This window comes from Dendrobates tinctorius, unplaced genomic scaffold (genome assembly GCF_039654945.1).
Source record: "Dendrobates tinctorius isolate UK_male_01 unplaced genomic scaffold, ASM3965494v1 ptg000004l, whole genome shotgun sequence".
Taxonomy (NCBI): domain Eukaryota; kingdom Metazoa; phylum Chordata; class Amphibia; order Anura; family Dendrobatidae; genus Dendrobates; species Dendrobates tinctorius.
In genome coordinates this window covers 33,518,708-33,590,796 of record NW_027361672.1, presented here as the reverse complement: position 1 = coordinate 33,590,796, position 72,089 = coordinate 33,518,708, and the positions used below count along the sequence as shown (strand labels likewise).

The window sequence follows — 72,089 nt, the reverse complement described above, 5'->3', positions numbered from 1 at the left end:
GTTATATAGACATAGGTTTTTAATGTGTAAACTATGCTCTACATACCTGTTATTCAGTGATACGGTACCCTTTCTCACCTTTGTCCAATCACGTCTAATCCATACTGGGCCTGAGACCGTCTGAGCCTGCCTCCTGATATATAGACATAGGTTTTTAATGTGTAAACTATGCTACATATATATCATATATACATGTTACCCGGTGAAACTATACCCTTTATCAACTTTCTAGAATCTTGTCGAATCCATACTGGGCCTGAGAACGGCTGCCGAGCTGTTAAGCAAGCTACAGCAACTGTGGTTTGGACACGTAATTTTTTGCATTTTTTCAGGAATGCCGGTTAGGCCTAATTCAGGAATTGCGGTTGACCTGCACTTACTGGGAAATCATCGTTCGCGGGGAATAATTGGAATCACAGATTCCCATCACTAACGGTGTTCTGCTGGTTATCTGCACCTGTAAGCGACAAAAGCTGGTCCTTTCAGTGTAGCGCACATGCAGCCCCGGACATGTAACGCCGTGATAGACCATGATAGTGCCAGAGCCTCGCGTATCCCTCTAGTAAGCTTGACGCGTACCGCGGGGGCATGCCGGAGTCTCGTTCATTAACGGAATAAAGCTGACAAATTGCTAGCACAACTACAAACGGACATACCACACCACACACACAATCGACAAAGCTTTCAATATGTGCATCTTTTCTTGAGGTGGCATGGTTGTGGTTTCCCGGGTGGAGTCTAATTAAGCCGCAGGCTCCACCCCTGGTGGTGCCCTTTTGGACATTCCTTTAAGGTTCAGCTATGCAATCATACTGCCCCCGGAAAGCAAACACTTTGCCTTCATGGACGCTGTTTGGAGGTTCGTGGGAATAACGCCGCCCGATCGCCAGTTGGCATAATTTATTGGTGGGAAGTCCGACGGTATATGATCGTGTTCGATTTCAGGTTTTTTTTTTTTGGTTGGCTTTTTACATTTTTATTCCAGCCTTTCTTAACTTCATAAGGGAATTACAAGCCTATATCTGTGTCTCCTCCACCTCCTCCTTTTACTCCTCCACCTCTTTTCAAAATGTAGTTGCCCTTTTCCATAAGTAATTTTTGTCTTCTGAGCATTTTCTCTGCTTTGGGACACCTTTTAAGGTGTTTTGTAATTGTTTTCTATGTGTTTGTATGTGTTTGTGTTTGCCTGCCATTGTTTTCAATGGGGTTCGACGAACTTGCCTCCTGTGTGACGAACCAAAACACTAGCGTGGTGGCTCAACACTACTCCTGATATATAGATGTACATTGTTAATGTTTAAACTATGCTATATATACGTGCTATCTGATGATACTGTACACTTTGTCTACTTTTTATATTCTTGTCTAATCCATACTGAGCCTGTGAGCCTCTCTGTGTGACTGATGGAATATATATGGAGATTGACAATTATCCTTTGACTGAATAGAGCTGTACATTTCTGATACAGTGCCATATATCTGATGTTATTTTGTGTCTATTTTGTGCAAAATTTTGAAGTTTGGTGGAAGAGGCCGTGGACGTGGGCGCAGGGGGGCCAGCTGGTGATGATGGTGGTGGTGCATCTGCTGGTAGTGGCAAAAGCACAACAGCAGCTAAGGCAGGAGGTGTTGAGCATGCGTCATGGTCTGGCTCCGGAACGCCTGGAAGGCTACCTTTTCTGGGAGTAGGTTAACCGCTTTTAAAGGCGGAGCATGAGGAACTGCTTTTGGCTTACATTGCCGACACAGACTCCATCAAATATGCCCGCCTCTTCTGAAGTTTCAAAAAATGCAATTATTTTTGAAACTCAAAAATTTAGATCGATCCCCAAAAAATACATCAGGTGTAGGGATCTTTGGTTCAACAGCATGCGAACGAGCAAGGTAGGCGGAAATTCCCCGCACTTCTGCAGCGAGCTGCTCCACACGATCAGACAATTGCTTTATCTCCATTGAGAGAAAAAAAAAAATTCCCCCTACGGCCTCAGAGATATAGAGGAAAGAATATACACACACTTTTTTTTTTTTTAAATGCAATTCTTTCCTGCTATTGAGTACCCTAGGATCTGCGGTATGGCGGGTGATTCTGTTATGATTGAGTCACCGTAGGAGGCAAAAAACAGAAATGCTAGCTAAGTCCAGAAAACCAGAGAGGTTGGCAGCTGTCGGATTGCAAACCCCTGATCCTATCCACCACAACTAACAGTAGCCGTGGGGGGTTCCTACGATGCCCTAGACCCCTCGATCACAGCCAGAGAATTAAATAGGCCTAAAGAAAGAAAGGGGAAATCTAAACTGCCCCAGTGCAGACCCCAAAGCAATAGGCAGCCCCCAACATATAATGACGGTGAAGCAAGATGAAAACACTAACACAGACAGAAAGATAGACTGAGCAAAGACGGGGCCCAAGCTAACTAGATAGGAAAGGACAGGAAGGCTGCTGTCTGCAATCCGTGAAAAACCCTATGAAAATAAGAGCCAACAGACTGACAGTGAAAAAGGCCCTGAAGACGCTAAGCTTCAAAAAAGCTATGTCAGTACTCAGGAATATTCTGAAGACAGAGCAACAGGCAAAAGGAGATTCAGCTCACCCCAGCAGGGTATGGCAGAATCCAGAAAAGCAAGGAAAACAAAAACAAAACACAAATGCTAACAGGCAAAGCAGAAAACTTAGCTTTAGAGGAGCAGGAATCAGACTGGTGTCCTAGAAGTCCACAGAGAAATCACCCGCAGGGCAGAAGGTCGTCGGCAGCCTTATATCCAGTCCGTGACTCCACTCAGCCAGTCATCCTCATTAGGCTCAGGTGCCTGATAATCAGGCTCATTACCTTCCTTTACCAGAATAGGGAGTTCACCAGACCTCAATGACGAAGGGGAAAATGAACTCACAACAGTACCTCCCCCTTGAGGAGGGGTCACCGAACCCTCAACCACGCCACCAGGGTGAGCCCGATGAAAGGCACGCACCAATCTTTTGGCATGAATATCAGAGGCAGAGACCCAGGAATTATCCTCCTGACCATAACCCTTCCACTTAACCAAATACTGGAGTCTCCGTCTAGCCTGACGGGAAGCCAGTATTTTCTCTACCTCATATTCCAGGTTACCTTCAACCAATACAGGGCCTGGAGGTGCCACCCCAGGAACAACTGGTTCAACAAACCTCTTCAACAAGGACTTATGGAACACATTATGGATTTTAAATGTGACAGGAAGAGCCAAACGAAAAGAGACCGGATTAATAATCTCCAAAATCTTGTAAGGTCTAATAAATCTAGGCTTAAACTTAGGAGAAGCCACCTTCATAGCAATATTTTTTGATGATAACCACACCATATCACCAATCTTAAACTGGGGACCAATGGTCCTATGTCGTTTGGAAAACCGCTGGCCCTTTTCCTGGGATAGAGATAACTTATCCACCACTTGGTCCCAGATCTGGTGCATTCTCTCCACCACAGTGCCAACACCTGGGCAGGCAGAAGGCTCCACCTGCCCTGAAGAAAATCAAGGAGGAAACCCAAAGTTACAAAAAAAAAGGTGACATCGAAGTGGCAGAACTAGCTCTATTATTTAAAGCAAATTCGGCCAAGGGCAAAAATGAAACCCAATCATCCTGATCAGCGGAAATAAAACATCTCAAATACGACTCCAAGGTCTGGTTTGTTCTCTCTGTCTGCCCATTGGTCTGAGGGTGAAAAGCAGAGGAGAAGGACAACTGAATTCCCAGCTTGGAACAGAAAGTCCTCCAAAATCTAGACACAAACTGAACTCCTCTGTCAGATACAATGTTCTCAGGAATCCCGTGTAAGCGAACCACCTGTTGCAAAAACAAGGGCACCAACTCAGAGGAAGATGGCAACTTAGGGAGTGGTACAAGATGAACCATCTTAGAGAACCTATCACAAATCACCCAAATAACAGTCATTCTTTGAGAGATCGGCATATCAGAGATGAAATCCATTGAAATATGGGTCCATGGCCTCCTGGGGACCGGCAAAGGAATCAACAACCCACTAGAGCGAGAACAAGATTTAGACCGGGAGCAAGTCCCACAGGACTGCACAAAATTCCTGACATCATGAGACAAGGTGGGCCACCAAAAAGAGCGACTCACCAGATCTCTAGTACCAAAAATACCTGGATGACCAGCCAATGCAGAGCAATGAACTTCAGACATCACTCTCTTCTTCCACTGGTCAGGAACATACAACTTTCCACTGGGACAACGCTCATGTTTGTCCTCCTGGAACTCTTGCAGAGCAAGTCTCAAATCGGGCGAGATGGCAGAAAGAACTACCCCTTCGCCTAAGATGGTAGCAGGCTTGGTCACCACAGGAGAATCAGCAAAGAAACTCCTAGAGAGGGCGTCTGCCTTGACATTCTTAGTTCCAGGAAGAAAAGAGACCACAAAATCAAAACGTGTAAAAAGCAAGGCCCACCTAGCCTGTCTATGGTTCAAGGGTTTAGCCGACTCTAGGTAAATCAAATTCTTGTGGTCAGTGAGGACCACAACTTGATGTTTAGCTCCCTCCAACCAATGTCTCCACTCCTCAAATGCCCATTTCATGGCCAACAGTTCCCGATTCCCCACATCATAGTTACGTTCAGATGGAGAGAACTTTCGGGAAAAGAAAGCACAGGGATTCATTTTAGATGTTACAGGATCCTTTTGGGACAAAACAGCTCCTGCACCAATCTCAGAAGCATCCACCTCTACCTGGAACGGGAGTGAGACATCAGGTTGCCGCAAAACCGGGGCAGAGGTAAATCTTCGCTTCAGCTCCTGAAAGGAAGCAACAGCCTCCGGAGACCAATTCAACACATCAGCACCCTTCTTAGTCAGATCAGTCAATGGCTTGGCAATACTAGAAAATTTTGCTATAAATTTCCGATAAAAATTAGCAAAACCCAAAAACTTCTGGAGGGCCTTCAAAGAAGTGGGCTGAACCCAATCATAAATGGCCTGTACCTTGGCCAGGTCCATTTCAATAGTTGACGGAGAGAAAATAAATCCCAAAAATGAAATCCTCTGTACCCCAAAGAGGCATTTCGATCCTTTGACATACAGGGAATTCTCCCTAAAGATCCGGAACACAGTCCGAATATGTTCCACATGAGAATCCCAATCCTTGGAGAAGATCAAAATATCATCCAGATAGATAATCAAAAATTTATCGACAACGTCTCGGAAAATATCGTTCAGAAGTCCACAGAGAAATCACCCGCAGGGCAGAAGGGCGTTGGCATCCTTATATCCAGTCCGTGACTCCACTCAGCCAGTCATCCTCATTAGGCTCAGGTGCCTGATAATCAGGCTCATTACCTTCCTTTACCAGACAGAAGGGGCATTAGTGAGCCCAAAAGGCATCACCAGGTACTCAAAATGTCCCTCCGGAGTATTAAATGCCGTCTTCCATTCATCCCCCTGCTTAATACGGATTAGATTATATGCCCCCCTGAGGTCAAGCTTGGTAAACCAGCAAGCACCTCTAACTCTAGAGAATAGATCCGAAATCAGGGGTAACGAATACTGATATTTAATAGTAATTTTATTGAGGGCACGATAATCAATACAAGGCCTTAAAGAACCATCCTTTTGGCCACAAAAAAAAAAACGGCACCTAAGGGTGAAGAGGATGGTCTAATATGACCCTTCTCCAACGCCTCCTTAATATAGGACCGCATAGCCTCGTGCTCGGGTACAGATAAATTGAAGAGCCGACCCTTGGGAAATTTACACTCCAGGCTTAGTTCAATTGCACAGTCATAACTCCTATGAGGAGGCAAGGACGCAGACTCATTCTCACTAAATACATCATAAAAGTCCGCCAAATAGTCAGGAACATCATGCGACTGAGGAGAGGTGGAAAAAACCGGAGCCTCACTAAAGGCACACCGACAACCCCAACTCACTACAGACACAGATTTCCAATCCAAAACTGGATTATGAATTTGCAACCAGGGAAACCCCAGAACAACGGCATCATGCAGACCATGCAATACCAAAAATCTGCAATTTTCTTGATGGTCTGGGGCGACCCGCATGACCACCTGGGTCCAAAACTGAGGTTTATTTTTAGCCAAAGGAGTAGCATCAATCCCCCTCAAAGGGATAGGCGTCTGCAGAGGTGTCATCGGAAATCCACAACGTTTAGCAAAATCCAAGTCCATTAGGTTTAGCACTGCTCCCGAATCCACAAAAGCTTTGGCGGAAAATGTGGACAGGGAGCAGATCAGAGTAATTGCCAGAAGAAACTTAGGTTGAACACCACCAACAGAAAACGTGTGTGCAAAGCGTTTCTCTCATTTAGGACAAACAGAAATAATATGCGAGGCATCTCCACAGAAAAAACACAGCTTATTACGCCTTCTGAACTCCTGACGTTGCCTTTAGACAAAACTCTATCATATTGCATAGGTTCAGACGTCTGTTCAACCGGTGGCAACACCTCTCGTGCAATCCTGCGTTCACGTAAACGCCGATCAACCTGAATGGCTAATGACATAGAATCGTCCAGACCAGAGGGAACAGGAAATCCCACCATAGTATCTTTTACGGCTTCTGACAAACCCTTCCGAAAGAGAGCAGCCAAGGCATTATCATTCCAGGTAGTAAGGACCGCCCACTTTCGGAACTTTTGACAGTACAACTCTGCAGAATCTCGACCCTGGTTCAATGCCAACAGGATCTTTTCAGCCTGATCAATAGCATCAGGTTCGTCATACAACAACCCCAAAGCTTGAAAGAATGCGTTCACATTAGTCAAAATAGGATCATCTGGTTTCAAAGAAAACGCCCAATCCTGGGGATCGCCACGCAGCAAAGAGATGACAATTTTAACCTGCTGCGCGGAGCTCCCTGACGAGTTAGGCTTCAAGGCAAAAAATAATTTACAATTATTTTTGAAACTCAAAAATTTAGATCGATCCCCAAAAAATACATCAGGTGTAGGGATCTTTGGTTCAACAGCATGCGAACGAGCAAGGTAGGCGGAAATTCCCCGCACTTCCGCAGTGAGCTGCTCCACACGATCAGACAATTGCTTTATCTCCATTGAGAGAAAAAAAAATTCCCCCTACGGCCTCAGAGATATAGAGGAAAGAATATACACACACTTTTTTTTTTTTAAACGCAATTCTTTCCTGCTATTGAGTACCCTAGGATCTGCGGTATGGCGGGTGATTCTGTTATGATTGAGTCACCGTAGGAGGCAAAAAACAGAAATGCTAGTTAAGTCCAGATAACCAGAGAGGTTGGCAGCTATCGGATTGCCCTAGACCCCTCGATCACAGCCAGATAATTAAATAGGCCTAAAGAAAGAAAGGGGAAATCTAAACTGCCCCAGAGCAGACCCCAAAGCAATTGGCAGCCCCCAACATATAATGACGGTGAAGCAAGATGAAAACACTAACACAGACAGAAAGATAGACTGAGCAAAGATGGGGCCCAAGCTAACAAGATAGGAAAGGACAGGAAGGCTGCTGTCTGCAATCCGTGAAAAACCCTATGAAAATAAGAGCCAACAGACTGACAGTGAAAAAGGCCCTGAAGACGCTAAGCTTCAAAAAAGCTATGTCAGTACTCAGGAATATTCTGAAGACAGAGCAACAGGCAAAAGGAGATTCAGCTCACCCCAGCAGGGTATGGCAGAATCCAGAAAAGCAAGGAAAACAAAAACAAAACACAAATGCTAACAGGCAAAGCAGAAAACTTAGCTTTAGAGGAGCAGGAATCAGACTGGTGTCCTAGAAGTCCACAGAGAAATCACCCGCAGGGCAGAAGGTCGTCGGCAGCCTGATATCCAGTCTGTGACTCCAATCAGCCAGTCATCCTCATTAGGCTCAGGTGCCTGATAATCAGGCTCATTACCTTCCTTTACCAGAATAGGGAGTTCACCAGACCTCAGTGACGAAGGGGAAAATGAACTCACAACAGTCAGTGTCCCTACAAACTCGGAGACCGGAATCCGGACCATGCGCTCCAGCTAGGAGTGAGCCTTAACTCTGCTCATCCTCCAGCTCCCCTTCTCACTTCCCCACACTTCCCCTTCCCTGCACAGAATGGCCTAACTTACCTCCTCCCGACCACAGAGAGCAGCTCCTCAGCAGTCATGTTCAGAGGTCTCCCTGCTGGCGTGGAGTGGGAAATGTGTTGTGTGTTGGTTTAACTGCTAGAGAGATCCTTCGTTGCTCCCAAGCAGGACATCACACTCCCTAGGAGGAAGGTAATGCCACTGTGGCGACCGTACTCCTGGGGACGCCACAAGTGCACTGATGCCCAGCCACTGCTAGATGATTCTGCTGGTACATTGACCCAGTCCACTACATTCCCCTCACACTCTACACAGCCAGAATCTGACCCAGAGGAAACTCAGGTTCCCCTTCCCGCATACTATACCACCTTACACGGCGACAGAGAGGAAGGTGCAGATGAAAGTGCAGGTTCCTTGAGCTGGTGGGGGGGCATACTCATGGGTGACGGCACTGGCACAGGACCCCTCATAGTACGCAAAAGTGTCTCTGCCGGTGGGAGGGTGGGAGGGACCACCCCCACCCGCCATCAGACACACCACCACACACCGCCGTAATATTAGAGGGGCCCTGTGCCTCTGCTGTCGCCAATGAGTGGGCCCCCCCTGCTTGCTCAGGATCACAGCACTTGCAAAGTTGAAATACTTACCTCTCCCTGCTCCATCGCCATGATGTCTTCCACGTTTCCTGACAGTGAGCGCAATGACATCATGTCTGTACGCCCTCTGCCTAAACAGCCAAGTGTAGTGAGATGGACGACGGGAATGAGGAGGAGTCCAGACTAGTACAGGGATTCCATAGTGAGGAGACTTATTTAACTGTTTCAATGTTGGGACAGCTATTTTTGGGGAGCACTATACTGTGGAGAATGATATATGGGGCCCACCATACACTGGAGCATTCCAAAAGTGGACATCAGACACTGGAGCAGCATTTACAGGGCACATTATACACTAGAGCATTAGAAATGGGGCCCATTATGTATGGAGCATTATTTGGGCCCATAAAACAGTGGAGCTTCATCCATGGGGACCAACATATACTGGAGCATTATGTGGAGCTCATCATATACTGTTTCAAACATTATATGGGACCAATGATTCTGTATGGAGAAATATATGGGCCTCATTACTCTGTATAGCGCACTATGCGGTGGCCATAATACTGTATGGAGTAATATACTGTCCGTTTTTGGAGCTATTAAAAATGGATATCAGTCATGAGATGTAAAAAGTGAAGTATTTTTCATTGTACTATGCCGCTATTTCTCTGCGGTATCGGAGCATCATGAGTTGTGGTATGTGTTAAAGGGGCGCTCTTTGGCCCAGGGCACATAAAAACCTGGAGCCAGCCCTACCACCCCCCACAAATTTAGCCAAATAACCCCCATTTTTCAGTGCGTAACTAGTATTATGAAGTAAATTAAGGTTGAAAAGCTTCAGTAATCAGAATTGATGTTTTTGGCATTCAAAAGGGCACTGTAGGTGTGTTTCCTGTCCTCCACTCCCTGCCGAATTTTCTTCCCCATTGACTTGCATTGGGTTTCGTGTTTCAATCGGCCTTCGACTTTTCACGATAATCGGCCGATTTCGTTCGACCCGACTTTTGCAAAAGTCGGGTTTCACGAAACCCGACTCGACCCGAAAAAAGGCAAAGTCGCTCATTTCTAGTTACAAGTACATCTACAGAGATCTTGATGTTACTTTGTCTGTGCTGTGCAACATAATCAAGAAGTTTACAACCCATGCCACTGTAGCTAATCTCCCTGGACTAGGATGGCAGAGAAAATTAATGACAGGTTGCAACACAGAATAGTATGGATGGTGAATAAGCAGTCCCAATTAAGTTCCAAAGAAATTCAAGCTGTCCTGAAGGCTTAGGGTGCATTACTGTCGATGAGAACTATCTGTCAACATTTGAATGAAATAAAACGCTATGGCAAGAGACCCAGGAGGACCCCACTGCTGACACAGAAACATAAAAAACTAGACTGCAGTTTGCCAAAATCTGTGAGCATGCCAAAATCCCTCTAGCAATGCATCTTGTGAACAGATGAGACAAAGAGCTTTTTGGTAAAGCACAGCATTCTACTGTTTGCCGAAAATGGAATGAGGCCTGCAAAGTACCTACAGTCAAATATGATGGAGGCTTAAAGATGTTTTGGGGTTGTTTTGGTGCCTCTGGAACATGACTGTGTGCAAGGCATCATGAAATTTGAAGATTACCAAAGGATTTGAGGTTGCGATGTAGTGCCAGAAAGCTGCATTTGCGTCTTAGGTCATGAGTCTTCCAGCTGGACAAAAAACCCAAACATACTTCAAGAAACACCCAGAAATGGTTGGAAAAAAGTGCTGTAGAGTTATGAAGTGACCAGCAAAGAGTCTGGATCTAAATCCCATTGAACACCTGTGGAGGGATCTTAAATATTTGAAGGCACCATTAAAATATCAGAGGCCTTGAATAGTTTGCAAAAGAAGAATGTTCCAAAATTCTAGTTGAGAAGTGTAAGAAGCTTGTTGATGATTATAGGGAGCAATTGACTGCTGTTATTTATTCCAAAGGGTGTGCAACCAAATATTAAGTTGAGGGTGCCAATAATTTTGTCTGGACCATTTTGGGGGTTAATAAAAAAGAAAGTTTATTTTTTTTCTCAATTGTACTTTTATTAGAAACCAGTGAGGTGATTTAGGCAGCATAAATCAGGGATTTATGATAAATCACTTATGCAGTTTACCTTAACTTAGCACTTCTAAATATAAGACCTATTAAATTGTATTACTCATTTAATAGGTTTATTATATTGCACTTTTTCCTCTCCCCTTTTTTCTTTACATAGGCATACTATGCCATCACATGGTTATGCTGTCAATTCTGCGGTCCCCAGTGACAGTTCAGTATGGTGGATGATTTTCATTTGCACTCCATTCTGTTTTGCTTCTTAGCAGAGCAGCAGCTGTGCGTGCTGGCACGGAGTTAATCATTGGTCCGTTCTCTGTCTCGGTCCTGTGGTTGCACATTAAGCCCGCTTGGCTCAGGATGGTGAACATGCACTGCCTTCTCTCCCTCACACACTTACAGGAACCCTACAGTGCCGGACCACATGCATTCCAGCGTGCATTCCGGGGAGCGTGACCCCGGAAGTGATGTTTTTACAAGGGAGATGAAAGGAGCTTCATGCGCCACTAACATCTGGCACTCCTATCAGATCACTTAGTTTATCTCTACCACCCCTCCTGTTGGTGCCAGTACATTTAAAACCCATGCCACCCTCCTCCTAGACATGCCCCCGGAAGACGATGGAAGTGAAAGGTACAGTACATCAGGGTGAGGAGGGACACTGCGGTCCATCTACACAGCTGTGTTCCATCTGACTACCTTGGTAACACATTTTACTTACCTTACATTTGCTATTTTAGCTAGCATTCTTCAGATTGGTCTCCAAATAGCTTGCATTATTTTCCTAGGCGGTCACAGACCTTGATCTATATATCACATCTACCCTACTCCTGTGGTTTCATGTGCAGCTTTCTCTCCACATGTGACTTACAGGATAGCAACACAGCACAGTGTCCACCTTTTTGGGGTGCTCTGCTTTTGTTATATTATTTTGCATTTATTTTTTTCTATGTTTTTAACAAATGATTCAATTAAAATTATTTATTTTAGTTCAAACTCTGGTTCTCTTCATTCGACTACTTATCATGTCAGTCCAAATTTGAGTTGTTATTTTGATTTGAAGTGCCAGCCTTTTTCTATTTGAACACCTTTGGATAAGTTAGCATAAATCAGGTAAAGCCTCCTTTATTGTAGGCTTGCATGTTTTTTTCATAGAGGTATATTTAAGAAAAGCGACTAAGTTTACATTGTCTAAACACTTAGGCTACATCATTGATTTTATGCTAGAAAACTGGTGTAAAAAGCTTTGAAAAGTTGTAAAATTTTTGCACAACTCAGAGCCGCACAAAAATGTTGCAACCTTTGGTGTTTTTACATAAGTTTCTCCAAGCTCTGCCAAAATAGGCTAAGCTTTGGTGGATGGCAGCAGGACAGGGGTGTGATGCCATAGGTCGTCTATATCATGACAAGCTGTGGCATTCCCTATGACAGATATCTAATTTTAATCATTGAATGAAGCAAGACTTGTAGTGCAGTGTATGGAGGTGCACGCCATTTTTTGTTTTTTAGATGAACCTGGTTCATTAAGACTTGTGAGCCTCTTCATGATTCAGTAGTATCTGACTCCTCAATGCCTCCTCATCAAGACCGGTATGAAATGCTGATTTTGATGAATCAGAGCCCTAGACTCTCAAAGTAAAAATGAATGTACGTGGACAGAAAATATAAATCACATATACACAGTAGATATAAATAAATACAGTGCAAATAGTCTACACACCCTTGTTAAAGTGCCAAGCTCTTGTCATGTACAAAATTGCTCCAAGAAAAATTATGTGGCTACATAAATGTTTTTTTGCATCATAAGCTTTAGTGTATATTTTTGCTATTTTGTGGAACATGTATCTTTTTAATCATTTTTTATTATACTCTTTGGAAAGCAAAATGTACAAAAAAAAGGCAATTATTTTTTTGCTTTTTTTTGTTTTTCAAACACCATTCCCCCATTAGTTATAATTGTCATGTTATCGTTATTCTGCGAGGTGATACAATCGCAGTAACACAAAATCTATAAATCTTTATTTTTTATGTTTTGCATAAGAAATGACTTTTTTCTAAAAAATAATTTTTTTTTGGTGACCATTTTCTCTTGGTCACAATTATTTTCAGTTCAAGTAATGATTCTTATTTTGCAGTTGATCGAGTTGTGTGAAGGTTTGGTTTTTGCAGTACAAGTTGTGATTTTTATTGGTACTATTTTGAGGTATATTCTTTTTCTTTTTTAGTAGGCATGAACAAAAAACATTATATTTTTGAATTTTTGCGTAAACTGATTAAAATTATAATATTCTGCATTTCGATGATTATGGTAATACCCTAGTTATAGCCTTATTTATGTTTTACGACTATGTCACAAGAAAAAGAAGTTGTATTGTTAAAAAAGAAAATGGGTCATCATATTGTAAAAGCCCTAACTTTTTAATGTTTATGTTTTCAGGACTGTAAGAGGGCTTGTTATTTTTGTTGTTGATTTTTTTCATAATGAGCCATAGTTTTATTGACTTACACCTATTGAGATTCATACACACGTGGTCTAAATTGTTGGTATCCCTCGTTTAATGACAGAAAAATCCACAATGGTGACAGAAATAACTTGAATCTGACAAAAGTAATAATAAATAAAGAATCTATGAAAATGAACAAATGAAAGCCAGACATTGCTTTTCAACCATGCTTCCACAGAATTAAAAAAAAATAAAACTCATGAAATAGGCCTGGACAGAAATGATGGACGCCTGAAAATAATGTGACAAAAGGGACATGTTAAATCAAGGTGTGTCCACTAATTAGCATCACCGGTGTCTACAATCTTGGAATCAGTGAGTCGGTCTGTATAGAGGTCTACAGATACTCACTGTGCTGTTTGGTGACATGGTGTGTATCACACTCAACATGGACCAGAGGAAGCGAAGGGAAGAGTTGTCTCAGGAGATTAGAAAGAAAATTACAGACAAACATGTTAAAGGTAAAAGTTATAAGACCATGTCCAAGCAGCTTGATGTTCCTCTGACTACAGTTGCACATATTATTCAGAAATTTAAGCTCCATGAGACTGTAGACAACCTCCCTGGACGTGGCCGCAGGAGGAAAATTGATGACAAATCAAAGAGATGGATAATATGAATGGTAACAAGCCAGAAAAATTTCCAAGCAGATTAACTGTGAACTTCAAGCTCAAGGAACATCAGTGTCAGATCACACCATCCGTTGTTGTATGGGTCAAAGTGGACTTCATGGGAGATGACCAAGGAGTACACCATTGTTGAAAAAAAATCATAAGAAAGCCAGACTGGAATTTGCCAAACTACATGTTGACAAGCCACAAAGCTTCTGGGAGAATGTCCTATGGACAGATGAGACAAAAATGGAATTTTTTGTCAAGGTACATCAGCTCTATGTTCACAAATGGAAAAATGAAGCATGTCAAGAAAATAACACTGTCCCTACTATGAAACATGGAGGAAGCTCTGTTATGTTCTGGGGTTGGCTTGATGCATCTGGCACAATTAAATCTCAAGACTATCAAGGGTTTCTAGAGAGAAATGTGCTCCCCAGTGTCAGAAAGCTTTGTCTCAGTCACAGGTCATGGGTCTTGCAACAGGATAATGACCCAAAACACACAGCTCAAAACACCCAAGAATGTCTAAAGGTATTGTCACACTTAGCGATGTACCAGCGATTCCGACCAGCGATATGACGTGGTCAGCATCGCTGGTACATCGCTAAGTGGTCGCTAGTGAGCTGCCACACAGGCAAATCTCACCAGCGACATCGCAGGGGTCGGGGGTCACTACTTACCTGTCAGACTATGTGATCCTGACGTCCTCCCGCCCACGTCCACGCGTCGCTCGTCATCACAGCAGGAAGCCTAGGCAGGAAGCTGACGACGAGAAACGGCTCAGGACGTTCTCGCGCGATCAGCGATAACCAGCGGGTGGAGCGGTCGGAGGTAAGTATCAGACATGGCGATATCGCTTGCAATATCGCTATAACATCACAAAAACAGTGACGTTATAGCGATATTGCTAGCGATATCTCTTAGTGTGACAGGCCCTTAAGAGGAAAACAATTGACTATTCTGAAGTGGCCTTCTGTGAGTCCTGACCTAAATCCTATTGAGCATCTTTGGAAAGAGCTGAAACATGCTGTCTGGAAAAGGCAACCTTCAAACACGAGACAACTGGAGCAGTTTGCTCTTGAGGAGTGGGCCAACATACATGTCGAGAGGTGCAGAAGTCTCATTGACAGTTATAGGAATCGTTTGATTGAAGTAATTGACTCAAAAGGTTATGCAACAAAATATTAAGTCAAGGGTACCATCATTTTTGTCCAGGTCTATTTCATGAGTTTTATTTTATTTAAAATTCTGTGGAAGCATGGTTGAAAAGCAATGTCTGACTTTCATTTGTTCATTTTCATAGATTTTTGATTTATTATTGCTTTTGTCAGATTCAAGTTATTTCTGTAACCATTGTGGGTTTTCCTGTCACTAAACAAGGTGTACCAGCAATTTTGATCACGTGTGTATGACTTTGTCACTTTTTAATTTATTTTTTAGATGAAATGAAAAAAAACAGCATTTTTTTGTTTATTTATTTTTAAGTGCCTTCACCAGCAAGGGTAAAAAAATATACTTTTATAACACAGGGCTGTATGGACGCAGGAAAACTAAAAATGTGTTGTTTTCTTTTTTTTTTTTTTTTTTTTACAAATAAACCATTTTTATTTTAAAACTGAAATTTTAATTTTTACATACTTTCAACACTTTAAAAAAATGCTTAGTTATCCCACAGAGGGTCTTGAAAATTTGACCCTTTGATCACATTAATACTACATTGTGTTACTTATGTACTTCAATTATCTAAACAGGTCTGACAGGTATTCCATTAGCGCCAAAAAACTGGGCCATTTTGTTCAAAAATATACCCTATAGTTTAAAAAGATGCTAGGAATGGAGAGACCAGTTGTGTTTGTGACTCCCCATAGCTTCTACCTGCTTGGTTCTGCATTACAGGTCTGTCTATCCCTATTTGGTAGAGCTTGGTGCAATGTCTGAGTAACTGTTGCATGTAAAGACCATTGGATGATTTGGGCTACCATGTCTGCATTTATCTATAATCTTAAAATGAAAAAAGAAAAATAGAATATGCTCAACTACTACTTTTGTCTGACTTTCAAAAGGAAATACATTTTGGAAATTTAATTTGTAATTATAATGACTTAATTGACTTTAGCAACTTATAGTTATTTTAGATTATTCAGATATAACTTGATGAAATTAACATTTACAGAATATTATGGAATGGAAAGTAAGGTATTTGCAGTAAGTATTGTATTATACTTTAAGGGAACCTGTAACCATGACAATTCAGTCCGATCTTCAGGCACAGAGTAGGGGGAGTTAAGTAGATTGAAGGGAACCTGTAACCATGAAAATTCAGTTAGATCTTCAGGTATAGAGTAGGGGGAGATAATAGATTGATATATAGTTTTGAGAAAATATTCATTATAATCTTGTTTTAATTTTTAAAACCCCCACTGTTTCTGGGACTTTTTTGTGCATTGGATGGTCCTATCACTGACTGACAGATACCACTATGTGCACTTTTATACAAAAAAAAGTCAGTTATTGATACAACCACACATTGGACATAAAATCCCCAAAAGAGCAAAGGTATAAATTATTATAACACAGGCCATAATGAATCTTTTCTAACTAGCTATATATCAATTTACTCAGATCCCCCTGCTATATAACATTTTGCATGCAGATTGGATGGCATTTTCATGTTCTCAGGTTCCCTTTGATACAAGAAAGAGCGCTATCATAGTAAGGATCATATATGGTCAAGTTAGAGAAAAGAGCAAGCTATGGACAAAAGCACCGCTGCTAGGCTCTTCCTTCAATGTAGACATAAAAATGGTTTGGGCTGAAAATTACTATTATTATGTGTGTCATCCAAAATTATACTCATTCATAAATTCTCAATTATAGTTTTAACTTGTTTTTATAAGTTTTAGAGCTCAAGCTATGATTACCTCTTCTCCCATCTCTCTATTTGCTGTATTCTTGAAAAAATAAAGAGGGGAAAAACTCCCTTATAAAAGATTTTGTTCCAGGAGGACTTACAATCTCTGGCTCCCAAGTCTCATTAAAAGTTATCTTTCAACATAGAAGTCTAATACAATAGTTTTGTTGAGCTGGATAAATCCCTGCAATTTTCAAACTCCCTGTAGTAGAGCCCAGCAAGTATTGTCCTTGACTGACTATTATACCTATTGATTGAATCTCATAGCTGTTATTCTTCATCCAAACATCTCTTCCCTCTGTCTGTCACAACATGTTTCTCACTAACTTGGATTAGGGGAAGAAAGAAGGATGTTGTTTAACCTAGACCAGCCATTATTTCTAAAAGAGCATAAGCCTAAAAATCAATCTAACTTCTAAGGCCTCTTTCACACATCAAGTTTTCGCCGTCAGGCGCGATCCGGCGCTTTTGACAGAAACCGGATCCGGCGAAATGCAATGCCAGATCCGGTTTCCCCCCCCATTGACTTGCATTTGCGCCGGATCGCGCCGGATGGCCATGCGTTTCATCCGGTTTTCGCCGGATCCGGCAATGTGTCGCGATCCGGCGTCTGGAAAAAACGGCTACTGTAACGTTTTTTGTCTCCGGCGAAAAAGCCGGACACGCCGGATCCGGCGCGTCCGTCTTTTTCACACAATGAAAGCCTATGAGCGCCGCAATGCGCCTGATCCGGCGAAAGCCGGATCCGGTGGCCGGATCCGGTTTTTTTGGTCTGAGCATGCTCAGTAGCTCTGCCCACAAGACATATATAAAAGCAAGACAGTGGGACCCACAGCCACACCCAACATGCCACCCAAGAAAGCAACCAAGCGCAGCAGGAGAAGGCAGGAGACCACTGCAGCACCATCAGCACCACCACCCCCCCAAATGGAGCAGCAAATGGAACATGCTGAGGAGGGGAGGCCAGCAGCAGATGAGGGACGGTAATTATCAAATCCCCCATTCGTCCAAACTAGGGCTATTGAATATCAAGATATTCATTGGCCCTTTGTTTCTCTTTATTCAACAGCCGCCCAATAGATGCAGCAGCAGCAGCAATGGCAGCAGCTGGAACACCACCCACAGGCATGGAGTGTGGCCACCAGGAAGACAGCACATCATCTTCTGGGAGCCCTCCCTCGCATCGTCAGCGTTTGACGGTAAGTTTTTATTTCCAAAATCCATCATCTCTGTAATATATGTCTATTCATTGCCTTTTATTTCAAAACAGGATTCACAAGATGAAGAGGAGCTCCCAGAAGAAGAAGGAAGGGGTGGACAGACACCTGGAGTGGGCTCACAATTGGTAAGTTTTTTGCATCAAACGCAGAAACACAACATCACACTACACACAACACATAGAAAACAATGTTCTGCAGACCACACACAGCAAACAAATGCCTACATCCAAAGACATAACATTTTTTGTTTTCTTCTCTAGTCTTCCCAATCTGGTGCTCGGCCAAGAGGTCCTCGCAGTGCCTCCCAGGGTCGTCGGCGACAGCAACGCGGCGGTCACCAGCGTGTAAGTATAAATATTTTTGCTTTGTTTTTTTGCACTTTTTATTTCATTTCTTTTGTGGAGGCTAATTATGTTATTTTTGTCTTTTTCTTTAACAGCCTTCACAGCGTGCTCCCGACTCTGACGGTGAGGATGGAGGACTCGATGTGGACCACCTCATCGATCTCGTCAGAGAAAGGGAGCCGCTCTGGAATATGGCTGACCGCCGCCACGCTGACCTTATCGTTACCCGACGACTCTGGGAGGAAATCTGTTCGCTCCTTGTGGGCCGCTGGGAGGACCTCGATGTTCGGGCCCAGATTAAAGAGCGTAAGTATATACAGTACCGGTTGCTTGATGTAAACCAGTGTTTCCCGAACTCCAGTCCTCGTGGTCCCCACGGATCATGTGTTCAGGATTTCTATTTACTATGGAAATCCTGAAAACATGACCCCTGGGGACCATGAGGACTGGAGTTTGTGAAACACTGATGTTGTATACTAACCACTCCTTTCTCGTTTCAGGGAACAGAATTGTGAATCGGTGGCGGTCTGTGAGGGATCGTTTCAAGAAGGAGTTCAATAAAGAGATGCGGGCCCCGACTGGATCTGGAGGACGCAGGAGCAAGTACAAGTACGCACAAGCCCTGTCGTTCCTCCGGGAAACAATGGTCACTAGAAGGTAAATATTACACACCACATGTGAAAAAAAATGTTAGATGTAACTTTTTTTTTTCAGCCAGGGCCATACCGTGTCAGTATTTTAATTGTTTTTTTTTCTCTTTATTCCACAGCACAGTGAGCAGCACTCGGGAGCCTGCACGATTGGACCCTTCTGAGGCGATCCCTGAGGAGACCGGCACCGAGGGACACTTCGACCGCCCCGGTACATCTGCACCTTCCCAGCCTTCCCACACATTCGACCCATCTGTCCCATCCACCAGCACAGGAGCATCGTGGCCGCCTACATTACATGAAGCTGCTGGTGAGGAGATCGCTTTCCCTTTACCCCACCCTTCTGCCCCTGCCACCTCTAGTACACCTGCGGGTACTGGGCGGGAGCGGCAGAGGGGTCAGGAAAAGAGTTATGCGCCAGAGTTCTTGCATCTGAATGCATCTTTCCAGAACTGTCTAAAAGTCTTGTCAGAGCAAATGTCCGCAGGCTTTCAGCAGATCAACTCCAGCATTCTGGAGGTGAAGACACTTCTGCAAACCATGCATTCAGAAGCAAGATCTTCGCCAAACCACACCTTTTTCAGGTCTGTTGTGGAGCGCATGGCAACACTATCTCCTACCCAGCAGATGCATGTAATGCATTCGTGCCACGGTGCTCTACAGCAGGTTACCTCCCAACCTCCACCCTCCACCACTGTAGTTCCTCCACCTGCACCCCCTCCAGCCACTTTCCATCCTCCCCCTCCTATTACATCTGCACCTCCTCCAGCCACTTTCCATCCTCCCCCTTCTATTACATCTGCACCCCCTCCAGCCACTTTCCATCCTCCCCCTCCTATTACATACCAGCAACCTCACCAGTACCAGCAACCTTCCCAGTACCAGCAACCTCCCCAGTTCCAGACATCTCCCCACTTCCAGCAACCTGCCCCGTACCAAACTCCTTCCCCGTACCAAACTCCTTCCCCGTACCAAACTCCTTCCCCATACAACTTTCCATCAACATCATCTGCTCCTACAGTCCCTGCCCAACCCTCCACTCCACCGCCCACCACCTCTTCTGCCTCCCACATGTCCACCCATTCTGTAGCTTTTTCCACACCATCACCTCTAACTGTTCCTTCCCCACCACGATCCCAGTCCTCTCTCCACACTCCCATTGTCGAAGTGTCCCGCAGCCCCTCCAGCAGTATTTCCACCCCACACTACACCGAGTTACAATGTTTTTTTTTGTAATAAAAATGCCCATTTGGTTGGTTTCAAACCTTTATTAAAAAAGTTTTTTTAACTTTAAAAACAGTTTACACAAAAAAAAATATTTTAAATAAAAGTTAAATTATTGTTTACACTGGTTGTCTGTCATTTCTTTCTGTGGCGAAATATGTTTAAAAAAAAGGTTAAATACAGGGTATTTAAAAGGTAAAAAGGTATTCAAAACCAGGTATAACTGTGGGTAAATTTTAGCTTTTTGCCACAGTTGTGTTCCTGGTTGTGTTTGAAGCAAAGTATTTCACCTGAAAAGTTGTGTTTATTGTTGGTGATTTCCTAACAATGTACACAACTTTTGTTAAAAGGTGAAATACTTTGCATAAAACACAACCAGGTACACACCTGTGGCCTAAAGCTAAAAATAGTAAGACCATGACAAGATAGCCAACTTTGGTTGGCAAAGGTATATACTGTTGGTCCAGAAGGTACACAAGTTTGGTTAGGGCACAAATCTTTCACACTCTGTCATCCTGCCAGTGTACTCTGCCTTGAGGTGACATAAAGTATAGTGCAAAATTGTCCCTCATTACTGAAACCGTCACAGAACTTCTAGTGGTAATATTTCCAATGACAACATCCATCTTCGCCAGTAACTTGCTCTTCTCTCCAACCTGCACTTTCTCCTCTACAACCTGTCAAAGAAGGGCTGTAGGAACATGCTATATATAGTTTTCCAGTAGCCAATCCCGTTCGGAAGGCCACAAGGGTCAATTTTAAAAACCAGATCCGGCGTAATCCGTCGAAAAACGGATAGAAAAACGGATGAACCGGATGAGACGGATCCGGTTTTGTCTGTCAAGAACAAGACGGATCCGGCAGAAAACCGGATCCGGCACATCAGGTTTTACAAAACATTTGCCGGATCCGGCATTCCGGCACGACGCCGGATCGCGCCTGACGCCGAAAACCTGATGTGTGAAAGTAGCCTAAGTCAATTATTATTTTCTCTGCAGTTTTATTGGTACTGTGACTATAAGGATGATTCTGTGCACTAGTCATAAATGAGATTTAAAATATACCTGTCATTTTACCAAAAACAAGCTATTGCACACAACAAATAGAACTATTTTATGCAATTGTCAGTGAAATATTTTTAAAATGACTATTCTCCTTTATGAGCATTCTGATAACACTATAGGCTCTCAAACGTCCTTTCACTGACTTAACAGAATGCATTGCTTCTGTCACTGTCCAATGACTTGCCTACCATAAACTTAAAGCCCACCTCCATGGCATGCCTATTTGTAGTTTCACAGAGTGGACAGCAGAAACAGAAAGACAAAGACTGCCACCATCTGCCACACTTCCTGTAATCTGCCTGACAATCTCTGCTGAAAGACGATAGATGGATTACACTGTAAAACAGGCAGTAGATCACAAGTAAAAGTTCTGTAATGCTGTAGATAAGCCCCTGATGTAACCTGAAAGATAAGAAAAACGAGTTAGATTATACTCACCCGGGGGGCGCGGTCCGGTCCGGTGCCTCCCATCTTCTAGCGATGACATCCTCCTCCTTACCTCTGCCGCGGCTCTTGCGCAGGCGTACTTTATCTGCCCTGTTTAGGGCGGAGTAAAGTACTGCAGTGTGCAGGCGCCGGACCTCTCTGACCTATCCCGGAGGCTGCGCACTGCAGTATTCTGCTCTGCCTTCAACAGGGCAGATATAGTACTCCTGCACAGGAGCTGGACCGCAACACCCATCGGACCAGACCGGACTCCTGGGTGAGTATAATCTTACTCGTTTTTCTTATCTTTCAGGTTACATCGGGGGCTTATCTACAGCATTACAGAATGCTGTAGATAAGCCCCTGATGGCGGTGGCCTCATCTCATAGGGCAAAAATGAGGTGACAGATTCCCTTTAAAGAAAGTGCAATATTGCAGTATATTAAATATTTTATATTACATATGTAAAACCCTTTAATCTGTCTCTCAAAAACAGCTGCAACTGACAACTGATGCTAATCTGATACCTTCTTGTAGAGTCAATTGTCAATAGCAAGGCAGTTTACCACTTATTTTAATCTTCATATTCCTGGTGCCATTTCCTTTCCCTTTTGAATTCTCCGTGATCTGCTTTTGATTTTCCCAAGTCTTATATTTTTCCCATGTGTTCAATGATAACACCTCTCAATTTTGGAACCATAGCCGTTTTTATGCTTACTAATCTAGTAGTGAAACCAGAGGCATAGCTAGGGTTCAGCTCTAGGAGGAGTGGAAACATTTGAGTAGGCCCCACTGGTAACCCTAATTGCAACTATGTTGGCGCATTGATATTACCGCCATCTGGTGATATATAGGGGTAGCTACTGTAAGGGGTGCAATGATACTATTTCTTTGTTCTGCCTCCTTTAGTGTTCTTAATGTTTTTATAATAATCCGGTGGTACTGCTGAATGTCGTCATGTATTACCACCCAAAATCAATGATATTGCCACACTGTTATATGTGTTACCATTTGCTGTAAATATGCTGTGTTTCATTGTATAATGCTATGTTTTAGATAGGGAAAGTGTAGTGCACCCTTTGGACACTAGAGGGGGCACTTTAGTATATAGAGCTCATAGTAGGATAGGGTTAAGTGTAGGAGGGGCTGCCAGGAGTTAAGGCTAGGTTAGAAGGACGTTAGTTCAGACGGGGCCAGGGTGCCCGAAGTGTCCACATGGGCTATAGGCCCAGGACAGCTCGGCAGCCACGCAACGTTAAGTAGCGACAGTCCAGGTTATACACGGCTATTGGACATCAGTACAGTGAGTCAAAAAAGTAGAGAAGATGTGGCAACTCGTAGCCTGGGCTGATGCTCTTAGGGTGGGAGTCAGACGGAGTTACGAACAAAAGGATGCTGTAGCTTCACAGGGAGCAGTACAGATGGGTCGGATGCTTTTCCAGAGGCAACTAAACCAGTTGGCGGATGATTTCAAGTCTGGGGTGAAACAGGCAGAAGGAATTGTCATCATGGCAAGGTTATGCCAGGAAGAAGCTGAGAAGCAGTCTAAGACGGTCCGGCCCGGGTACGTGCCGTATAGAAATGCCAGCAATGTAGGGAAAGCTGAGGAAACAAGTAAAGACGGATGTGTTATCAAAGATGTGCCAACTGTGGATATATTGTGTGAAGTTGTCAGTAAATAAACCGTTCAAGTTACCATGAACTGTGTCTCAGTTACTGGGAGTCACCTCGGAGAGGGGCCATTGCCGCTTGGGAAGTGCCCAGGGGGACCCGAACCTGGAGATGCAGGTACACCGAGCAGTGGATTGTATTTTTCTGTGAGGGAAGGCCTGGACACTGATGCTTTAGTGTCTCTGGCCGTGACTATAGTCCTGGCCAACCCTTACAATACCAGTACTGCAAAACATACAATTCATTATAGTACAGTTACATAGAGTAACTTACAGATGAATTCATTTTTGATGGAGTCGTTCCCTTTGTCATCTTGATCAGACCGCCGATATGACAACTTCTTCCAGCCACAACTTGTCAGCAGAAATTACAACAAAGACACATTTGACTTCTCACATTTCCAGCACCATCCCCATCTATTCCTAACCTGCACAAACGCCTCATCCTATTGATATGTAAATACTGGGCAGTGAAGCCTTATATGTCACTATTACTGCCCCTGCTATTTGGCACAATAACAGCTGTTATGAATGGGTCACCGAGGAGAAAAAAAACTAAAAGCTAAGTCACAGAATACCAGAGAGGTTGGTAACTATGCAGATTGCAGATCCCTGATCCTAACCACACAACTAGCAGCAGCCGTGGAGCGTACCTACGATGATCCTAGATGCTTCGTCACAGCCGGAGGGCTAAATAAGCCTAAAGCAAGAAAAGGGGAAAACTAACTGCCCCATAGCAGACCCCAAAGGAAAGACAGCCCCCACACATGTATTGACGGTGAAACAAGATGAAAGCACAAACACAGGCAGGAAAGTAGGCTGAGCAAACGATGGGGCCCAAACTAACTAGAAAGAATAGGAAAGGAAAGACACTGTCTGCAATCTGCCAAAAACCCTACAAAAATAATGTTCAACACTTCTCATAGCAAAATTAACCCTGAAGTCACTAGACTTCTCCCACTATTTCAGCACTCTGAAATATTCTGAGACAGAGCAAAAAGTGGCCAATCTAATAAGGGACAAAAAGCAAATTGGCAAATACAGATAAATAAGAGTGGAAATTCAGCACAGCCCCAGCCGGGGCTGGCTGACCACACAAAAAACTGAATAGACCAACAAAGTCAAGTGTGAACATTAACAGAAAAACTTAGCTTGAGATGACAGGAACAGAGCTGAAAACCAAGACCTGAAAGGTCAGAAGGAATCACCAGCACCAGAATAGGGCGTCAGCTGTCTTAAATCCAGTCTGAGATTCCTGAAGTCCAATCGTCATCCTCAATATCAGGTGGCAGATCTCTACTGATTAAATCAGCCTCACTACCTCCTGTTACCACCAGAGGGAGTCTGGAAGGAGAACTCACAACTGGTGGACCAGAGAATGAACTCACAACAAAGAGCATTCCTTTTAAGCCTCTAGATAGTAAAATTCCCCCCCGAGCAAATACTAATGCACTGTGTAAATGCCCTAAAAATCAGTGTTCACATTTTGCTCCTTTGACCACCACAATACTTTTTAAAATGATTTAGATAAATAATTTAAAAAAATCGCTGTGGGGTTCCCCCATTTTTGACAACCAGCCAATCGAAAGCAGACAGCTGGGGGCTGGTATTCTCAGGCTGGTAAGAGGCCGTGGATATTGCCCCAGCCTAAAATAACAGTCCGCAAACCTCACATTAGTTCTCAAACTGTATACCCTCTGTCCCTTGAGAAGCTATACTACTGAGTGTGTAACACCTGTGGATCATGGACCCACTATGCTGCGGCCAGGCTTACCCAGGAGAGGCATAAGTAAGCGACTTCCTGGTATTCATTGGAGCCTCCAATGGTGAGGTCAGGCTTGTGTGGCAAGTAGCTTCCAGGTACCACTCCTGGGCAGTGTCTTGAACAATAGCAGCTAACCACAAGGGTCAGAGATACTGGCTCAAATTTTGTGTCCCAAGCAGGAGAGGACAGCCACTGTTACACGATCAGACCATGCGGCTTCTGGATAGCAGACAGGATGGCCACTGGTACGAGTGAAGACTGTGTGGCTACTGGATGGTAAACCAGATGGCCACTGGTACTGGTTCAGACAGTGTGGCTTCTGGAAAGCAGACAGGATGATCACTGGTACTGCTTCAGACTGTGCAGCTTAAGGATAGAAGTCGGGGCAGCCACTGGCACTGGTACAGACTGTGAGGCTTCTAGTTAGCTGACAAATCAGGAATGCAAGAGGGATACAGGTTAGACAAAGTAGGATCAGGAACAGACAAAGCGAACAAAGGGACCTATCAGCAGGCATCAATGTATTCACTAGCTTTACAAAAACATTTTTCAGGCACCTCCCAACTGGTAGCAATGCCTTAAGTAGTAAGTGTCTCTTAGCTATTGGCTGGGGACACTTTAGGAGAATGCACGCTGCGCACTGCCAGGAAATCTGCCAGACCCTGAGGAACAGGAGGGGAGGCAGGAGATGGCGCTGGAGCGGTAAGTTATTCTGCTCTCTTCCAGGGGAGGGAGCGGAGGAAATCAGTGCTACACAGTGAAGCACTTTCCTCTATTTATTTATTTATCTCACTTATATAGCACCATTAATTCCACAGCACTTTACAGACATTATTGGCACTGTCCCCATTGGGGCTCACAATCTAGATTCCCTATCAGTAGAGTTGAGCGAAACGGGTCGGTCAAATTCAAAAGTCAACGACTTTCACTGAAGTCGGGTTTCATGAAACGAAACCCGACCATAGCATGAGGTCGGCCACGAGGTCGGCGACCAGAGCGCCAAAGTTGCGTTTAAAATTATGCTTCCAGGGCCCTTTTTCAGCAAATGATGGAGGACGCAAACTGTGGGCAACGCGATGACATAGGCATCGGTCACCACCATCTTTGAGAAGGGCATGCAAGTGATTGGCTGGCATTGTGTGGCATCACAGGGGCTTCAAAAGGCCGTGCACGCCAACTGCCAACTTACTTCTGCCGATCTTAGCATTAGTTAGAGTGTGCTGCTGCTGATTCATAATAAGGGAGAGCATTAGGCAGGGAAGAAGAACCAAAAAACTGCTTCTGCTTTTAGCGATTTCTACTTACAACACAACAGTTTGTGTGCAGCAACAGGGGAGGCTATATTTTTGTGCATCAGCTCTGTTGGTTATTAGGCTGCCTTAAAAGGCTCCCTGATAGCTGCATTGCTGTTTGCACACTGCTGTGCAAACTGCTTATTTAAAAGCAAAAATACTTTTCTTCCTCTTTTCTGCACAGTTACCAAGCGTTCATTTTTCCACCCTCTTGTGTGCAGCAGTCCTGCTTATTAGGCTGCCTGCGTCCATACTTGGACTGAGAGCATCATTGTCAGCCTAGTAAAATCTCTAGTGAGATCCATTTTTTCTGTGTTGTATTGTGCATAAATATGTGACTCTTCAGATTTTGTATTAGTCTAGACTGAAGAAGAGACCTGAGTAGTCTCAAAAGCTTGCAATGTGTTACCATCTTTTCAGTTAGCCATTAAAAGGTATCAACCACTGAGGACTCTCAATTCTGAATATTTTTCTATCTACTGGCTAATACGGTGCAAAGATATACATCTTTCTAGTGAGATCCAAATTCTCACCAATACTATATACACCCTCCACCTTGTCACACACCATCCAATTTCAGCCTGTTACATTGAGGTGTAATCTCTACTGGCCCTGAGATACTAGTTCAGCGTCCTCAAATCTCTAGTGAGATTCAAATTCTCACCAATACTATATACACCCTCCACCTTGTCATACACCATCCAATTTCAGCCTGTTACATTGAGGTGTAATCTCTACTGGGCCTGAGACAATATTTCAGCGTCCTCAAATCTCTAGTGAGATTCAAATTCTCATCAATACTATATACACCCTCCACCTTGTCATACACCATCCAATTTCAGCCTGTTACATTGAGGTGTGATCTCTACTGGCCCTGAGATAGTAGTTCAGCATCCTCAAATCTCTAGTGAGATTCAAATTCTCACCAATACTATATACACCTTCTACCTTGTTTTACAGTACCATATAGCTGGTGGTATTTTGGGTACATTTTCACAAAAATGAGGAAGCATGGTGGAAGAGGCCGTGGAAGTGGGCGGGGGTTGCCAGCTGGTCCTGATGGTGGTGGCGTTGGTGGTGCATCTGTTGGTAGTGGCAAAAGCACAATTGCACCTAAGGCAGGAGGTGTTGAGCCTGCATCATCGTCTGGCTCCACAAGGCCTCAAAGGCTCCCTTTTCTGGGAGTAGGTAAACCGCTTTTAAAGCCGGAGCTTCAGGAACAAGTTTTGGCTTACATTGCTGACACAGCCTCCAGCTCTCTCACCTCCTCTTCTGAAGTTTCAAAAAATAAAAGCACTGAGTCACCAGTGGAGGCTCCTGGTCAGGAACAACACCTTTCCTTGTGTCCGTCACCCCTACCAAAAGTCATGGATGCGGCAGGTCACACTACAGATTACTCCATGGAGCTATTTTCACATACCATGCCTGGGTTATCAAGTCAAATCGTGAATTCCCCAGTCCAAGATGAATCTGACATGGATTGCACTGATGCACAGCCACTGCTAGATTTTTCTGCTGGTACATTCACTCAGAGCATTACATTGTCCTCGCAGTGTACTGAGGCAGAATCAGACCCTGATGAAGCTCAGGTGCCCCTTCCTGCATACTATACCACCTTACACGGTGTCAGAGAGGAAGGTGCAGATGAAAGTGCAGGTTCCTTGAGCAGGTGGGGGGCATACTCATGGGCAATGGCACTGGCACAGGGCCCCTCATAGTACACAAAAGTGTCTCTGTCGGTGGGAGGGCCCACGGAGGGCCCACCCCACCCGCCGTCAGACACACCGCCATACTATGAGGGGCCCTGTGCCAGTGCCGTCGCCAACGAGTGGGCACCCCCTGCTTGCTCAGGATCACAGCACTTGCAAAGTTGAAATACTTACCTCTCCCTGCTCCACCGCCGTGACGTCTTCCGCATTTCCTGACAGTGACATTCTGGTCAGAGAGCGCGATGACATCACGTCTGTATGCCCTCTGTCTAAACAGTCCAAGTGCAGTGAGATGGAAGATGGGGATGACGAGGATTCCAGACTAGTACAGGGATTTCCTAGTGAGGAGACTTATTTAATTGTTTTCAATGTTGGGACAGCAATTTTTGGGGAGCACTATACTCTGGAGAATGATATATGAGGCCCACCATACACTGGAGCATTCCAAAGGTGGACATCAGACACTGGAGCAGCATTTACAGGGCCCATTATACACTGGAACATTAGAAATGGGGCCCATTATATATGGAGCATTATTTGGGCCCATAAGACAGTGGAGATTCATCCATGGGGACCAACATATACTGTAGCATTATGTGGAGCTCATCATATACTGTTTCAAACATTATATGGGACCAATGATTCTGTATGGAGAAATATATGGTCCTCATTACTCTGTATAGCGCACTATGCGGTGGCCATAATACTGTATGGAGTAATATACTGTCCGTTTTTGAAGCTATTGTAGAATTTAAAATGGATATCAGTCATGAGATGTAAAAAGTGAAGTATTTTTCATTGTACTATACCGCTATTTCTCTGCCGCATCAGAGGATCATGAATTGTAGCATGTGTTAAAGGAGCCCAGTGACACTCTTTGGCTCAGGGCCCACGAAAATCTGGAGCCAGCCCTACCCCCCACAACTTTAGCCAAATAACCCCCAGTTTTCAATGCCTAACTATTATAAAGTAAATTAAGGTTGACAAGCTTAAGTAATAAGAATTGATGTTTTTAGCATTAGAATGGGCACTGTAGGTGAGTTTCCTGTACTCCACTCCCTGCCGACCTTGGTTCCCCATTGACTTGCATTGGGTTTCGTGTTTCAGTCGGCCTTCGACTTTTCACGATAATTGGCCAATTGCGTTCAACCCGACTTTTGAGAAAGTCGGGTTTCATGAAACCCGACTCGACCCGAAAAAAGGCAAAGTCGCTCATCTTTACCTATCCGTATTTGTCTTTGAAGTGTGGGAGGAAAGCGGAGAATCCAGAGGAAACCCACGCAAACACGGGGAGAACATACAAACTCCTTGCAGATGTTGTCCTTGGTTGGATTTGAACCCGGGACCCAGTGATGCAAGGCTGCAGTGCTAACCACTGAGCCACCATGCTGTGCTACTGTTGCTCAAATTTAAAAGCTAATTGAAGTGAGTGATATATAGTTGGCTCAGTGAACGTGGGTCATAGTTAGTAAGGTAGTTTCCATCCATCTGATGCATTCTTCAGAATATTGTTTGATGGGTTTTAATATTCTTTCTAGATCAGAAAGGTGATCTAGTGTAAAAGGGGTTGTTTTAGAATAAGGTTGCTTTCACTCCTTGTTATTTTATAGCCAATAGTGGCAATCTAGTCAACCCAGAAAATTGATATTTTTTCAAGCTCAATAAATTTTAAAAATGTTGTGCCTGCCTGACCACATACTGTAGATAGTTTAGTGCTCCATTATTGTGCAGTGACATCCACTCAAGAAACCCTCCACTTTTAATTCATGTAGTTAAGGGGATCTGTAACCAGATTTCACAACACAAACTACATATACACATGCATATGTATTACTAAAGAGATATGCTAAACCTGATGAGGCTGGTGTATTTACTTGGAAAATCCATGTCAGGATACCATTATAATCATATATAAAATTATAACTCCTTCTCTGCCTGTCTACCCTGAATGAAAGCTTCTCAATGTCCTTCTTGCTGCTGATATCTCACACTGCTCAGTACAATCGTCAGCTATCAGTCAGGCACAGACTGAAAACACTTGGAATACACATATTTCAATCTATATGAATACCTATATGGAATTGTGCAGGGCTCATAATCAATTAAAACTATTCTTTATTGGATAACAAAATAACTTAAAGCAAAGAAATACAAACTCAGACATATAAAGTTCTAAAGTTAGGTAAGGAATGTCAAAATTCCCCCGTGTGACTACTAAAGTCAGTACAGAGTTATAATGAGTACAATTACAGTACTGAAGACAGATACTCAAAAGGTAGAATCCAAAATAGCAATTACTGTATAAGTTACGGTCCTTTATGGTACAAACAAATAAATAGGGAGAGCTTAATATCATATAAACGTTCACATAATGATAGTAATGCACAGTGGCATGGAGAACACTTTACCTATCAAAGAAAATGCACCCGAAGCGAGTTTCACATCAAGCTTTGTCAGTGGGTGATATTTCATTCTATAGTTGGACTTCTAAAATGTTCATCTTAAAGCACCACTCCAGTGGGGATTTTTTTATTACAGTGCTGGAGTGGTGCTACTAATGTATGGTCCCTGTCCTTTGTCCCATACCAGCTGCTGTCTTCAGCTATTCCCGACACTGCCCCTGTCAGTCTCCAGCAGTTTGTGACCTGCCAGATTGTTCCAGTGTTTGCTGGGGGAGTTGGAGGTCACAGCTCAATGTAAGTCTATGAAGGCCAGAATGAGGCTCTTATAACCTGCATTGAGAGCTGGTGACAATTACCTCTGACTTCCGTCATTCCGAAGTTGTGATCACTCTGTGGCGTGGGACAGAGTATCATTGGGAAGAGTTGAAGACAGTAAGTGGTTAGAATAAGACTAGGTGCAGAGATCTTCGCACCACTATAGTGTTGCAAAAAACAAACGCTAGAATGGTGCTTTAGACTATATTCCTATGATGAGCTTTTGGTGAGTTTTTCTATGCTGTGCATTTTCGGAAAAATGCAAGTAACCAATTTAACTTAATGGGTGCAGAAATTGTGCAGAAAATCTGCAGCATCAAAAACTCACCAAAAGCTCATCGTGGGAACGTAGCCGTAGGCGAGGATCACACTACCGTGTGTGATGTGAGAAACTCGCACGAGTCTCTCGCATCAACACCCGGCACTGCCTCCGGCACTCGGACTGGAGCTGTGGCTGCATGTATTTCTATGCAGCCGCAGCTCCGGTCCTGAGTGCCGGTGGTAGCGCCGGGTGTTGATGCTGGAGACTCGTGCGTGTTTCTCGCATCACACACGGTAGTGTGAACCCGGCCTTAATATCAGGCTCATACAGCCATTCTAACATGGATTTTCAAAGTAAGTATACCATTCTCTACAGGTCTAAGGGATCTATATAATAAAGTGTACAGTAGGTATTGTGAAATCTGGTGACAGATCAGCTTTAACATGACTTACATGACTATGTATTCGTTTTTGACTTTGCAATTTCTTTTAAGCATTTTACAATTATTTTCTCCCAAGTAAGAGCATTTCATTGCCATTTCTGTCTTTTTAACTAATGTGACTACTTTGAAAATCCGCCACTATTAGTATTGTCATAACTTTAGAGGCAAAAATATAGTTCGATCATTAGACCAGCATTATTTCTAATTAGTGCAAAAAAATCCTGGAAACACCCTTTCAAGACAGTGGGAGATTTCATATGATGAGCGTCTGATCTTTAGGACTGCAGATACGTATTTAACCCTAAGGGCACTTTTCAGACCTGAACAATGTAAATTGACCATGCTGTGCTTTGTGTAATTGTGCAATCCATATTAAACTGCAGAACTACTGTCTAGTTATAAAACAGAATTAACTTGGTCAACAAACAAGGCATTTTAGATGACAACAAAATGTAGAACGCATGCCACAGGATCTGACATTATGAATTATTATCGCTGCTATTTTTATCATTGGTATTAATATATTATATACAAATATAAATAATTAAAATTATATATATAATTATATGTGTGTGTGTGTGTGTGTGTGTGTGTGTGTGTGTGTGTGTGTGTGTGTGTAAAATCACATGCCATAGGATCTGACATTATGGATTATTATCACTGCTATTTTTTTCATTGGTATTAATATATTATATACAAATATAAATAATTAAAATTATATATATAATTATATATATATATATATATATATGTATATATGTGTGTGTGTGTGTGTGTATGTGTAAAATCACATGTCATTTAAATGTAAGGTCAGGACTGACCTATAATCCTATAACCTAAATTAATATTTTGCTCTTTTCATCCTCCAATTTTCAGTAGCATGCTCTGATTACGCTGCCCGGCCACGGTCATACTTTGAGTGTTATAGCAGAGAACACATGCTGTGCTGTGTGGGAGAATAAAAGGTGGCTGACCTTATACTACGCCCTAGCAATTCATATAGAAATCAAACGGTGACAGCTGCTGTGGAAAAAAAAAAAAGTCACATTGAAAAACTGCAATGTAAAGGGCTGATGGAGTGTTTCCACATTTCTGCAACCCCTCTCACATTTATTTGCATTCTGTCGCATTGGTGGATGATGCTATTTTTTTTTTTCGCATCAGCAAATGAAATAAAAAAATAAAAGATGCCACTTTTAATTATAACCTATTTAAAATTCAATTGCTAGAAAATAAATATCTTCATCTTTAAATTGCATCAATATAATTTCCGCGGACGGAAATGTGAAATTTTATGGTGCATTAGTCTTAATTTTGTTTTTCTCCGCAGACTAATTTGGGAAGATTTTATATTTAATAGGTACGAGTCCCAATCAGTAGGTGGTTACAGTAGATTGAATCTGCCAAGTGCTGTCAGCATGGTAACTAATATTATCTCGCTGAATTTTCGAGCTTCCATTTTATTCCAGCAGGCACAGCTAGAGACCAAAAAAAGCCGGAGGGCATATTAGCTTCTGCCAATAAAGGTGCCACCACCCAACGTATCTGATGGGTTAGAGTAGAGCGGTGGAGAATGAGATGGCATCACAAGTCCCCGCAGAGTTTTGATTCATTGACGTTCTTGTGTTTTGATGGTGTGTGTGCATGCATCTGCGCCTCGTGCTCAATGTATGCAGCTTGCTGCACAGTGGGAGCACAGACATACAAGTCTGCCCGTGTAACAGATGCAAGGTTCCCATGCTCTCGTCCACTTGGGACCAGACACTGTAAAGCAGATATAAATCACATGAAACTTGCTGTCATTTCTCGACTTTTGCTTTCGAGTCATCAGACGCCGCCGTCTGAACGGCTGGAGTTGTGGTAGTTTTTAAATGAAGTCTGGGAGACTGGCATCAGCAGCACCGGCTAATTTTTAGCTAATACCTTAGTGATTTCAGCGTTCGCATCTGGCTGGTGTGTTCATGCTGGGTATGATTATAATATGCTGCTGCTTTTCTCCCAAGCAGGAAGCTGGGGCACTGCTACCGACAGACTAAACAGAGGCCTGTTCCAAACACAACAGCACATTACAGCCAGCGAAGGGTCTGTGGTGCGGGACTTCTCCCAAGGCATAAAGGAGAAAAAAAATGTGTTAACTGTGCTAACAGTGCCAAGTAATATGCTTCGTTAAAAATTTAATCACCTGCAAGTGCAAAAGAAGTGCAAAACAATCATGTTGTAATTAGCACAGCAATTAACACCTCCCTTTTTGATAGCACATGCATCCTTGGAAGTGCATGATTGCAAGTGTTTATGCTTCTGACAGCCAGACTTTCGTATAGAGAGAAGGAAAAACGGCTTAAATAGATTTTGGGGGGCTTTGAAAGAAATTAGGGAAGCCACATGAACAATTCTGAAATGACGGTCGTTCGCAAAATACATTATAATCTATAGAGAGATAAAGACACGATAGTATAGAGAGCAAGATATCGCAGCAGTAAGTTTTATTTAAATCTCTGATCCGATGAGCAAATACGGGAAATATTTGGTTGAGTCTTTCCCCTGTCAAATGTCAAGTCGCATTAGCAATACAAAGAGAAGTATCTGAACATAATCTGAATTATCTGAAATGTCACGCAACCGCGCTGAACTGAACATTGTGGACACTAAAGGTTCCCAGAACTTTCAATAGTATTTGACTGCTCTTCTTGAAGATCTCAATTTTTTTGTTTAACCCCTTCATGTACATAAAATCCTAATTAATTTATTTCATTTTTTAATTAGCTTATCTCTGTATTTAGTAAACGTGACCCATCAGAAAATAATAGATGTAAGTGCTGATTATGCGAGTAACTGGCATGGAGGTTGGGCAGCATGGTGGTTCAGTGGTTAGCACTTTGCAGCCCTGGGTTCCAATCCCACTACAGACAACATCTAGAAGGAGTTTGTATGTTCTCTCTGTGTTTGTGTGGGTTTCTTCCATGTTCTTCAATTTCCTACCACACTCCAAAGACATAGTGATAGAGAAGCTAGCTTGTGAGCCCCAATGGGGACAATGATAATATATGTAAAGTGCTGCAGAATATGATGGCGCTATCTAAGCAAAACATAATAAATCTATATATAAAAGTGAATGTATGTGTGTATGCATGTTTGTATAGGCCACGCCCACTCCACATAGCCCCACCCAATCACTAAGCATCTTTCATTTCACCATAGCTGTTTAAAAGAAGCTGAACTATGTTTGGTTGCTTTGAGCAAGAGTTTTCCCACTCCACAACACCTCAGCTGACCCGGTGGGAGAAATCTAGCATCCCCGGGAACATAAGCTCCCAGCCATTGTCTGCCCCCAGAAAGGAGCAGATAGTACATGACAGAAATGAATCATCCCCTCCCTGACCTTATACCCATCACACATCCTCCATTCCATAGTCCCATAGGCACATCTTCCCTCTTAAAGGGATCTCCGGTATGGAAGTTAGGGCAAATCCCTCAGTGCTGTAATTCTGACCCCAGATTTCTATTAAAGGGATCATTGGTATGGAAGTCAGGGCAAATCCCTCAGCACTCTGATTCTGATCCCAGGCTCTATTAAAGGGATCCCTGGTATGGAAGTGATGGCAATTCCACTCAGCACTCTGGTTCTGACCCCAGACCCCTCTTAAAGGGATCCCCGATATGGAAGTGAGGGGCAAATCCACTCTGCACTCTGGATCTGACCCCAGACCCCTCCTAAAGGGATCCCAGGTATGGAAGTGAGGGAAAATCCACTCTTCGCTCTGGTTCTGACCCCAGGCCCCTTTTAAAGAGATCCCTGGTATTGAAGTGAGGGCAAATCCACTCTGTGCTTTGGTACTGACCCCAGGCCTCTCTTAAAGGGATCTCCGTTATGGAAGTTTGGGCAAATCCCTCAGTGCTCTGATTCTGACCCCAGGCTTCTATTAAAGGGATCATTGGTATGGAAGTCAGGGAAAATCTACTCAGCGCTCTGTTTCTGACCCCAGGACTCTCTTAAAGGGATACCCGATATGGAAGTTAGGACTGTTCCACTCAGCGCTCTGGTTCTGACCTCAGGCTGAGGGGATGATGTGACATATTTGGGGTAGCAGTCCGGTGGCTCTGATGGGATGATGTGGGACATTGGTGGTAGTAGTCCGGTAGTTCTGGCTGACAGGATGATGTGGGATATTAGGGGTAGTAGTCCCGTGGCTCTGGCTGACAGGATGATGTGGGATACTAGTGGTAGTAGTCCAGTGGCTCTGATGGGATGATGTGGGATATTAGTGGTATTAGTCTGGTGGCTCTAATGGGATGATGTGGGATATTAGGGGTAGTAGTCCAGTGGCTTTGGCTGATGAGATGATGTGGGATATATGGGGTAGTAGTCCGGTGGCTCTGACGGGATGATGTGGGATATTAGTGGTATTAGTTCGGTGGCTCTAATGGAATGATGTGGGATATTAGGGGTAGTAGTCCAGTGGCTCTGGCTTATGGGATGATGTGGGATACTATGGGTAGTAGTCCAGTGGCTCTCACGGGATGATGTGGAATATTAGGGGTTGTAACCCGGTTGCTCTGGCTGATGGGATGAAGTGGGATATTAGGGGTAGTAGTCCGGTGGCTCTGACGGGATGATGTGGAATATTAGGGGTAGTAATCCAGTTGCTCTGGCTGGTGGGATGATGTGGGATATTAGGGGTGGTAGTCCGGTGACTCTGACGGGATGATGTGGGATATTAGGGGTAATATTCCGGTGGCTCTGACAGGATGATGTGGGATATTAGGGGTAGTAGTCCGGTAGCTCTGACAGGGTGATGTAGGATATTAGGGGTAGTAGTAAGGTGGCTCTGACTGACGGGATGATGTGGGATATTAGGGGTAGTAGTCCCGTAGCTCTGGCTGACAGGAAGATGTTGGTTATTAAGGGTAGTTGTCCAGTGGCTCTGGCTGACGGGATGATGTGGGATATTATAGTGATAATTATGATGAAATATAGAGTTGAAATGTCAATCTATTACTTGTTTAGAAACTAATAAACACGCACACATATGTTGTTCATGGATATTTTGATCTTTCGTTGCAGTTTTGGTTCTTAAAGCGACTAGGCCTCTACACACAGTTAAACCTGGTGTGACAAAGCGATTGGCAAAATACTGATGGAAAGATATGTATCACTACGGTTGTTAGCTTCAATGATATGAACCTAGGAAACTGCTCCAGCACACTAAGTGCTGAGAAAGGTTAATCGACCATGTTTAGGGCTAAGGTGAATGAACAGCTGTACAGTTGATGGAGTCCAGAGGATAAATACACAAGCTTCTTGCTCATTCCATGTTGGGTTTATCTGGAGGTGCAAGCTCCAGAGCTGTGTTTTCATGATTAGGAAAGCTGAACTTTTTTGTTGTTTGTTCATCAGCGGGTGAATCCACGCAGCAACACTGACTGTGTCAAAAGTTATGCTTTTGTTTTCCCTTTAGACCAAAAAGACTGTTTGTTTTGCTAATGCTGAACTGGTTTATGCATTATTTTAACCCCTTAACCCAAAAGCCTGTTTTCATCTTCCTGACCAGGCCAATTTTTTCAATTCTGACCACTGTCAATTTATGAAGTCATAACTTTTGAACACTTCAATGGATCCCACTGATTCTGAGAATGTTTTTTCCTTACAAATTGCACTTCATGATATAACTTATGTTTGTCTGTGACAAAATTGGAAAGTTGGCAAAAATTTTGAAAATGTAGCAATTCTCAAACGTTTAATTTTTATGCCCTTAAATCAAAGAGTCATGTCACACAAAATAGTTAATAAATAACATTTCACACATGTCTACTTTACATCAGCACAAATTTTGAAACATAATTTCTTGTTAGGAAGTTGTTAGGGTTAAAAGTTGACCTGCGATTTCTCATTTTTACAACAAAATTTAAAAAACTATTTTTTTAAGCTCACATTACATTTGAAGTGACTTTGAGAAGCCTATATGACAAAAAATTCCCAAAAGTGATGTCATTCTAAAAACTGCACTCATCAAGGTGCTCAAAGCCACATTCGGGAAGTTTATTAACCTTTCAGGTGCTTCACAGGAATTAATGGAATGTGGAAGGAAATAAAAAACATTTACACTTTTTCACAAAAATGTTTCTTTAAACCCAATTTTTTTAACTTTCACAAGGGTAATGGGAGAAAATAGCAAATGTGGGGGAAAACCACTGTTTGGGTGCACGTCAGACCTTGGAAGGGAAGGAGCGCCATTTGATTTTTTAAATGTAAAATTTGCTAGCATAATTAGCGAACGCCATGTCACGTTTGGAGAGCCTCTGATGTGCCTAAACAGTGGAAACCCCGCATAAGTAACACTATTTTGGAAGCTAGATTCCTCTAGGAACTTATCTAGATGTGTATAGAGCACCTTGAACCCCCAGGTGCTTCACAGAAGTTTATAACGTTGAGCCGTGAAAATAATAAAACCACATTTTTTCCACAAAAATGGATTTTAACTTCAAATTTTGCATTTTCATAAGGTTAACCAGAGAAATTGCACCATACAATTTTTTATGAAATTTCTTCTAAGCATGCCTATACCCCATATGTGGGAGAAAACCACTGTTTGGGTGCATGACAGGGCTTGAAAGGGAAGGAGCGCCATTTGACTTTTTGAATCTAATATTTGCTGGCATAATTAGAGAATACCATGTTACATTTGGAGAGCCCCTGATGTGTCTAAACAATGGAAACTCCTGACAAATGACTCAATTTAGGAAACCAGATGACTCAGAGAACTTATTTAGAAGTGTACTGAGAACCTTGAACCCCAAGGTGTTTCACAGAAGTTTATAATGTTGAGCCGTGAAAATAAAAAAATCAAATTTTTCCCCACAAAATTTTTTTTAGCTACAAATTTTCATAAAATTTGTTGTACAATTCTCCTGAGTACACTGATACCCAATATGTAAAGGAAACTACCGTTTGGGTGCGCGGCAGGGTTTGGAAGGAAAAGAGTGCCATTTGACTTTTTGCATGTAAAATTTGCTGGAATAATTAGTGAATGCCAGGTGTTTCACAGAAGTTTATAATGTTGAGCCGTGAAAATAAAAAAATCAAATTTTTCCCCACAAAATTTTTTTTAGCTACAAATTTTCATAAAATTTGTTGTACAATTCTCCTGAGTACACTGATACCCAATATGTAAAGGAAACTACCGTTTGGGTGCGCGGCAGGGTTTGGAAGGAAAGGAGTGCCATTTGACTTTGCATGTAAAATTTGCTGGAATAATTAGTGAATGCCAGGTGTTTCACAGAAGTTTATAATGTTGAGCCGTGAAAATAAAAAAATCAAATTTTTCCCCACAAAATTTTTTTTAGCTACAAATTTTCATAAAATTTGTTGTACAATTCTCCTGAGTACACTGATACCCAATATGTAAAGGAAACTACCTTTTGGGTGCACGGCAGGGTTTGGAAGGAAAGGAGTGCCATTTGACTTTTTGCATGTAAAATTTGCTGGAATAATTAGCGAATGCCAGGTGATTCACAGAAGTTTATAATGTTGAGTAGTGAAAGTTAAAAAAAATCTAATTTTTCCCATGAAAATGTTTTTAGCACCGAATTTTATATTTTCACAAGGGTAACAGGAGAAAATGGACCCCAAAATACAATGATACCCCATTTGTGGTGGAAAACTACTTTTATGGCATAGTGCAAAGCTCAGAAGAGAAGGAGCATCATATTACAGTGCATATTTTGCTGCACTGGTTTGAGGGTGCCATGTCAAATTGGCTGGGCCCCTGAGGTGGCAGAACAGCAGAACCCCACAAGATTGTGTATTAGCCCCAAATTTTACATTTTTTATACTGGTAAATCATTAAATATGGCGCCAAAATTTGTCCCACAATTTCTGCTGAATGTAGAAATGTGCTATATATTGCTGTACAGTACTGCTTAGCCACACGGTGAGACTCGGGAGGAACAGAGCTCTATTTTCCTCTTGGAGCATAGATTTTCCTAGAATACTTTGCAGACTCCATATACAGAGCCCCTAATTGCTAGAAAAAAAGAATTCCCCCCTTAAGTGACCCCATTTTGGAAATTTTACCCTTTTGGCAATTTTAAACCAAATATTCCACATGCACATTATGATTTTATAATTGTCTTGAATCTATTCAAAATAGTGCCATTCCCCCATTATGACGAGAATGCAAAAGTGGAGTACTCCTAAACCACATAAACCACAGAAAGAAAGATAAAATATGACACTTTCTTGAAAATTCACTTAAAACATCAACATCAGTAAATTTATGAGGCAAAGGGGGAACACATAGGATCAATCAAAAATGATATCATATATGGGAAGAGAAAACCTCATGTAACAAAATCCAGTAATAGACCTGGTGGAGAAACTCCACATGCATAATAACGGACGTGGAAGAATAAGGGAAAGAATGCTGGTAACATGTGTGCCAGCATACGGTAAGTAGTATCCAGTTAACCTAGGAAAAAGTATAATGCCCAGGCTTCCACATATGTCCCAAAATGAATACCAGTAGTGTATCATAAATGAAGTCTGCCACTTACCTATGTTAAAGTAAAGCTGGAAGTCCCCACACTTTTTCCTTACAGTCTGTTTTTATGCATGTGGGGTTTCTTTATCAAGGGAACAAAAGAAGAAAAAGAAGTACAAATTTTGCACACACTCAGAAATACATAATAATACTCAAACTTTATTAACATGAGAAAGAGAAAGGGGGTAAACATACAAATAAAATCAATTAAAACCAATACAAAAAACCCCAAGTCAAAGCCCTATATATAATAATATATTACAATACCATAATAAGCACTCCAAAATGACCTACAAACTCTGCATATTAAAGTCAAAATAGAACCATGCAACATGTAGGTTATAATAGCACCCTGAATCATCCAGTACAGAATAGTAATAACATGACAAGCCAAAAGAGGCCAGATATGAATCCAAATCCATGCTCGGAGATCAAAGCTCACACATGAGAATCGATGTGTGCTCCTAGAAAACCATCTGGAGAAAAGCAGGGTATGCACGCAACACTGGGACAGTGGTTGCCGAAATAAATCAAAAGGACATAACCCAGGTCCTAGAATAATTGTAGTAATAACGTATAAAGAAGGGATGACAGAGTCATACCTACTGATACCTAGGCTGCAAGGTAAGGAGGAGTGCAAAGCGAGTGGCATATAGGGATCAGGAGCAGAGCCCCACGAGTATCACCGTGTCAGGTATGTGACTGCCGTATGGAAGCTAGGATGTAAGATCCACATGGATGAGAGCAGAATCCATGCCCTGAAGTTGTGACTATGCCTGCATAGCTGAGTATGCTGCGCTCAATCAAGCACAGTAATGCAGCACATGTGTAGAGGAAGGTACAGTCGGGCGCATGTGCGACAGAAGACATCTAGAGGCATACTTGGGTAGTGTGTGGAACAATTCATATCCCAGTCCGGATTGTGTCATCCAGACAAAGATATGAGTAGCACCACTGGCACCAAGAGAGTAGTCCCATAAGCAAGAGAAATATACAGTTTTATGCATGTAAATTTGTTGTGTCCGGGCACTGGGGCTGAAGAATTAGTAAGAGATGGTAATGAAAAAGCGCATAACACACCATAAAGAAGAGAATAAGTAAATATACATAATTATCTGTCTGTGCAAATTGGTAAGGAGGCCTCAGCTATAAATTGTAGGGTACTGAAATAGTTTAGTAAAGGAGTGGAAACAGTAAGCCTGGTCCCTCTGAGGAAAAAGCAGCCCATGTAGAATTAAAGGACCCATATAGTGCAGTCTAGGGCCTATGTATATCGACCATTTACATAGGCATGGCGGAGGCCAATCATAGATGGCGGTGGTCCAAATAAAATATACCCACCATGCAGAACCAAATGATAAGTGCATGGAAGCACAGAAAGAAGACCCCACATATATTAAATGAAGATAATAATACCAAAGAATTTGTGTTTGCAATCATTTTCAGGATGAAACTGAGTATTATCTGACAGAATTGCAGGGGTGTCAATACTTTTGGCCACAACTGTACGTATATATGGAAAATTACAAAGATCGCTGGAGGCCAGATTGATCATACAGAGGTGTTTTTGGATTCTCTTCCTCAATTCCTGAGAAGTCTGTCCAACATAGACCTGTTCGCAAGGGCATACAATCACATATACCATACATTTGGTTTTGCAGTTTATGTATGATTTTAATGGGCGCTGCTTAGCGTTTGAAGGGTTGGCAAAGATTTTATGTGTGGGATGCATAAATTGGCAAATATTGCAATCATCACATGAAAATGTCCCCCTCCAAGTAATTCCCCAGTTCAATTTAACTGTGGGCCTAGAGTAGTGGCTCCTTGTAAGGACATTCTTAGGGATAACACATTTGGCTTCTAGAAATTTCAAATTTTTGTGAAACTTGAGGAGAACAAATAAATGTGCTCATCTGTAAACTAACGGTCCTTATTTAATGGAGCCACATGCATTTTGTTATGTGCAAGGACACACATGACACCTCATTTGGAACAATCATTTCATGTGGACTTGATGTTTCATATTGGCGTTTTTTTTAACAATAACATAATGTACTGTTGATGGAAAAAAAATATTTTTTTTCTTGAGAAGCCAATGTAAGGCTAGGTTCACATTTGCGGTTGAATCCGCAGCGTATCTTCTGCAACCTCAAACGCACAAAAAACCTCATGCAAACGTGTGCAAGCACTGCGGATTTTAGACGCAGTAGCTTACGCATGCAGTCAAAAAACGCAGCATTTGCCTGCTTTTGCATGCGTTTTGCAAGCGTTTGCGTTTTTTTTTGCGCATTGTGGAAAATTTTACAGGAGAAAAAACTAGATAAACAGACACCACAAATGGGACAACAGTGGGCATGTCTTATGGGATATCTTTATATAGACCCTTTGACAGCTGAAATCTTCAGATTTAGCTCCTGTATCCTGTGTCATGATGGATCTTCGCATGGAGAGCTTTTATTTCAACCTGCATTTAAGTATAAAGCTGTTTCTTGCCTATGCGTTTGCTTGTGAGCAACAAAGAAATAGAGAGACGGAGAAGATGGCATCGGCGTTATTGGAGACACCCCATTATTGAAGTCTGAGAGAGCCGTGGAGCCTACCACACCCTATACAGCGAGCTCAATGCCAACCCGGCGAAATTTCTGGATTATACCAGGATGTCTCAAGAGACCTTCCGGGATTTGCTTTGTCGTGTCCAAGGAGCCATCCAAAGACAGGACACCCAGCTCCGTAGAGTGATTCCTGCTGAGGAACGTCTCCTGGTCACATTAAGGTACGTAATAATTCTAAACAAACGCTTGTCATAATTATTATTGTTCTACCTTATATAAATTTTTTTCAACTTTAGCTGTTTAGCTTCTTAATTTTTTTCTTTCTCTGTCTGGCAGATTCCTGGCTAGAGAGACACTTTCATCGCTCCATTTTCAGTACTGGATACGAATTTCCACCCTTTCTGGAATTGTTGCGGACACCTGCTGGGTTTTGTGGAAAGTTCTCTGGGATGAATTTATCCCCCTACCCACAGTGGAAATGTGGATGGAAATTGGCTACAAATTCTGGCGAGTGTGTAATTTCCCCAACTGTTTGGGAGCCGTGAATGGAAAGCACATACGGATTACCAAACCCACCAGAACCAGATCGGAGTACTTTAATTACAAAAAATATTTTTCTGTAGTGCTCATGGCCATAGCAGATGCGGACTGTCACTTTCTCGCCGTGGACATTGGAGCTTTTGGCCGTGGCAATGACTCCCAGACTTTTAAAAACTCTGATATGGGCAGACGCTTGTATGGAAAAAAATTTAATTTACCCCTGCCACAACCTCTCCCCAACACTCAAGGCCCACTGATGCCATTTGTTATGGTTGGGGATGAGGCCTTTCAGATGTGTGAAAACCTACTGAAGCCATATTCCAGTCGGGACTTGAACGACAGTAAAAGGATTTTTAACTACAGACTGACCAGGGCCTGAAGAACAGTTGAGTGTTCCTTTGGGATTCTTATCTCCAAATGGCGCATTATTGGGACAGCCATTATTCTAAAATGGAGACAGTCGATGAGGTGGTCAAAGCCTGTGTGGTTCTCCACAATTACATAATGGCTAAGGAACGACCCAAGATTGAACTAAATGAACCAGTTGGAAACCCATTGCCAGATTACCAGCATCACCCTCTGCGGTCAACAGTTGAAGTTGCCCACATGAGAAACCAATTTGCTGCATACTTTGTTTCTGACATCGGAAGTGTGGCATGGCAAGATGATATGGTGTAAAATGTTCTGTTGGGTTTGGGTATGTACCAGTTATGTTTAAAATGTTTCTAATGTTTGTTGTCAATAAATAACATTTTTTTTATACCTGTACCGAGTCTCCTATGTCTTTCCTCTCAAAACCACTTATTATGTGAGTGGTATGGTAGTTGACGTCATTATATCCTGTGTCTCTTCTGCAGTATTTATTGGACGCAGACTGAAGAGACGATGGAGGTATAATACAAGGCATATCTATACTTACCATGCCATGTGTCAGAAATAGTGAGTTCATGATGCACAAAAACCCAGCATCATGAATTCACTATTTATTACACCTGTCCAGGTGAGTATAGATATGCATTGTTTGACCTGCATCATCTCTTCAGTCTGCGTCAAATAGATTATGTAAACTGAAGAGGTGCTGGAGGTAATACAAAACATATCTATACTCACCTGGCCAGCTGTCAGAAATAGTGAATTCAGGATACACCAAACCCAGCATCCTGAACTCACTATTTCTGACAGCTGGCCAGTTGAGTATAGATATGCCTTGTATTACCTCCATTGTCTCTTAAGTTTGCATAATCTATTTAAAACAGACTGAAGAGATGATGGAGGTCATAGAATGCATATCTATACTCACCTGAACAGGTGTCAGAAATAGTGAATTCATAATGCTGGGATTTTAAGCATCATGAACTCACTATTTCTGACACATGGCCTGGTGAGTAAAGATATGCTTTGGTTGACCTCCATCGATTCTTCAGTCTGTTTTAAATAGATAACGTAGACTGAAGAGACAATTTATATATTCACCAGGTCATGTGTCAGAAATAGTGAGTTCATGATGCTTAAAAACCCAGCATCATGAATTCATAATTTCTGACAACTGTTCAGGTGAGTATAGATATGCCTTGTATGACCTCCATTGTTTCTTCAGTCTGTTTTATATACATTACGTAGACTGATGAGACAATGGAGGTAATACAAGGCATATCTACACTCACCAGGCCAGGTGTCAAAAATAGTTAGTTCAGGATGCTGTGTTTTGTGCATCCTGAATTCACTATTTTTGACAGCTGGCCAGTTGAGTATAGATATGCCTTGTATTACCTCCATTGTCTCTTCAGTCTGCATCACATACATTAACAGACTGAAGAGATGATGGAGGTCATAGAATGCATATCTATACTCACCTGAACAGGTGTCAGAAATAGTGAATTCATAATGCTGGGATTTTAAGCATCATGAACTCACTATTTCTGACACATGGCCTGGTGAGTAAAGATATGCTTTGGTTGACCTCCATCGATTCTTCAGTCTGTTTTAAATAGATAACGTAGACTGAAGAGACAATTTATATATTCACCAGGTCATGTGTCAGAAATAGTGATTTCATGATGCTTAAAAACCCAGCATCATGAATTCATAATTTCTGACAACTGTTCAGGTGAGTATAGATATGCCTTGTATGACCTCCATTGTTTCTTCAGTCTGTTTTATATACATTACGTAGACTGATGAGACAATGGAGGTAATACAAGGCATATCTACACTCACCAGGCCAGGTGTCAAAAATAGTTAGTTCAGGATGCTGTGTTTTGTGCATCCTGAATTCACTATTTTTGACAGCTGGCCAGTTGAGTATAGATATGCCTTGTATTACCTCCATTGTCTCTTCAGTCTGCATCACATACATTAAGCAGACTGAAGAAATGCTGGAGAAAATACAAGTCATATTAGTTTTTGACAACTCATAGCTCCACAGATACAAGAAGAAAAGCTTCAGTTTTCAAGCTGTGTCACTCCTGGAACTATGTGGTGTCAAATACTTAAAGTGTACAGCATAGTGTTTATACAGCGCATGGTTGCCGGCTGCGAAATACACAAATTACCAAACAGTATTGGGGCAAAAAAACAATAAATTTATTTACAAAAATAAAAAATTAACTGCGGCGGCTGGGGGTAGAGTGATGTAACCGGGGGGTGTTGAGTTGGGACACCTGGCTGGGTAAAGACGATGCAGGGGTTGCAGGAGAAGGGGCAATCAAACTAGTGGAGTCAGGGAGGTCATGGATGGTACTGGAGGCATGCGACAGGAGAGACACACTGGAAGGGACAGACAAACATTGGGAGGTGAGGGGGGAGGGAGTGAAAGAGTCCTAGGGTTTTTTCCTCTTTTGTTGGGATCTGCACTGGTTTCTGGGGAGCCTGGGTGTGTTGTCTTCCTGCGGCCTGGTCCTGGTGGACAGCCTGGCAGGATCCGGGTGTTGCTGCTGCTGTGACATGGTGCTGAAGGCCGGTTGATGCATGCTGGTTGTGGTGGCAGTTGTGGAGGATGTCCAAGCAGGGTTCGGGTGCTGCTGCATGCTGGTGGTGGTGGAGGATGTCCAAGCAGGGTCCAGGTGCTGCTGCATGCTGGTGGTGGTGGAAGATGTCCAAGCAGGGTCCGGGTGCTGCTGCTGCATGCTGGTGGTGGTGGAGGATGTCCAAGCAGGGTCCGGGTGCTGCTGCTGCATGTTGGTGGTGGTGGAGGATGTCCTGCCAGGGTCTGGGTACAGTTGCTGCATGCTAGTGGTGGTGGAGGATGTCCAAGCAGGAGCAGCACTTTTTTTTTTAAATCAGATGATTTTTATTTAAAAATTGTCAGCATGAAACTTTGACAATACATTTAACTTTAGCATATAATATAAACCATGTTCAACCTGACAGGCGATATAACTGTACTTACATCCTAAATCCCCTACCCTCCCCCCATCCACCCTAACCCCAGTATGGTATCAGCGGTGGGCTGTCCAACAGCAGTTGGCATGGTGGTGGCGCACTAGTGGTGTCTGGCAGGGCTTGGAATGGTGGTGGCCATGCAGTGGTATACAGCAGAGCTCGGCATTGAGGTCAAGCGTGTCAGTGATGGCACAGGTGGAAATGCCACCACTGACTGCTGAAAATACCGACTCTGCTGCATAGCCTGCACATAAACAGCATTGCAGGCCAGCATGATATTCAACTGGAGATCAGGAGTAAGGTGTTCCGACATGCCCTGTTCAATTTGATTGAAAAAGTGATGTGCTGGCCTTTGGAGGTCGGCTTTCACTTGGTCAAGGCTTCGGTTGACATCCTGGATAAGTGTCTTCATAAGGTTGAAGACATTATCCAGTCTGTCTCCCATCGCCGTGAGTCCATCATGAAAGATCGAGCTCAAGTGCAAAAACTCGGGCATGAGTGTCTTGTCCGAGGCCTTCTGCTGCTGGCGGGGATACGCCGAAAAAAAAATGGCAGAGGCCTGGGACAGGGGAACACCTGATGGACCAGCTTCCTGGTCTCCAGTCTGTGTTGTCGGCCCACTTGCTGCTTCGATGGTGGATGGCTGGGACGGGTCCATGGCTGTTTGATGAAGGACCGCTCCAGAACCAGGCTCAAGGGTGCTGCTCCAGGTGCTGTGAACTGAAAACAAAAATATTAGTACCAAACATTTACAATAGTAAAAACGCCAACTCCTGTGGAATAGAAAAATACAGATCAGGCAATACAACACAATCCAATAGACCACAAAAATACTTACGTTCTCTGGGCAAGGACCGATCTAAAAAATGTCAGCATGCGGTGGTACTTCTATTTTCTGATCCTTGCTCCAGAACCACTGGGAACCCGGTTTTCCTGACAAAGGTCCTTGTTGAAGCGATCCTTCATCGAACGCCAACGTGTTTTGACATTGAGCACTGTAAAAAAAAAATGGTTAGACAATGCACTTTTGGCCGGGAACACAACTGTGTGTGATGAGAGAAACTCTCAGGAGTTTCTTGCATTACACACAGTTGTGTGATCCCGGCAAAGGTCACTGCTGCATCACACAGCATTGCAATACTTTCGAAATGCCTTGTGGACCAGATCTGGGGCATTGTCCCATCCATCCATCATCGCTTGGGCCACCTCATTCCATAGTTGCCAGATCCATACGTTGTCCGAGTGCTGCGGAACACGGGTGTCCAACAACGGGACTTGCTCATGGACCAGGGATATGAGGATGTCATTATCAATGAGGTCATCATCACGTACTGAAACCAAGAAAAGAAAGAAGGACATTAATGTTGAAGAGATTAAAAAAGGAAAAGAAAGAAAACAACAGAGACAGAAAACAGGCAAGAATAAGTAAAGTCAAGGAAAAAAGGACAGTAGTCAAGACCAAAAAGGTATAGAAATAAGCAAAGTGAAAAAATGAACAGGCAAGAATAGTACAGTCAGGATACAATAAACAGAGTACAATCAGTCAGGTATACTTACACGCCGCCTAGCCACCCAAACTTGTCCTTGCTGCTCCTGCGCGCCCTCTGCTGCAGTTGAAGAACTGTTCTGAACAAGAAAAAAAAAATTGCCACATGTGTAGATGTGACAGAGAATACTTACCAATCTATAGAGGTGAGTACTCACTTCACTTTCCTGTCCAGCATGTTCAGGGACAGGGCGCTCCTCTGAAGAAGAAGGTGAAGACATTCTGATGAATGCTGCAAGAAAAAAGAGACAGAAATTATTAGTACATAAAAAGAGAGAAAAAATAAAAGACAGACATTGGCTTTTATACTTACATTGTTCAAAGTGTAGATTCTTCACAGGTCAGAGCTTCTTCTTTGCTTGTTTGCAGTCTGCAGAGTTGTGGATTTCCAAAGCACACTCCCTCTTTTTATCTATCTGTGTGGGGGGTGGCTAATTAGTGTCTAGATAGGTTTATTCAGGAAAAACATATGCGTTCACAAACGCAAACAAGCGCGTGTGCTTGAAAACGCATGCGTTCGCATAGACTGCAATGCATTGTTTCGACACATTACTTCCGCAAACAACCGCATACGTTTCTAGGCAGCAAATTGACACCTCCAAAATTGCAGCATGTTGTGTTTACCACGCCCAGCCGCAGATGACGAAACGACCCGTCATCAAACACGGCAAAAAGCATCCAATCGCATGTACCTGCGTCCCCAATGTTAAAGAAAGGAAAGCAAGATGCATGCGGTAGAAAAGCTGAGGACACAACCGCAAATGTGAAACCAGCCTAATCCAGATTTGTAAATGAAAATATATATGAATATTGGCTATAATTCTAATTTTATGATTATGACCTTTTATATGTTGTAAAATGTGAGTGGTTTGCCATGTGTCACTCATTATAAAGAATCCCATACTTATTGAGGCTTTCTGGTGTTTTTGTTACAATGCTCCCAGTTAAAGTATCTAGGGCATGCTTCTTTCCGGTAGAGAGATGAAAGATAAATAAGTAATCCTACCACTGACCTGCTGGGATTATCACGTGATACCTCTATGAAGAGATATACGTAATGTGCAGGCATATTCTAGGTTAGGGAAAAATTAGAGCATGGAATAGTGTCTCTGTAGAAACATAAGTATGAAAATTGCATGAACATTTCTATTCATGGATAAATCATGGATAAACTAACAATGTAAAATGGGATTAAGAATTTTAAGTTGAGTTTATCCCTGAAATAAATAGAAGCAGCTTTACTAATTCTTAAAAACTATTCAAGTAATTGAATACTTAAAGGGAATCTGTCACAGATTCCCTTTAATTACAGCCAGCATAGATACTGTATGTTTCGGATTATAAGACTCACTTCTTTCCCCCAAACCTTGGGGGGAAATGGGAGTGTGTCTTATAATCCGAATGTAGCTTGTAAGGGAGGGTGGCTGCGTTGGAAGAGGTCCCAGGAGGCAGGGTCGCTGCTGCAGGCAGCTGGCGGAGGTAGCAGCAGTGGGGTGATGCTGTGGGTCCTGGCTGGGGGGTAGGAGTGTTCGGAGGTGCAAGGCTGCAGCGGACTCCGGGCTGTCAAAAAAAGTCATCGGAGTCCCCGCACTACCCATCCTTTTCACTGAGGTGGGCTTTGGGAAAAAGGCCACCAGAGGCAGCACATGCACAGATTGAGATCTCACCTCCTGAGAGCTTGGCTCCTGAGATCTAAATCTGTGCATGAGCCTCCTCCAGCGGACCTTTTTCTAAAGTCCACTGCAGTGAAGTGGATGGGCAGTGTGGGTACTCCAGACATTTTCTGAAAGCTCGCAACCCGCCGCAGCTTTGCACCGCATAACACCCCCTCCTCACAACCCGGGATCTGCAGCATTGCCCCACTCTGCCAGCTTCCTAAAGCAGTGACCTTGTCTCCTGGGACCCCACTCCACTGTATCCATCCCCACTCCCACCCACAGTAAGCTACCAGAAAACCTGACAATAAGACGCACCACCATTTCATTAAAAACATTTTTTTTACTATTTTCTTTCCCAAAATTTTGGGTGCGTCTTATAATCCATAAAATACAGTACTCCGTAAGGTTTAAAGGCAACACAAAGAGCATTAAAAAGGTTATTTTCAAAATAGAAAACAATAGCCGCCATCATTCCAAGTTTTTCCTAAGTAACAGTTAATGTAGGAATGACCGTTTCACAAACTAAAAATACTGTATTATAAAAGGATGGTTTAACCCTTTAAGGAACAGTGAATTTTTTACTTTGGCATTTACTATTTTTCCTCACCTCCCTCCAAGAGCCATAACGTTTTTATTATTCTATCCACATAACCCTATAAGGGCTTGCTTTTTTGCAGGAAAAGATGCAGTTTTGAATGATAACATTCAGTTTGCCATATAATGCACTGAAAAAAAGGAAAAAATAGTTTGACGTGTGTTGAATTTGTTAAAAAAATGCAGCCATTATTTTTCCTGCTTTGTTTGTACAGCGTTCGTTGTTCAGTAACAATGACCTAGAACATAATTGTCAGGGTATGGCCACATGCACACATCCAGTATTTGGTGAGATTTTTACCCCAGGATTTGTAAGCCAAAATCAGGAGTGGGTGAAAAATGCAGAAGTGGTGCAAATGTTTCCATGCTTTTCCTCTGATTGTTCCTCTCCTGGTTTTGGCTTACAAATATTTGGGTAAAAAAATGACCAAATACTTAATGTTTGCACATGGCCTAAAGCTGGAGGCACACTAAATGTATGAAAAAATCCATCCAAGTCTCCCTGCTAGTAGTCGCATGAGTGTAATGTGAGCGTCATGCGAGTACAATCCGATTTTTCACTTTTCATACTTAGCATCCGATTAACATCCGAATGCAGTGCGATTGCTATCAGATTGTAATGCGATTTTAGCATGAGCTTTTACATAGAGAAATTCCCTATGTCATTAACACATCGTTTTCAAAGGAAATATTCATCAAAACTCGCACATATTAGATAGATAGATAGATAGATAGATAGAATAAAAGCCGGCAATTCATGTGCCGCATACAGTAATATCACAGCTTGACTGGTTAGAATAGATATATACACATATACACATTTTGAACCAGTCACAGAAGAAGAAGTAAGCAGGCTCCTTGCATCTTCTCGCCCAACCACTTGCACCAGTGACCCATTTCCGTCACATCTGCTCCAGTCCCTTTCCCCTGCTGTCACCCCTCACCTAACTAAAATATTTAACCTCTCTGTCTCTTCTGGTATTTTTCCCTCCTCATTTAAGCATGCTATCATACATCCACTACTTAAAAAACCATCCCTCGACCAAAACTGTGCCGCTAACTATAGACCTGTCTCTAATCTTCCCTTCATCTCTAAACTCCTGGAACGCCTGGTCCACTCCCGTCTGATCCGCTATCTCTCTGATAACTCTCTTCTCGACCCTCTCCAATCTGGTTTCCGCTCTTTACACTCTACTGAAACTGCCCTCACTAAAGTCTCTAATGATCTACTAACAGTTAAATCAAATGGTCATTACTCCATGCTAATTCTCTTGGATCTCTCTGCAGCATTCGACACTGTGGATCATCAACTCCTCCTCACTATGCTCCGTTCCATTGGCCTCAAGGACACCGTTCTCTCATGGTTCTCCTCCTATCTCTCCGACCGCTCCTTTACGGTATCTTTTGCCAATTCCTCCTCCTCTCACCTTCCCCTTACTGTTGGGGTTCCTCAAGGATCGGTCCTAGGCCCCCTCCTCTTCTCCTTGTACACTGCCCCTATTGGTCAAACAATCAGTAGATTTGGTTTCCAGTACCATCTCTATGCTGATGACACCCAATTATACGCTTCTTCTCCTGACATCACGCCAGCCTTTCTAGAAAACACCGGCGATTGTCTAAACGCTGTGTCTAATATCATGTCCTCACTATATCTGAAACTGAACCTGTCAAAGACTGAACTCCTTGTGTTTCCTCCCGCTACTAATGCACCTATACCCGACATTGCCATTTCCGTGTGTGGTTCCACTATTACTCTCCAGCAACAGGCCCGCTGTCTTGGGGTCATACTTGATTCCGAGCTTTCCTTTGCCCCCCACATTCAATCACTGGCTCGCTCTTGTCATCTGCACCTCAAAAACAGTTCTAGAATCCGACCTTTTCTTACTTTTGACTCTGCAAAAACTCTTACTGTTTCTCTTATTCACTCTCGTCTCGACTATTGTAACTCTCTTCTAATCGGTCTCCCTCTTACCAAACTCTCCCCTCTCCAATCTGTCTTGAATGCTGCAGCCAGGATCATATTCCTCACCAATCGTTACACCGATGCCTCTACCTTGTGCCAGTCATTACACTGGTTACCCATCCACTCCAGAATCCAGTACAAACTTATTGCCCTCACCCACAAAGCCCTCCATAGCTCAGCACCACCTTACATCTCCTCCCTTGTTTCAGTATACCACCCTACCCGCGCCCTCCGTTCTGCTGATGACCTCAGGTTAGCATCCTCAATAGTCACAACCTCCCACTCCCGTCTCCAAGACTTTACACGTGCTGCGCCAATTCTTTGGAATGCACTTCCCAGGTCAATACGATTAGTCCCCAATCCCCACAATTTTAAGCGTGCCCTGAAAACGCATTTATTCAGACAGGCCTATCGCCTCAACACATTAACCTAATCTATCCCTGTGTGGCACAGCCAAAAGTTTTACCATAGCCAGGTTCCCCGCATCATGTTCCCACATGCTTTATGCATCCATCAGCCCTCTGTGTCTGTACTGTTACACACTTAACAGTTGCCCTGATTGTACGGACCAGCCATAATGTTACCACCCACCTTTCGTGTCTCCCTTTTTCCCTCATAGACTGTAAGCTTGCAAGCAGGGCCCTCATTCCTCTTGGTATTTTGTTATAATCTACTGTATGTGATTATTGTTATGCTGTAATGTCTATTGTCTGTACAAATCCCCTCTGAAATGTAAAGTGCTGTGGAATATGTCGGCGCTATCAAAATAAAATTTATTATTATTATTATTATTACACATAGAATACATAGATATATAGATGTCAGTGACACACACACACATATATATACTGTATATATATTTATACAGTATATATATATATACATATATATAGGATAGATAGATAGATAGATAGATAGATAGATAGATAGATAGATAGATAGATAGATAGATAGATGAAAAGCCGGCAATTCAGGATACAATATATGGATTACATACAGTAAATGCAAATATAATACAGTAGGTAGATATTTAGATGTCAGTGACAAATACAATTAGTACAGTGTGTGTGCAGCTTAATGCACAAGTATTTAATTAATAAAAGATTATTTTTCTGAAGAAAATGGCGTGGGCTCCTGAGTAATTTTCGTAACCAGCAGAGGGAAAACCAATGGCTGGGGGCCGATGTTTATAGCCTGGGAAGGGGATAATACGCATCATGCAACCACGCAGCTTGCCATCTAGATGTAACAGAACTAGACCCGTTGTGAGACAAATGGATTAGCAGCATCTCTGCGGAAAGATGAAGAATATTGTTTTTTATTTTTAACTCTTTTGCAGATGACAAGGGCGTCAATGGAATGGGCAAGGATAGTAAGCATGGTTTAGTTAAGATTTATTAATGGAGTGTGTGTCATTCTTTCAATTAAAGGACTTTATTCTGGGTGTCTGTGTTTTCATATAATGTGACTATGGGGTTAGTAATGGGGGCGTCTTATTGACGCCTCTCCATTACTAACCTCGGGTTTGATGTCACCTCACAATACAAAGGTTATATCAACTCCCTCAACTATCACCCCACTTGCCACCGCTACAGGGCAAGTGGGAAGAATGTGGCTAAGGGCCAGAACTGGCGCATCTTAGAGATGCGCCTTTTCTGGGGCCACTGATGTTTTTAGCCTGGAGGGGCAGTATCCATGGTTCATTCCTAAGCTACTAATATCAGCCCGCAGCTGTCTGCATAGCCTTTTCTGGTTAATAATTACAGTTGTGCTCAAAAGTTTACATACCCTGGCAGAATTTGTGCTTTCTTGGCCGTTTTTATCCAAATGACCCCAATCAAAAGTTTACATACCCCATTTCTTACTACTGTGTATTGCCCCCTCTAACATCAATTACAGCTTGAAGTCTTTTGTGGTAGTTGTGGATGAGGTTCTTTAATTTTCTCAGCTGGTAAAGCTGCCCAGTTCCTGTAAATTCCTGGGCTGTCTAGCATGAACTGCATGCTTGAGATCTCCTCAGAGTAACTCAATGATATTGAGGTTAGGAGACTGAGATGGCCACTCCAGAACCTTCACTTTGTTCTGCTGTAGCCAATGACAGGTCGACTTGGCCTTGTGCTTTGGATCATTATCATGTTGGAACGTCCAAGTACCTGATGATTGCTAATTTGCCTCCAGTATTTGCTGATAATGTGCAGCATTCATTTTTCCATCAGCTTTGGCCAAGTTTCCTGAGGCTTTTGTAGCTCACACATCCCCAAAACATCAGCGATCCACCTCCATTATTTACAGTAGGATTGGTGTTCCTTTCATCATAGGCCTTTTTGACCTCTCTCCAAATGTAACATTTATGGTTGTGGTGAAAAATTAAATTTTGATCTCATCACTCCAAATTACCTTGTTCCAGAAATTTTGAGGCTTGTCCCTGTGCTGTTTTGTGTATTGTAGGCAAAATACTTTGTGGAATTTGCGCAGTAATGGCTTTCTTCTGGCGACTCGACCATGCAGCCCATTTTTCTTCAAGTTCCTCCTTATTGTGCATCTTGAAACAGCCACACCACTAGTTTTCAGAGAGTCTAGTATTTCAGCTGATGTTATTTGTGGGTATTACTTTGCATCCCGAACAATTTTTCTGGTATTTGTCAGAGGTCACAGGTGAGGATGTTACCTTTAGTAACCATTCAAACCCATTTGTGTCAACTTCTGGGCATGTTATCTGGCCAAAATCACCAGGATATGTAAACTTTTGATCAGGGCCATTTGGATGTTTTGCATTGTCATTATGATTTAAAAAGAGAAAACACAGTATTTTCACAATAAATGGCTTCACCCAACCACTAACCATCACTGAAGAAAAAAGTTTTTGTGTTATCATTCATATTCTCTGAAAAAAGGCCAAGAATGCAAAAATTCTGCCAGGGTATGTAACCTTTTGAGCACACCTGTATCTATCTATCTATCTATCTATCTATCAAGAGTAGACAAAACAGCACAGTTAAAAATAGGGTGCAGATTCCTCACAGACACATACCAATCCTTATGAATAAATTCAGAAAAAGTTGAGGCAGCACACCATGTCCAAAGTTACAAAGTGCTCTTTAATAGCCCATGTGGCAACTTTTTGGTCCTGGGTACAGACCTTTCTCAAGGTCTATCGCTATGTACGCACAATGGAGAGACTTGTCATTCACCTGAAACAGTACAAGCAAAAGCCAGGCGGGGCAGTGCTAAATTTGTTTTGTCTGTTCTTTAGTCCCATTTTCAAACTACTGTATGTGTTCTCTAAAATTCCAGAGCACTTCAGAGAAACATTTACTTGAGTATTCATGAAGCCAGGCTCTGATTCATGATACTTTCTTCATCCGGGTTCAGTGGAAGGGTTCTTCATCAGTATTGTTCACCTGTGTTACCTATATCATATACCACTGTTGCTTCTATAAAAGTATATTGGTATGGCCTCTTTTTTTTCTGTAATGTCTTTAGTTTTGATGTCTTATTAAGTAGATTACTTTTCATTTTAGTAAAAGGGGTGCACAAAATAATGATGACCCTGGCTGTAGCAACTACCTTACTCAAGAAAGTATATTTCTGAAAGTAATGTTGCACAATTATATTTAGGACATGTGCCATACAGAGAGCATGAGTTACTTCCTTATACGCAAGGCAGCCAGAATGTTCCAAGCATTGACACTCATGACAATTCCCAGCTGCAGTTAGATTTGCCGATTAATGGACAGTAACAACTCATTCGCTATATGGTTTCTGTCCCCAATGCTTTCAAGTTGTAAAACTGCTTGGCAGTGTGTCACCTTGCATTAAAAGAAAGAGGGATGTGTGTGGAAGCAACACTGTGCTCTGTCGCTGTTGTTGATTGTGTCATGTCTGTAGAGAGGTATCGGAGGAGGTAGATAACTGCCACCTGGCAGTGGGAACAGATGTAGCTCCTGGTTTCAAAGGCTTCACCATCTATCCCAGTTGGGGAGGTGCGCAACTAGCACAGCTGGTACTCAATGCATTCATCCAGTGGGCAGTGAAACTCCTGTACTGTCTATGGGGCAGTGCACTTAGAAAGTGGTCTAAGAGAGAGTTTTCCAGCCGATTCTACAAGGTGGTACACAAGCAACTGCACCACCACCAACTTTATCAGGTGAGAGTTTAGTTGGCACACGAGAAGACCAAAAGTATATGCCTGATTCCTCCACACACAATCAGGGATGGATATTTAGAAGGATGGGGGAGTACTCAGAGCATGACAGGTGGTAGTAGTGGATAACAATGATGGCGATGATGGCACAATCCACTACTTGAGGATTGGGCCTGGCTGACAGAAATACGAGCATAAGAAGGTGGAGGATGACAACTTGAGGTTTGCTCTGATTACTAGCCAGCTTTCTTTACCCAAATGAGGAAGTGATGTCTTTGTTAGCTCCGCACAAGGCAAGGCGGGATTCCCTGGAGTGGACCCTCTGGACCGTGGCACCGAGGGGCCCCAGACGAGCAACCAGGTGTGGCCGACCCCTATACAGGGACCGTTAGGCGCAGGTCCAGGGGTTCGAGTGCCACGGTAGCTGGGACCAAGAGGGGCGGCTCGGGATGGATCACTGAGCTGCTGACGGGAAGAAGAACTGCGTAAGGACGGCTGGAATAGACACCGGTGGACTAAACTAGAACAGGACAGCAGGTTGAAACCCGGGTAGACAAGGCTTGAGACAGACAGCAGGTACGGACTCGAGAAGGCAGGGCTGGAGCAGGTACGGAGACAGGACTGGAACAGGCGCTGACACAGGACTGGAGCCGGTACGGACACAGGACTGAAGCAGGTACGGACACCGGTAACAGGACTGGAGCAGGTACGGGCACAGATAACAGGACTGGAGCAGGTACGGAGGCTAGTAGGGAGGACTGGAACAGGTACGGAGACAGGTAGCAGGACTGGAGCAGGTATGGAGACAGGACTGGAGCAGGTACGGACACAGGACTGGAGCTCGTACGGAGACAGGACTGGAGCAGGTACGGACACAGGACTGGAGCAGGTATGGACACAGGAAGCAGAGCTGGAAGGAAACACACAGATTAAGGCAAGGAGCCTGATGCCAGGTGACAGCACGGAGCCTAAAGCGCTACGTGAGAACAACAACGGTCAGGCGCCTCCACTAAGGGAGGGCGGCCTGATATAGCTGCCGCTGTGCCCCCATTGGTCCGGCGGCGCTATCGAGGCAGGGCACCGCCGGAGACCAGATCAGATCAGATGTGGAGAGCGGGCCGGACAGAGAGGGACGCCGACGCCGGGGCTGGAGGGAGCGCAGCTGCCGAGCGAGGTGAGTATGGCCGCGCGCTGGGACGCTTGGTGGGGAGCGTGACTGGGGGCCGTGACAGCAAGGCCAGGGGCCATGACAGTACCCTCCCCCTTAAGCCGCCCCCTGCTGCAGTTGGCAAAAAATTTCCTGAGAATGTGGGGGGCGTTTTTGTTCTCCCGGGGCTCCCAGGATCTCTCCTCAGGACCAAAACCCTCCCAGTCAACAAGGAAAAAGGTCCTCCCTCTAACTCTCCTCATGGCGAGAATATCCCTTACCTCGAAAGTGTCATCCGAACCCATCGGCTGAGGGGCTGGAGTGGGCGAAGGATGGAACTGATTCAGGACCACAGGTTTCAGGAGAGTGACGTGGAAGGTGTTCGGGATACGGAGCGAAGCAGGCAACCTCAACTTGTAGGCGACTTCATTGACTCGTTCCAGGATCTCAAAAGGGCCTATGTACTGGGGACCCAGCTTGTAAGAGGGTAGTTTTAGTCGGATGTACTTGGATGAAAGCCAGACCTTATCCCCAATGTGAAACGGTGGAGGGTCCAGCCTTCTCTTGTCTGCGTGGCTCTTCATTCGCTCGCTGGCCCTTTTGAGGGCTGAATTGGTCTCGGACCAGATTTCAGAGAATTCCTGGAACAGGGAGTTGGCTGCCGGTACTTCGGAGGTTGGGGTGACAGGAAGAGGTAAGTTAGGATGTTTGCCGAATACCACAAAAAAGGGCGATTTAGTAGAGGATTCGCCTGCATGATTGTTATAGGCGAACTCCGCCCAAGGAAGCAGATCAACCCAGTTATCCTGATGGGCGTTGGAGAAATGCCGAAGGTATGCAGTCAGCGTCTGGTTAGTTCGTTCCACTTGCCCATTGGTCTGCGGATGATAGGCAGATGAAAAATCCAAGGATATATCCAGAAGTTTGCAAAGCGCTCTCCAAAATTTAGCCGTAGACTGTACTCAACGATCAGAGACAATTCGTTGAGGTAGGCCGTGTAGTCTGAAAACCTGATGGACGAAGACCTTGGCTAATCCGGGTGCGGAAGGAAGGCCGCTTAACGGAATGAAATGCGCCATCTTAGAAAAGCGGTCCACGACCACAAGAATCACCGTACAGCCAGACGAGCGGGGCAGATCCGTGATAAAGTCCATGGCGATACTTTCCCAAGGTGACTTCGGTATCAGCAAGGGAAGCAGCAGGCCAAATGGAGGACGACGAGGTGTCTTATTCCTAGCACAGGAGGAACAGGAGGCGACGAAGTCTGCCACATCTTGACGAAGAGTGGGCCACCAGTAATACTGCGTTATGAGAGCCAGGGTCTTCCCAATTCAGGCATGACCAGCCACTGTGGAGGAATGCCCCCACAGGAGAACTCTCCTCTTGATGTTCTCTGGCACGAGAGTCTTGCCCGGAGGTGGAGAAAGCAGAGTCAATGGGGCCACTGTGATTATCCTCGTAGGCTTGATAACATGGGAAGGTTCCTCCCCAGACTCAGTTGGTTGAAAGACTCTGGAAAGGGCATCGGCTTTAGTGTTCCTGTCTCCAGGGCGGAAGTGCAGCTCGAAATCAAAGCGAGCAAAAAACAGGGACCATCTAGCCTGTTGAGGATTGAGTCTCTGGGCAGACTGGAGGTAGGCTAGATTTTTGTGGTCCGAGTAAACAACAAATGGATGGACTGCTCCTTCCAGAAGGTGACGCCACTCCTCCAATGCAAATTTGATGGCCAAAAGCTCGCGGTCGCCAATCGAGTAGTTACACTCAGCAGGGGAGAAGGCTCTGGAGAAGAATCCACAGGGGCGTAGGCGGCCCGAACCGGTCCTCTGGGATAAGACAGCCCCGGCGCCAGTCGAGGAAGCGTCCACCTCCAGCACGAAAGGTTTGCTGCTCTCAGGACGGATCAACACGGGAGCTGTGGATAAAGCCTGTTTTAGCGACTGGAAGGCCTCTTCGGCTTCGGGTGTCCAAGGAAAAATGCGGAATGAATTGCCGATAGTAGTTGGCGAACCCCAGAAAATGTTGGATGGCTCTTAAGCCAACGGGGCGATGCCACTTGAGAATGGCGGACAGTTTCTCGGGATCCATCTGCAGCCCGGCATCGGAGACGATGTAGCCCAGAAATGGCAGCGAGGTCTGCTCGAACAGGCACTTCTCCATCTTGTCATACAAACGATTCTCCCGAAGACGTCGAAGAACAAGGCGGACAGTCCTCCTGTGGGATGGAAGATCTGAGGAGAAGACCAGGATGTCATCCAGGTATACTACGACACAGGAGTACAGGAGATCCTGAAAGATTTCATTGATGAACTCCTGGAACACCGCCGGGGCATTGCACAGACCGAATGGCATCACTAAGTACTCATAATGACCGTCACGGGTGTTAAAGGCGGTCTTCCATTCATCGCCGGCACGGATGCAGATGAGGTTGTACGCCCCCCAGAGGTCCAATTTGGAGAAGATGCGTGCCCCTCTGAGACGGTCAAACAACTCTGGGATAAGAGGGAGTGGGTACCGGTTTTTGATAGTGATGTTGTTCAATCCTCTATAATCGATGCATGGGCGCAGTGAACCATCCTTCTTTTTAACAAAGAAGAACCCAGCGCCTGCGGGAGACGAAGACTTCCGAATGAATCCCTCGGCGAGGTTCTCCGTAACGTATTCAGACATGGCTGCGGATTCTGCAGGGGACAGCGGATAGATCCTGCCCCTGGGAGGAGTAGAACCTGGGATTAGCTCGATCGGGCAGTCGAAGGACCGATGTGGTGGAAGAACCTCCGACTCCTTCTTGTCGAAAACGTCTGCATAAGCCCAATAGGCTGAGGGGAGCCCAGAGAGCTCCTGAGGTGGGTGGGCGGGAACAACCGGATGAATGGGGTTCAGACAGCGACCATGACACGGATCTCCCCAGCGCAAGACCTCCCCGGTAGACCAGTTGAGTACCGGCTGGTGTGTCCGTAACCACGGGAGGCCAAGTAGAATGGCATGAGACAAGTCAGGCAACACGTAGAAGGCCACTCTTTCTTGGTGGAGAGCGCCGACTTGCAAGACAGCCTCCTCTGTGACCGCGGTGATGGATTCCTGTAGCGGTCTGCCGTCAACAGAAGTGATAATCCGGGGGTTCTTCAGGGTGACCACAGGGATACGATACTTGTCCACTACTTCACGCCGGATGAAATTGCCTGGTGAGCCCAAATCCACATAGGCCACCTCGGACCAACGCCTCTCCCCTGAAAGTAGAAGAACAGAAAGTGTGAGGGCCTGAGAGGAATCATAATCACCTAGGAAGGCCTCTCTTACCTGGCCTAGGTGGAAGAGTTTCCCGGTCTCTCAGGACAAGAGCGGATGAAGTGGGATGCTCCCCCACAATAAAGACAAAGGCCCTGCTCCCGTCTCTCCCTCTGACGTCTCTCAGCCAACCGGACCCGATCTACCTGCATGGGCTCGGGAGGCGGAGTATGTACAGGACCAGGCGAGCATGGACTAAAGGACCGACTAGCGGTCGGGGCAGGCCTAATGGGCCTCCTGTCCCTCGCCGATTCTCGGATGCGCTCCTGAAACCGGAGGTCTACTCGAGTGGCCAGGGAGATGAGGTCCTCGAGGGTGGTGGGAGTATCCCACCCTGCCAACTCATCCTTAATTCTGCCCGACAACCCACGCCAAAAGGCCCCGACCAATGCCGCATTATTCCAACCCAATTCGGAGGACATGGTGCGGAACCGAATGGCGTATTGACCAACTGTCAGGGCACCCTGGTGGAGGTTGAAAAGTGATTCAGTGAGTGAGGCTACCCGTCCTGGCTCATCGAACACCTTATGAAAGGTGTCCAGGAAAACCGGAATGTTAGAGACCATGGAATTGTCCCTCTCCCAGAGCAGATTTAGCCAGGATAAGGCCTCTCCCTCCAGATGGGACATGATAAAGGCCACCTTGGCCCTATCGGAGGGATACTGGTGAGGCTGAAGCTCGAAATGCAAGCCACACTGGTTTAGGAACCCTCTACACTGTTTGGGGTCCCCACTGTACCGGGGTGGTTTAGCAAGGCGAGGAGAGGGAAACGGAGCGGGAATGGGGATGGCGGCCGAGGCTGCTGCGGCGGACTGGAGATCTCCCAGACGGTTCTCTACCGAGGCCATATAAGACAAAATATGGGACTGAGCGTCCCGCTGCTGGCCCAACTCCTGCTGGAGGCCGGCCAGCTGAGCGGCACTCCCTGGATCGGCAGCCTGAAGAGCGGACAGGCGGGACTAAACTAGAACAGGACAGCAGGTTGAAACCCGGGTAGACAAGGCTTGAGACAGACAGCAGGTACAGACTCGGGAAGGCAGGGCTGTGTAAGAGAATGGTCAGTCATAATATACTGAGCGGCCATGTTGTCTCTAGCAGCCATTTTGTTGAAAGTTAGAGAAGATTCAACTTTTACAAAAGAGCTGATAAAATGTATTAAATGGAGGATGGAAAATGAGATCATGTCTCCTAGCAACCTCAGCCGATGTGCGTAGAGGAAGATTGGAGCAATCAATAGGGTCACAGGTTACCAAATATATGGTCAGTATGCTTATACGTGATAGTGTGGTAGCGAAGTGTAGAGTAGTTAAAATGTCAGGATGTAAGAATTTAGGGACCTAGACTGGAGACAATGATAAGATTTTAGGACAGTAGCCATAGATACCAATGACTTATGGGTTTTAGTGTTGCTTGAAGAAATGTTAATTAATATCTTCGTATTATGTCATTATATTCTCTTTTCTAAACCACGTTTCTGTAGATTACCATGAAAACGCCTTAGAATTATAATGTTAACGCCCTTTGCGGCAAAATGCAGCTTTCTTTGTTCTGGTAATGTATAAGAAGCCCCTGTTACTGTCGATCGGGGCCATTCCATCGCCATCATGCCACTGTGCCTCACCATGGCCAGGGCACAGAGCCTTACCATCGCTAGACCTCCTAGCAAATCTCTGCCTGTCTGTATTCCTGTTTTTGCCCGCATATTCCAACTCCTCTGTTATTCTGTATCTGTTTTGCTGTGTATCTCCGAATAAACCTTCAACCTCAGCTTGATAAGAGATTGTCTGTGGAACTTCTTCCCGACTCTTCCAGCTCTCAGTAGGACTTTTTCTTACAAGTGGCGATTGCCAGCCAGGAGGAGCAGCTCCGGAGAGCTGCCTCCAGAAGATCCACCGGAAGAGGCTGCAGATGAGGGCTTGGAGGTGGGAAGAGGAAGAGAAAAAATAAAAGAAACGCGTGTGGCCACACGTGAAACCGATCAAAGTAAGCCAACCTGAAGGAGAACCTCTCGTGATCGCTCCGAGACCGCCTGCCCGATTTTTTTTATAAGAAAACCACGGACAAATAAAAAGACTATAAAAAAATGAGTAACTAAGAAGAAGCTATCTACAAGGACGTGAGAATTTTTTTGTGCCCGGTAGCAAGAAGCTTTAAAAGGGCGTGGGGAGATGCCTGGCAAGCTAACGAGTGAGGCTGGAATCACGGCTGCACCTCTTTTGATATCTGGTTGACCCAGCCTGCAGGAGGTCTTCCATTCGAGAGAGGTGTGAGTATCTAACTTTGCTTAAATTGCATTTGTTGATACTAGAACAGAGTAAAACTCGTCCTTGTAGACCACTGTAAATATGGAGTGGTTACGGAAGCAGGCAGAGAAATATGCTGGCACACCCCAGCTGGAGGGGGTTAATGTGGAAACCACGTGGTTAAATTGTATGCGTTGGATTACCACAGAGAACAGGGAACTAGATAGGAAAAAAAATTTGCTAGGTTAAGCTAATAGCCAAGTAGTGGCTTTGTGTAAGACAGTCATAACCTTTGATCAGGCTCTTGATAAATAGTCTACACAACAATGTGTTAACATGATCACCCGGGGAGGGGCAGCGTATAGGGAGAGATCAGAAAAGCTCAGTGAGATGCTGGAGCTAGCACGGAAGCACAGAGAGGAGGGGTGCGAGCAGCAGCAGCAGCTGAGAGCAGTTATGTCACAGATGGACACTGCAGCTTCAAGACACAGTGCTGATGTAAATACAGTTGTAGACTGGAGAAGAGAGTTAGGAGAATGAGTGAAGTAGTACATAACAAGATATAGTGTCCCAACAGCTCCAGCTTATGCAGACACAGTTGAGGAAAGATATATTGTCCCGACAGCTCCAGCACATGCAGACCCTAGGTTAGGTGTGATGCTGCTTCAACCCCGAGAGAAAAAATCCCAGGCCAAATGTTCCTGGTCCATCTTAAATTTATTAAAAAAAATGTTGCCTAATTGGGAGGAAAGTAAGTGAGTGTTTTGTTAGGACGATGCAATCCGAGGTGAGGGGTGATGAGTCTAATGTTTTTGCATACCATTCACCTCGGGGTGTATCTGCTGATTCGGGGAGGCCAGGGGTTCCGGGGGGGTATGGCCAGGTACCGAGAATGGGCAGGTCCCGTTCGGCAGAGCCCCCAAGGGATCCCATGAGAGGCCCCCCTTGTGTTATTTTTGTGGACATCTGGGACATGTTAGACGTTTTTGTCCCAACCTTGTGCCAGGGATTGTACCCCTAGAACCCCGGGCACCATTTAATCCCCAACAGCCCCGGGAGTTCTCTAGACTACCTTTCGGAGTTAGACCTCCGTATCCAGCAGTGAATGACCTTAGGTAGTATCAGCAGTACAATGGTCTTCAAATGGTTAACCCAGTCTCACAGGAGCCTTCTGCTCCTGCTCCTTCCCCAATGGCTTTCACTCATCCGCACCCGGAGGTCCATGCTATTAAGGGAGGGGTCACTCCTCCTCGTCCCTGTGCTCCCCTGATCAAGGAGCTACAGGAACATGAGGACCGGACCCTGACTAAGGATCTCTTTGGGGCGGAGGTGGCAGCTGTTGGACGGAAGCCATGTCCAGATGGGGATGATGGATTTTTCGGGCTTCCCACGGCAGGTAACACTGATTGATGGAGTGCTCCCCCTGTTCCCCTTACCCTCCTTGCCCCCCTTTCCCTGGGTAAGGACGGTAGACCTTATGTCAGAGGGAGAATAGAGGGGCTGCCTTGGGAGGACATCCTCATCGATACAGGAGCCTCAGTTTCAATAACATGACACAAATTGCAGTCACCCCCTGGACTGCCTGAGACTACACTTTTGTAGAATTTGAGGACTCCTGTATTCAAGCAGTAAAAAGTCGTCCAGTAAACCTGAGATTTCAGGACACAGGGGGATCGAAGCAAAGGGGTCTTCAATGCGCTTTTTGGGTAAACCCACAGTTACGGTACACTATTTTGGGAACTGATGTTTTGGGAGCAATGGGAATTGTTGTTGATTTATGTAACAAAGTCTTGTGGCAGAACAAAGAAGCCACTATCTGTTCTGTAATTGTCCCTGTGGAGGAGGAGGAGGAGGAGAGTCATAAATTACCCATTGCTAGTTTCGGAGTATGTGCTGGTGAAAATGTTGAAAATGCTGACAATGATGCTTTAAAGAATGAATTGAAGCAAAAGTTCCCTGAATTGTGGATCTCAAAGAAAACTGATTGTGGGTTAATGCAAACTCAGGTTAAAATTGATGGTGAAAAACTGCCACCTTTCCAGCGTCAGTACCGTATTCCGGAGGACGCAATCCCTTACATAAGGGTAGCAGTCAGTGAATTGGAGAAACAAGGTGTTGTTGTGAAAGGTAATTCTCCATGTAACAGTCCTATTCTACCTGTAAAAAAGGAAGATGGCAGTTTTCGAATGGTAGTAGACCTGAGACTTGTAAATAAGTACACCCCCTCAGCTGCTCACCTTGTTGCATCTGTCCCTGAAGTTATGTCGCAGCTGAGGAGTGATTGTAAGGTATTTTCTTGTTTGGATATTGCAAATGGCTTTTTCTCAGTACCCCTAACACCTGAATCTGCACTCTGCTTCGCACGCGGTTGCCCATGGGATTTCACAGTTCTCCTGTGTATTTCCATCAGGCATTGGCTCAGATGTTAGAATCCCTTGGTTACGGAGACAAAGTCTTACAGTATGGGGATGATTTATTGATTCAAACTGTCGATGAATGTGAACACAGAGAAACCCTTGAAAATGTTTGTCAGGCTTTACAAGAGGCAGGACTCAAAATGAGTCTAGATAAAGTACAATTGATGAAATCAGAGGTTAAATTTCTGGGTGTGTCTGTCTCAGCAGAAGGAAAGAAGCCCATGCATGATAGGGTTAAAGCTATTCAGGCTGTCCCCATACCAACTAACATTACTGAACTCAGAACATTTTTGGGTCTTATTAATTTTTCCAGAGAATTCATTGAAGATTTTGCTTATTTGGCTAAACCACTGTATGATTTATTGAAAAATGTTGATAATGACTTTGACCCTGTTAATGTAGAGGGAACCGCCTTACAGGCTTTTGAGGGATTGAAGCGCGCCCTTACGGCAGCTGCTGCATTAGTTAATCCTGACCCTTCCCAGCCTTTCTATATTCAGACTCACACTGGTGATATCTCTATTTCTTCTGTGCTCCTACAAAAATGGCCCAAAGAAAGCCCAGAAGTGTCTAGTCAGTTGTTTGCCCTAGGTTATTACTCCAGGTTGCTGACCCCCGTGGAAAAAGGATTCACTCAGTGCATGAAGCACCTATTGGGCGTGCACTGGACTATGAATCAAGTGAAGCATATAGTAGGATTTGCTCCCTTAATTCTACAGACCCCACATGTCACTTTAAAAACTTTGCTGAAGGGAAAAGCTTCACGTATTAATTCACAGAGAATGGCCCAATGGATCATTGATTTTGAGACTAGAGACTTACAAATCGAAGTGGGTGAGAAATATCACTTAGCCCAGATGATGCAGTATGCAGGAAAAAGTCACGATTGTCAAATTGAACAGGCTAATGTTACTCCCTCTCCCTTCCGAGCAGACTTTCAAGAGGGAATCCCCTGTGCCTATATTGACGGAGCTCGCTATTGGCATGAGGGGCATTACGTCACAGGCTTCGCTGTGTGGTTTCCAGCTAAGCCATTGCTGCTGCAGTATAAACTCCCTGGTCATTGCTCCGCTCAAAGAGCTGAGTTGGAAGCAGCTCTACAGGTCATTCTCGTGTGTCCAGAGCCAATGAATATCTTCAGTGATAGCGCATATGTCGTGTCGTCACTCACTCTATATCTTAATGTATGGGCCCTTAGGGGGATGGTTGATTCTCAGAACAAGCCCTTGCAGCATGCAGACATTCTAAAACAAATTGAGCAACGGGGTAAAGAATTTCCAAAATTATGGTCCTTCTGCAAAATTAAAGGACACCAGAGGCTAATTCCTGACCCTCACATCCTTGGCAATGCATATGTAGATCACGCAGCCAGGGAAGCTGCACTCACAGGCGAGGACAAATTTCCCCAAGAAGTCATCGCTGCAGTTACTAAAAAAACCCAGAGAGCCCCCCCTGTTTTTTCTCCTCTTCAAGATCTCATAAAGGCACAGGAGAAGGAGGGTGACTCATCCCTGTTCAATTCCCTTGAGTCCCTGCCCATTGAGGGGGAGTGCTTGTACTACAAACGGGTTAATGATAGACTAGTGCTTTACATCCCAACAACAATGATTAAGTCTTTGCTCAAATTTTCAAGCTAAAAAGGTGATTAAAATGGTTCATATCAATCAGTGTAGACTTCTTGATTATTTTACGGAAATTTCTGGTAAGGACTGATACTCCACTCTTTTTTTCTATTTTCTCCAGGTCCGCTGAAGATTTTCATATTCGACTCCTAGGACCATGAACCTATTGGATGATCAGGAGAAGTTGTTTCACACTATACAGTGGGACTCTGATAGTGTGAGAGGGGGAGAAGATCAGGAAAATCCAGAAGACAAAGAATGAGAAGAAAAAGACCAAAAGACTTGACTATTTTGCAACTTATTTTTTTGGGGACTATTTGAATTATTTTTTTATTATGTGTTTGTGCTATTTTTAGGGACTTTTGCCTTACACACACGTGCATAATGTGCTGAATTACCTTCATATTCTTATTTTCAGTAATTCACCCATGAATATTACAGTACTGTATGTTGTACTCTGGATAGAGTACAAGAGGGGGACTTGTAAGAGAATGGTCAGTCATAATATACTGAGCGGCCATGTTGTCTCTAGCAGCCATTTTGTTGAAAGTTAGAGAAGATTCAACTTTTACAAAAGAGCTGATAAAATGTATTAAATGGAGGATGGAAAATGAGATCATGTCTCCTAGCAACCTCAGCCGATGTGCGTAGAGGAAGATTGGAGCAATCAATAGGGTCACAGGTTACCAAATATATGGTCAGTATGCTTATACGTGATAGTGTGGTAGCGAAGTGTAGAGTAGTTAAAATGTCAGGATGTAAGAATTTAGGGACCTAGACTGGAGACAATGATAAGATTTTAGGACAGTAGCCATAGATACCAATGACTTATGGGTTTTAGTGTTGCTTGAAGAAATGTTAATTAATATCTTCGTATTATGTCATTATATTCTCTTTTCTAAACCACGTTTCTGTAGATTACCATGAAAACGCCTTAGAATTATAATGTTAACGCCCTTTGCGGCAAAATGCAGCTTTCTTTGTTCTGGTAATGTATAAGAAGCCCCTGTTACTGTCGATCGGGGCCATTCCATCGCCATCATGCCACTGTGCCTCACCATGGCCAGGGCACAGAGCCTTACCATCGCTAGACCTCCTAGCAAATCTCTGCCTGTCTGTATTCCTGTTTTTGCCCGCATATTCCAACTCCTCTGTTATTCTGTATCTGTTTTGCTGTGTATCTCCGAATAAACCTTCAACCTCAGCTTGATAAGAGATCGTCTGTGGAACTTCTTCCCGACTCTTCCAGCTCTCAGTAGGACTTTTTCTTACAGGCAGGAGAAGGTATGGAGACAGGACTGGAACAGGCACGGACACAGGACTGGAGCCGGTACGGACACAGGACTGGAGCAGGTACGGACACTGGTAACAGGACTGGAGCAGGTACGGAGGCCGGTAGGCAGGACTGGAACAGGTACGGGGACAGGTAGCAGGACTGGAGCAGGTACGGACACAGGACTGGAGCAGGTACGGACACAGGAAGCAGAGCTGGAAGGAAACACACAGATTAAGGCAAGGAGCCTGATGCCAGGCGAGAGCATAGAGCCTAAAGCGCTGCGTGAGAACAACAACGGTCAGGCACCTCCACTAAGGGAGGGCGGCCTGATATAGCTGCCGCTGTGCCCCCATTGGGGCTATCGGGGCAGGGCACCGCCGGAGACCAGATCAGATCAGATGTGAAGAGCCGGCCACGGCCTACGGCGCATGCGCGAGGCCTGCGGTGACGTCACCAGCCACGGGCCGGACAGAGAGGGACGCCGATGCCGGGGCTGGAGGGAGCGTGGCTGCCGAGCGAGGTGAGTATGGCCGCGCGAGCTGGGACACCTGGCGGGAAGCGTGACTGGGGGCCGTGACAGCAAGGCCAGGGGCCATGACAGTCTTCATGTATTGATAGAGCCGTAGTTTTTTTTCTCCTGCAGAGCTTGTAGACTGCCAATGCATCGTTTGCCAGAAACATGCAAAAGGACTTCCACACGCGATGATGCACATACAAACTCATTATAACAGCGGCCAGAACTTTTAACTTCTCTTTAGCCTCCTCCACCAAAAACACATACAGCACCACCTGCTAGAGAATCAACTGTACAACTAACAGTTTTTGCCCCAGAGTATCCTTTAGCTTCATGTCACTAGAACTTCCTCTCGCTGAGATCAACACCCTCCTCCTCTGATGGCATCACCCTGTCTGGTTCACAGGTCTTGCCCACCATGTAACAGAATCATTATCTGTGTTGACATATCCATCTTCAATGATGGTTAACTTTGTGTGAAAAATGGCCTGAGCTATTTGCCCTTTTACCCTTCCCACCTGATTCCCACTTCAATTTTAGCCATTGCCCAAAGTACTACTATCACTGCAAGTATTGCTATTACCATTGCTTGCAGAGGCAGCAACACAGCTAATCATTAGAAAAATATCCTCCATCTACAGGTCATGCAAGTATAAAGTCTGACTGTTTATATTTTCCATTATATCAACTGAAAGAAGTTGTTTTGGTGAAATATCTCTCTTTGCCCCTGGAGTGCTGTGGGCTAGAGGAATAAGGGGAAGAACAGAAAAAAGTGTATTTGTTATTCAAGTACAATATTAAATTTCATGGTGGTGGAGGAATTGGACTGAGCAGAACACTAAGGTCATGTGCACACGTTGCGGATTGTGCTGCGGACTTTTCCGCGCTGATTTGGCAAAATCCGCAGGTCAAATGACCTGCATTTTACCTGTGGATTAGCCTGCGGTTTTCCCCTGTGGTTTGACACCTGGACAATGGAGCAGGTGTCAAACCGCTGCGGATTCCGCACAAAGAATTGACATGCTGCGGATTTAAAACCTAAGCAAATCCGCGAGAAAAATTCTGTAGCATGTGCACTGCGTTATTGGATTTCCATTGAATTTAAAGGTACTGCACACCGCAGCAAAATCTGCTGCAGATATACAGGGCCAAAAATGCTGTGGATCCACAGCAGAATCCGCAACGTGTGCACATGGTCTTAATCAAACTGATGGTGTCATTGTCAAAGGTTACATCATAATGCTGTGACTAATGTGAGTGATGTAATATTACCATTATTCCCTCTACTTCCTCCCCACTGATATGTGGCGCCCCTGAGGCTCAGTCGCCACAGAGGTACTGCACCTTCTCCTAAGGTGTAGTGCCCCACCAACTAGGTAAGTTGGGAACTCCTTTCCATGCTCCAACACCTGCATCCCACACACAGGATAGTTCAGCACTGACCACATTGCGGCTTCATGCTTAGAGGGTAGCAGAGCACCTTTCGTGGTTCCTTGCTTCGTAACACGAGATGTGCTGGGAGATGGGTGGAGTTAGACATAAAAGAGTGGGAAAGTTTAGAATTGGAGTTCAGATGAGTCTGGAAGTAGAGTCTGAGGGTCAGTCAGTCAGGAGAGACTGAGGACGGATCCCTGGAAGAAGGGATGGAGGAAGGAGTGCTGCAGCTGCCTCAGTGACCTGAGCCAGCTGGCACGGGAAAGGAACAGAAGGAGAAAGACGTAGAACTGCAACCTAAGCTTCCATAAGAGAGAGAAAGAACAGCGCGGAACGAAGGAGTAGGAGAACAGAGAGGAGTTGTGGGTTGGAAGAGGAACCCTGCCTATAGGTTCTCAGCACAAGGCCGGGGCCCGGTCCCCGAGGTTGTATGGACACTTATGGTTCTGCAGCAGACACCGGTGGAGTAGTTGGCTGTAAATGCACTACTCCCATCCAAGACTTGGGGCACAACAGCAACTGAATAGAGAGCCAGGACTCGAGAGAAGGGAGTCCCCGAGAGAGGCTACAGCTGTCTGTCATACAAGTAGAGTTGTTAGGAACATCTGACAGGAGTAACTTCAGAGTACCACGGTACAGCAGCTCTTCACACTACAAGGTGCAATAGAGGAGTCGTTCAGGAGAGGTACATGTTGGCAGGGTGTTGGAGAGGAGAATCTTGACTTGCCCGGGAGGTTGATTGAGTCTCTACCCCGGAGGACACGGCACGGAGGCAGGCACCAGTGTGTACCATGAACTGTGAGTAAAGCTTTGGAACTACAAGCCCTGGTGTCTTCCATTCCTTTGTGCGTCAACACCGTCAACACTGCTACATCTGGGTACCAACATTCCTCACACCGCCTGTGCCTATACACTGCCCTGGGGTTACAGCTTCACCTGTGGGGAGCTACACCATCTTTGCTGCAACACACCATCAGCCCCAGAGGATCTGCATGCAGCGTTGGCTTAACATCTTGCTTGCCAAACACCACAGGTGGCGTCACGAACTATTCCACTTCATTAACTACACACCACCATTGATTTGGGCGCCCAGGGCCATGGACCGGGTCACCGCCGCTGTGACACATCCCACTGACACCGGCCCGGTACCGAGTACCCCACAGCTCTGGGAGGGTAACCCAGATACACTTGCAATAGCCAATGGAGGCCAAGTGTGACCTGTGTTTGCGTCTAGCAGCTCTCACTTTTTTGCTGTTGTGTGTTTTTTTTTCACACTGCCACGTCCATTGCCAGAGCCACATTTTAGTTTATGAAACATTTTGGACACAAGTATCATGTTTACCAAAATTTTTTACAACACTTAGCAAGTCATGGAAAAATATGAAATCAACTGGAAATGCAAGGTAAGTTACATGTGACAGCCAAAAAAGCTTATGCAACACCAGTCTGCTGGTTATATTGGGTTTCATGTTTGTTTCTCCAATTTGAAAAGTTAATCAGGTGTGCAAAAATCAGACCTGCACAGTTAAATGTCTCAATTTAGTGTAAAAAAATTTTTTTCAGATTCTTGGCAAAGGAAATTAATCCCACCTGCCAAAAAGAATAATGTAGCAACAAATGCTAAGAGGTAGGTACAAAGCTTCAAAATGTGGTGGAGGCAGCACACTGTATAGGTGTGAGGTATATAGTTGCCAAATTGGACTAGTATATAA

General features: G+C 44.1%; 1 pseudogene; it reads left to right on the top strand.

Annotated features, from left to right (window-relative positions):
* The first annotated feature begins 42,489 nt into the window (after positions 1-42,489).
* LOC141080920 (uncharacterized) lies at positions 42,490-43,831 on the top strand (annotated as a pseudogene).
* Positions 43,832-72,089: the final 28,258 nt, after the last annotated feature.